The sequence below is a fragment of the Moschus berezovskii genome, chromosome X (genome assembly GCF_049115385.1).
Source record: "Moschus berezovskii isolate FMDL1 chromosome X, NW_MosBer_1.0, whole genome shotgun sequence".
Lineage (NCBI taxonomy): Eukaryota > Metazoa > Chordata > Mammalia > Artiodactyla > Moschidae > Moschus > Moschus berezovskii.
The window spans coordinates 95,539,871-95,600,818 of record NC_142488.1 but is presented as its reverse complement, the minus strand read 5'-3'; the positions used below and the strand labels follow the sequence as shown (position 1 = coordinate 95,600,818).

The following is a 60,948-nucleotide window of genomic DNA, read 5'->3' as shown; positions in this document are numbered from 1 at the left end:
TCTGGGCAAAGACAGAGAGGAATGCTCAGCTGGGAAGAAGAGAAATCTAGAGAATCTAGGATAGAAAGAGAAAGGCAGTGGCAAGCTTATTTTCCATATTTATATATTGTATGCAAATTAAGCCTTGTGTAGATGCAACATCTTACTGGATGAAATGAAGGAGATCCAACCAGTCCATTCTAAAGGAGATCAGTCCTGGGTGTTCACTGGAAGGACTGATGCTAAAGCTGAAACTCCAATACTTTGGCCACCTCATGCAACGAGTTGACTCACTGGAAAAGCCTCTGATGCTGGGAGGGATTGGGGGCAGGAGGAGAAGGGGACGACAGAGAATGAGGAAGCCAAGTCACAAAGCCCTAGGGAGTTATCTGTGCTTGCGATATCTACTATACTATCTCTATGTGTTCATCATAGTCTGTTTTCAAAGTGACTTGTCATGCTCTCCTCCAGGGGATCTTCCCAACCCAGGAATCGAACCCAGGTCTCACCCACTGCAGGTGGATTCTTTACCATCCGAGCCACCAGGGAAGGCGAAGGCCACCTCAGACAACAATTTTGCCTTGCTTTTCTTTTTCTTTGGGATGTTTTGGTCACTGTCTCCCGTACATGTTAATAACCTCCATCCACAGTTCTTCAGACACTCTCTATCAGATAACCCCTTCAATCTATTTGTCACTTCCATTGTATAAACATAAGGGATTAGATTTAGGTCATAACTGAATGGCCTAGTGTTTTCCCTACTTTCTTCAATTTAAGTCTGAATTTTGCAATAAGGAGCTAGCTCAGATGGTAAAGAATCCACCTGCAATGTGGGAAACCCAGGTTTGATCCCTGGGTCACAAAGATCCCCTAGGAAAGGGAAACTACCCTCTCCAGTATTCTTGCCTGGAGAATTCCATAGACAGAGGAACAAGGGGGGCTACAGTCCATGGGGTCACAAAGAGTCGGAGACAACTGAGCAACTAACATCTGACTGAATGAAATATAATGCAGGAAACCCTGTCAATAACCTAATGTAGTTATATGTGATTGGGTAGTTCTACCTGGCAAGAGTCAAATGAAAGGTATGGAATAATCAGACTATCTAAAGGCTTCTGTAGCCTTCACCTAGCCCTCAGTTCAGTTCAGTTCAGTCCGACTCTGTGAACCCATGAATCACAGCACGCCAGACCTCCCTGTCCATCACCAACTCCTGGAGTTCACTCAAACTCACGTCCATCGAGTCGGTGATGCCATCCAGCTATCTCATTCTCTGTCGACCCCTTCTCCTCCTGTCCTCAATCCCCCCCAGCATCAGAGTCTTTTCCAATGAGTCAACTCTTTGCATGAGGTGGCCAAAATACTGGAGTTTCAGCGTTAGCATCAGTCCTTCCAAAGAACACCCAGGACTGATCTCCTTTAGAATGGATTGGTTGGATCTCCTTGCAGTCCAAGGGACTCTCAAGAGTCTTCTCCAACACCACAGTTCAAAAACATTAATTCTTCAGTGATCAGCTTTCTTCACAGTCCAACTCTCACATCCATACATGACCACGGGAAAAACCATAGCCTTGACTAGACAGACCTTGGTTGGCAAAGTAATGCCTCTGATTTTTAATATGCTATCTAGGTTGGTCATAACTTTCCTTCCAAGGAGTAAGCGTCTTTTAATTTCATGGCTGCAATCAGCATCCACAGTGATTTTGAAGCCGAAAAAAATAAAGTCTGATACTGTTTCCAGTGTTTCCCCATTGATTTGCCATGAAGTGAGTTCCAAAAAATTACAAATTTGCCATGATCTTAGTTTTCTGAATGCTGACCTTCAAGCCAACTTTTTCTCCTTTTCACTTTAATCAAGAGGCTTTTTAGTTCCTCTTCACTTTCTGCCATAAGGGTGGTATCATCTGCATATCTGAGGTTATTGATATTTCTCCTTGCAATCTTGATTCCAGCTTGTGCTTCTTCCAGCCCAGTGTTCCTCATGATGTACTCTGCATATAAGTTAAATAAGCAGGGTGACAATATACAGCCTTGATGTACTCCTTTTCCTATTTGGAACCAGTCTGTTGTTCCATGCCCAGTTCTAATTGTTGCTTCCTGACCTGCATACAGGTTTCTCAAGAGGCAGGTCAGGTGGTCTGGTATTCCCATCTCTTTCAGAATGTTCCACAGTTTATTGTGATCCACACAGTCAAAGGCTTTGGCATAGTCAATGAAGCAGAAATAGATGTTTTTCTGGAACTCTCTTGCCTTTTCCATGATCCAGCGGATGTTGGAAATTTGATCTCTGGTTCCTCTGCCTTTTCTAAAACCTGCTTGAACACTGGAAGTTCACAGTTCACGTATTGCTGAAGCCTGGCTTGGAGAATTTTGATCATGACTTTACTAGCGTGTGCTGCTGCTGCTGCAGCTAAGTCACTTCAGTCGTGTCCGACTCTGTGTGACCCCATAGACGGAAGCCCACCAGGCTCCCCTGTCCCTGGGATTCTCCAGGCAAGAACACTGGAGTGGGTTGCCATTTCCTTCTCCAATGTGTGAAAGTGGAAAGTGAAAAGTGAAAGTGAAGTCACTCAGTTGTGTCCAACCCTTAGCGACCCCACGGACTGCAGCCTACAAGGCTGCTCCATCCATGGGATTTTCTAGGCAAGAGTACTGGAGTGGCTTGCCATTGCCTTCTCCGTACTAGCGTGTGAGATGAGTGCAATTGTGCGGTAGTTTGAGCATTCTTTGGCATTGCTTTTCTTTGGGATTGGAATGAAGACTGACCTTTTCCAGTCCAGTGGCCACTGCTGAGTTTTCCAAATTTGCTGGCATATTGAGTACAGCACTTTCACAGCATCATCTTTCAGGATTTGAAATTGCTCAACTGGAATTCCATCACCTCCACTAGCTTTGTTCATAGTGATGCTTTCTAAGGCCCACTTGACTTCACATTCCAAGATGTCTGGCTCAAGGTCAGTGATCACACCATGGTGATTATCTGGGTTAGGAAGATCTTTTTTGTACAGTTCTTCTGTGTATTCTTGCCACCTCTTCTTAATATCTTCTGCTTCTGTTAGGTCCATACCATTTCTGTCCTTTATCGAGCCCATCTTTGCATGATATGTTCCCTTAGTATCTCTCATTTTCTTGAAGAGATCTCTTGTCTTTCCTATTCTGTTGCTTTCCTCTATTTCTTTGCATTGATCGCTGAGGAAGGCTTTCTTATCTCTCCTTGCTCTTCTTTGGAACTCTGCATTCAGACGCTTATATCTTTCCTTTTCTCCTTTGCTTTTCACTTCTCTTCTTTTCACAGCTATTTGTAAGGCCTCCTCAGACAGCCATTTAGCCTTTTTGCATTTCTTTTCTATGGGGATGGTCTTGGTCCCTGTCTCCTGTACAATGTCTCGAACCTCCGTCCAGAGTTCATCAGGCACTCTATCTATCAGATCTAGTCCCTTAAATCTATTTCTCACTTCCACTGTATAATCATAAGGGATTTGATTTAGGTCATATCTGAATGGTCTAGTGGTTTCCCCTACTTTATTCAATTTAAGTCTGAATTTCGCAATAAGGAGTTCATGATCTGAGCCACAGTCAGCTCCTGGTCTTGTTGTTGCTAACTGTATAGAGCTTCTCCATCTTTGGCTGCAAAGAATATAATCAATCTGATTTTTGTGTTGACCATCTGGTGATGTCCATGTGTAGAATCTTCTCTTGTGTTGTTGAAAGAGGGTGTTTTTTTATGACCAGTGCGTTCTCTTGGCAAAACTCTATTAGCCTTTGCCCTGCTTCATTCCGTGCTCCAAGGCAAAATTTGCCTGTTACTCCAGGTGTTTCTTGACTTCCTACTTTTGCATTCCAGTCCCCTATAATGAAAAGGACATCTTTTTTGGGTGTTAATTCTAAAAGGTCTTGTGGGTCTTCATAGAACCATTCAACTTCAGCTTCTTCAGCATTACTGGTTGGGGCATAGGCTTGGATTACTGTAATATTGAATGGTTTGCCTTGGAAACGAACAGAGATCATTCTGTCGTTTTTAAGATTGCATCCAAGTACTGCATTTCGGACTCTTTTGTTGACCATGATGGCTACTCCATTTCTTCTAAGGGATTCCTGCCCACAGTAGTAGATATAATGTCACCTGAGTTAATTTCACCCATTCCAGTCCATTTTAGTTCACTGATTCCTAGAATGTCTATGTTCACTCTTGCCATCTCCTGTTTGACCACTTCCAATTTGCCTTGATTCATGGACCTAACATTCCAGGTTCCTATGCAATATTGCTCTTTACAGCATCAAACCTTGCTTATATCGCCAGTCACATCCACAACTGGACATTGTTTTTGCTTTCGCTCCATCCCTTCATTCTTTCTGGAGTTATTTCTCCACTGATCTCCATTAGCATACTGTGCACCTACTGACCTTGGGAATTCCTCATTCATTATCCTATCATTTTGCCTTTTCCTACTGTTCATGGATTTCTCAAGGCAAGAATACTGAAGTGGTTTGCCATTCCCTTCTCCAGTGGACCACATTCTGTCAGACCTCTCCACCAAGACCCGCCCGTCTTGGGTGGCCCCATAGGGCATGGCTTAGTTTCATTGAGTTAGACAAGGCTGTAGTCCGTGTGATCAGATCGACTAGTTTTCTGTGATTGTGATTTCAGTGTGTCTGCCCTCTGATGCCCTCTCGCCATACCTTATCTTATTTGGGTTTCTCTTACCTTGGTCGTGGGGTATCTCTTCACGGCTGCTCCAGCAAAGCACAGCTGCTGCACCTTACCTTGGACGAGGTTTATCTCCTCACGGCCACCCCTCCTGACCTTTAACGTGGAGTAGCTCCTCTCCGCTCTCCTGCGCAGTGCGCAGCCACTGCCACTTGGACGTGGGTAGGTCCTCTTGGCTGCCGCCCCTGTCCTCGGGCGCAGGGTAGCTCCACTCGGCCGCCGCCCCTGACCTCGGGCGAGGGGTAGGTCCTCTCGGCCACCGCCCACCCGGCGGCGCATCTGCGCGCTCGGAGGCGAGCCGCCGTCCTAGAGGGCACTTTGTAGGTTCCATCTACAGCACCTAAGTTGAAGAAAATTCAACTTCAGGTCTTTGAAAGTCTGACTTCTGTAAACAAGGTCCATAATGCCAGAGAAAGGATGCAAGATGGCTAACAAACACATGAAAAAATGCTCAACATCCCTCATAATCAGAGAGATGCAAATCAAAACCACAATGAGATACCATTTCACACCAGTCAGAATGGCTGCTATCCAAAAGTCTACATGCAATAAATGCTGGAGAGGATGAGGAGAGAAAGGAACCCTCTTACACTGTTGGTGGGAATGCAAACTAGTACAGCCACTACGGAGAACAGTGTGGAGATTCCTCAAAAAACTGGAAATAGAACTGCCATATGATCCAGCAATCGCACTCCTGGGCAAACACATCGAGGAAACCAGAATTGAAAGAGACACATGTACTCCAATGTTCATTGCAGCACTGTTTATAATAGCCAGGACATGGAAGCAACCTAGATGTCCATCTGGAGACGAATAGATAAGAAAGCTTTGGTACATATACACAATGGAGTATTATTCAGCCACTAAAAAGAATACATTTGAATCAGTTCTAATGAGGTGGATGAAACTGGAGCCTATTATACAGAGTGAAGTAAGCCAGAAAGAAAAACACCAATACAGTATACTAATGCATATATATGGAATTTAGAAAGATGCAAATGATAACCCTGTATGCGAGACAGCAAAAGAGACACAGATGTATAGAACAGTCTTTGGGACTCTGTGGGAGAGGGTGAGGGTGGGATGATTTGGGAGAATGGCATTGAAACACGTATGTTGTCATATGTGAAACGAATCACTAGTTCAGGGTCGATGCATGTTATAGGATGCTCGGGGCTGGCATGCAGGGATGACCCAGAGGGGGGATAAAGGGAGGAGGGAGGTGGGAGGGGGGTTCAGGAGGGGGAACTTATGTAAACCCTGGGCGAATTCATGTCAATGTATGGCAAAACCAACCAATATAATATTGTAAAATAATTTGCCTCCAATAAAAAATAAATTAATTACCAAAAAATAAAAAAAATAAAAAGCAGAGACATTACTTTGCCAACCAAGGTCCGTCTAGTCAAGGCTATGGTTTTTCCAGTGGTCATGTATCGATGTGAGAGTTGGACTGTGAAGAAAGCTGATCGCCGAAGAATTGATGCTTTTGAACTGTGGTGCTGGAGAAGACTCTTGAGAGTCCCTTGGACTGCAAGGAGATCCAACCAGTCCATTCTAGAGGAGATCAATCCTGGGTGTTCATTGGAAGGACTGATGCTAAAGCTGAAACTCTAATACTTTGGCCACCTCATGCGACGAGTTGACTCACTGGAAAAGACTCTGATGCTGGGAGCGATTGGGGGTAGGAGGAGACGGGGACGACAGAGAATGAGGTGGCTGGATGGCATCACCGACTCGATGGACATGAGTTTGAGTGAACCCCGGGAGTTGGTGATGGACAGGGACGCCTGGCGTGCTGTGGTTCATGGGGTCGCTAAGAGTCGGACATGACTGAGCGACTGAACTGAACTGAACTGAAGCAACCCTGGCTTGAACAGTAACTCTCCAACCTAGGGAAGGAGCTCCTGGAAAATGGGACCAGTCTGGCAAGTCATTACCTTCAATTCTGAACAAAAATCTCAGTGAATCGGAATAAAAGGAAAAATGGCAAAACCAATCTCCAAATACAAAACACAAACAGAAATAAACATATTTATAAAAAAGTAAAATATCCTTAAAAGTCAACCAAGATAAATGTTTTTTTTTTTTTCTTGACAATGCTTTAATCCCAGAAAAACAGCCTTAAATGTAAACTTGGTGAATAAATATGAGAGCTGTTGCCTGGGGGCAGGGGGAAAGATTACACATTTGAGTGAGGAAAAAAATGAATAATATAGAAAGTATTATACTGTACAAAGGATATTTCTTTCAAACATTTGTGATGATACATAGAAAAATTTTTTAAATTAATTTATTTTAATTGGAGAAATATGATAAAATGTGTGGATGTGTAGAAAGTATAAATCACAGAAATTAAACCCTTTCCTCTTCCCAAGAAAAGACTTAAGGATTAAGGAAATGGAAGAAATTGAGGTCACCAAGGAACTGCCATCCCAAATGGCCAAGTTTCCAAATGTACTTAATGTCAGACCATTTCTTAATGGTCCAATACTTAACAAGTATTTTTTTTGTTAGGCTTCCCTGGTGGCTCACATGGTAAAGAACTGCACCCCCCACCCCCACCAATGCAGGAGACATAAGAGATGCGGATTCGATCCCTGGGTTGGGAAGATCCCCTGGAACCCCGTATTCTTGCCTGGAGAATCCCCATGGACAGAGGAGCCTGGTGGGCTACATTCCATAGGGTCACAAAGAGTTGGACACAACTGAAGGGACTTGTCACAGACACAAACATTTTTGTTGTTGTTAATGAAGTAGTGTCAGATAATGAAGAAAATTACATTTTTATTTAAAGGAAATAGAATATGAAAGGGGCTTCCCGGGTGGCACTAGTAAAGAACCTGCCTGCTGATGCAGGAAACATAAGAGACATGGGTTCAATCCCTGGGTCAGGAAGATCCCCTGGAGGAGGGCATGGCAATCCACTCCAGTATTCTTGCCTGGAAAACCCTATGGACAGAGGAGCTTGGTGGACTATGGTCCATTAGGGCTGCAAAGAGTTGGACATTACTGAAACAACTTAGCATAGCATAATATGAAAAGAGCACACTAAAAAGAGTTTTGAGTGGTCACACTTATAAATAAGGATACAAAAATTCTGTATAAATGATTAGCAATTATATTTGGTATGGGAAAAGATGAACTAAACAGACAAAATATTTCAAATTGAGTAAAATACAAATGATTCACTTTACAATGTTAAAGGGAAAAAACCTTAATTAATCTCCTTTACTAACATGATGTTTGTTTCATGGTCAGATACTAAAATTACCATCTTTAGAGACGAGATGCACAAAAGTCGACTTTCTCATCAGAAATAATTTATCATTATCCGATATAATAATAGAAAAACATTAGAAATATTAGAAAAATCTTATAAAAGGACTTGAAAAAAGGATTTTACTGCAAAAAGGATTTTAGACAAACTATCGCAAAATCAGGAGAAGGCAATGGCAACCCCCACTCCAGTACTCTTGCCTGGAAAATCCCATGGATAAAGGAGCCTGGTGGGCTACAGTCCATGGGGTCACTAAGAGTCAGAGTCAACTGAGCGACTTCACTTTCACTTTCATGCATTGGAGAAGGAAATGGCAACCCACTCCAGTGTTCTTGCCTGGAGAATCCCAGGGATGGGGGAGCCTGGTGGGTTGCCGTCTATGGGGTCACACAGAGTCGGACACAACTGAAGTGACCTAGCAGCAGCAGTAGCATCACAAAATCAGCAACAAGTAAATCCACCTGGCAGGGTGGGATGCCACGTGATTGACCTACACATCAAAATAAATTTGGGGAAAGTGAAGGTTCTTTTCAGAGCTGTGTGTCAGGGAAAGAGCTATGGATATTTTCCGAACAAAAATTCACTAAGTCACTTAGTATCATGCTAATTGTTGTTGCTTCAAAATGCCAATATTTGTCATTGTGCCATACAAATGTTTTTACTAAAGTTATTGTAGCACATGGGTCTCATACATATTGTGTTAGAAGGCATTTTGATATATTGAGTCCATTAGGATAGTTGTATGTTTTGGCTGTTTTGCACTTGTAAATTTAGGAAATAAACAGAAGCATAAATAAAATAACATTTAAATGCCCGATAATTCAGCTGAGAGTGCAGGGGTGATTGAGACAGGTGAATCTGGTGAATAGAGAGACAAACGTGGCTTGATGTTAAAGACTGAAGGGGATAATAAGTACATCTGACTTTTAACCTGATGGGCAAATGAGGAACAATCATACTCTGATGCTGTTTTTGGAAAAGGCTAAATAAGGGAAGTGAAGTTGCTCAGTCATGTAACACTCTTTGTGATCCCATTGACTGTAGCCTACCAGGCTCCTTCATCCATGGAATTTTCCAGGCAAGAGTACTGGAGAAGGTTGCCATTTCCTTCTCCAGGGGATCTTCCCCACCCAGGGATCAAACCCAGGTTTCCCGCATGGCAGGCAGACGCTTTACCCTCAGCCACCAGCTGTAACTACAGTAAATAACATATTGCAAGTGTGAATCAGGGAGAAACAATTAACAGAATAAAAATAAACAGCAGCAAGATGCCCAGGAAGAGACAAACCAAAATTTTCAAAAAATAGTATCTTTGTCAAGTCTCCAAGATTCTGAAATTACTATTATATTCCATTCAGATTTATTAGTGTTTGTTCTTTTCTGGCCTACAATCTTTCATTTTTAAAAACATAAGCCTTAATGATCTGCAAGTATGTGTCATTCTGAGAATGAGAGCATACAGTGAGAGTAGTTCATGTCCCATTCTCCACTAGCTCAGCCAGGGAAGGACCTGCCTTTTGATTATATTAATATAATGGTATTAATATATTAATAAATGGTAATAGATCAAGAGAAATATGACTCTCCCCCACCATCTTTTTCGTCAAGCTATCTGAATATTAAAGTTATTTTATTTTTTTCATCACCCAGCATGTATGCATGACAAAATAAAACCCCAAATACTAACTTGACAGGATGAAAACCTCATCCCAAGACAGAGATCAATAAGATGGGGTTGGCCCTGATTCCTAACCCATCATTGGCCTCCCCCTTTTTAATCATGACCAGTCACTCCTGAATAAGAGGATGAAATGAGTGTTGGGTGGAGGGGAAGAAAGCTTGAAAAAGTGGACATTTATGATTTCTTCTTAATAAGAAGGACTTTCAAAGCAAATCTAGGATTATTGGTGAGCACGAGCAGAGGATGAAGCACTATACGCCCCTCTAGCAGGTTGTCAATCCAGCCCTTGCCATGCTGCCTAGCGTCCATCTAGGGGTTGTGACTCGGCCAGTTCTGCTGCTCACCACCTCTGCTGGTGCCCTAGAATTCTTCTGAAATCTGGAAACCTGTCTGTGATGTAACTAAGTCTTCCTTAAAAATGTTCCTTACACAGAGGTAAGTGTGAAAAATGTCAGCTCTTGGGAACTGGAGTTAGGTGGGGACCATATAACTTTGGGAAGACATGATGTTTGACCAGATATTTTGTCGTACACCACTGGGAATTTTGTTGTAAGAAATCATAAGACTCATAGTTATTGCTCTTACTAAAATAATTCGACTGGCATGGTGAATTCTATCCCATTTAGGAACACAGTGTCTTTTCCCAGATGGGATCTTCACAGAGAGGTAAAGAGCATTACCCAAGGTCACGTAGCTACTGTGTAAGAAACGACAGCAGGACCCAGGTGATCTCCCAAATCTCACTCCAGTGTCTGGTCTATCAGATATGGTATTAGCCTTTGAGTGTTTGGACCTATCAGAAGCTTATAGAAACTGTTTCTCTGCATTAATCTGCTTGACAGGAAATAATTTAAAAGAAAAGCTATCCATATCACAAACCATGAACTCCCCATCAAAAGACGGGAACCGCCCCCGTTAATCCATATATATATATATATATATATATATATGACAGCACCACTTTGCTACACACCTGAAACAAACACAACACTACAAACAAAATTATAGTGCAATATAAAATAAAAACAAGTAACAGATCTTTGGGGCTTTACACTGAGTTACAGTTCCTATAAGAGGGATAACAGCACCACAGCCGCACTGAATCCTCATAAAGGATTGTGTTTGTTTCAGGTGTGTAGTGATGTGGTGCAGTCATATATATATATATATATATATATATATGGATTAACAGGGGCGGTTCCCATCTTTTGATGGGGAGTTCGTGGTTTGTGATATGGATGGCATTATTTTGAGAGAGGGATAGCTTAGGTGGGGCATTGGGTTTTTTTTTTCTTTTTTCAGCTTGAGGCAGTTGTGGGATGACTTGGTGTGGCTTTTTGCAACTGTGTATCCTATAGTATTTTTTTCATTTGGTGATATTTTGACTGTTAATGTTTATGGTGTTGTGCTTTGTACCATTTATTAAATTAAAGAAAAAAAATAATAACATTGGGGGAATGAATAAACAATGGAGAAAGACAAAGTGATGGGATGCTCATCCCAGCCTCCATCCTCATCCTTCACTTGCCCTGGTCAACTCAGAAAGACAAAGAAGAGCCTGGTGAAAAGGAAGAATGATTGGCTAAATGTTGAGGAGACCCAGTGCCTGGGCTTTCAAAGTCTGACAGATAACTACTTTAGCAGTATGGTTTGTGGGCTAAGAACATTGGTTTTGGATTGAAATGTGGCTCAGATGGTAAAGCGTCTGCCTACAATGTGGGAGACCTGGGTTCAATCCCTGGGTCGGGAAGATCTCCTGGAAAAGGAAATGACAATCCATTCCAGTATTCTTGCCTGGAAAATCCCGTGGACAGAGGAGCCTGGTAGGCTACAGTCCATGGGGTCACAAAGAGTCAGACACGACTAAGCAACTTCACTCACTCACTTTCTAACTGGATTACTTTTTATAATGTAACTCCATCTTTCATAGCTTCCATTTCCTTATCTGTGAAATAATGAAGAGAATACTTAAGTCCCAGCACATCACATGAGATGATATAAATAAAGCTAACAATAGAAAGAAAAAAAAAAAAAGAAAAGCCATTTGTTCAGTTGCTAAGTCATTTCCCACTCTTTGTGACCCCATGGACTGCAGCATGCCAGGTTCCTCTGTCCTCCACTATTTCCTGGAGTTTGCTCAAACTCATGTCCATTGCATTGGTGATGCCATCCAACCATCTTATCCTCTGTCACCCTCTTCACCTTTTGCTTTCAATCTTTCCCAGCATAGAGTCTTTACTAATGAGTCGACTCTCCATATCCGGTGGCCAAAGTATTGGAGCTTCAGCTTCAGCAACAGTCCTTCCAATGAATATTCAGGGTTGGTTTCCTTTAGGGTTTACTGGTTTGATCTCCTTGCAGTCCAAGGGACTCTCAAGAGTCTTCTCCAGCACCACAATTTGAAAGCATCAATTCTTCGGTGTTCAGCCTTCTTTATGGTCCAACTTTCACATCTGTACATGACTACTGATGTAGTCTACTATAGATCTGACTATATGGACCATTGTCGGCAAAGTGATGTCTGTGCTTTTTAATATGCTGTCTAGATTTGCCATAACTTTCCTTCTAAGGAGCAAGCATCTTTTAATTTCATGGCTGCAGTCACCATCTGCAGTGATTTTGGAGCCCAAGAATATAAAATCTGCCACTGTTTCCACTTTTCCCCCATCTATTTGCCATGAAGTGACGGGACTGGATGCCATGATCTTAGCTTTTTGAATGTTGAGTTTTGAGCAAGCTGTTCACTCTTTCACCTTCATAAAGAGGCTCTTCAGTTCTTCTTCACTTTCTGCCATTAGAGTGGTATTGCATATCTGAGGTTATTGGTATTTCTCCCGGCAATCTTGATTCCAGCTTGTGCTTCTTCCAGCCTGGCATTTTGTGTGATGTTCTCTGCATAGAATTTAAATAAGCAGGGTGACTCCAACAGCTGGGAATGTCACACATCAGGTTGAGTTCCAGGGTCTGCTTCTGCTTTTCCCTCTCCCTATATTCTTTCTTGTGGCCACAAATCTGCCCCCACTTGTGACTCCACTGATAAGTGTTTTTGTAGGCAGGAGAGAGAGAAGGATTTATAATGGAAGTATCAGTGTTTGTGTTTGTAGTTTGCTTATTTTCATGTCTGTATTGTAACACATTATAGGATTATAACACTCTTTTTCGCTTGATGGACATTTGCATTGCTGTAAGTTTTAAGCTTACTAATCAGTCTTCTTCATATATTTTGGTGGACACAAGGACATATTTTGGTGGAAATATACCAAGACTGCAACTGCTGAGTCAAAATGTACATGAATGTTTAGCCTTAGTAGACGTTGTTTTCCAAAGTGGCTATATCAATTTATACTTCCACCTAGAGTACATATGTGGGTTCCAGTTACTCTCTATCCTTGCCAACACTTGACTGTCAGTCTTTTTTTTTTTTTTAGAAATGGATTCTTTTTTTAAAATAATTTATTTTTGGCTGTGCCAGGTCTCTTTTGCTATGAGCGGGCTTTCTCCAGTTGTGACGAGCAGAGACCACTCTCTAGTTGCAGTGTGAGGGCTTCTCATTGCAGTGCCCCCTCCTTTCTGTGGAAAGGGCATGCAGGCTCAGTAGTTGTGGCCCACAGGCTTAGTTGCTCCAAGGTATATGGAATCTTCCCAGACCAGGGATCAAACCTGCATCCTCTGCATTGGCAGGTGGATTCTTAACAACTAGACCACCAGGGAAGTCCACTGTCAGTCTTTTGACTGCTATCCATTCACCCATTTGACAGATGGATGGGCAAACCAACTGGGCCTAAAAGAGGTTAAATTTTTTTAAGTTCCAAGTCTGAATTCTAGGCTCTTCCCACTAGGCCATAATCGACTTTTACTGCATGGGTTTTCAGTACTCAAGAATTAGTCATTTCAAAAATACATGGAATGATTTTTTGTAAGATTAAAATTGTATTACCCTCTTAAATGAATGAAATGTTACTTGAAATTTACCCTGAAATGCATGAATATTAGTACTTACTCAACATCATATCTTAATAGTAATTGTTGTGGTGGTGGTGGAAGTTTAGTTGTTTCCTTTGGTCTAGGACCTGGGTTGACAAAATTTCTTTGTAAAGGACCAGAGAGTAAATATTTTAGGCTTTGTACACTATCTATTATCAAACCTGGTATTTTCATATCCTTTATATAGGTTATTCTGGTTACTATTGGTGCACAGCAAATTACTCCAAAAATTAGCGATTAAAATAATCATTTATATTCAGAAAGTATTCAGCTGCTAGGTTCTTTATTATTGTTATTCCACTATTATTTTCTTCCAGTTTTGCTGAGATATAATTGACATATAATACTGTATAAATTTCAGATGGTAAAGAATCTGCCTGTAACGTAAAAGACCTGGGTTCGATCCCTGGGTTGGAAAGGAAGATCCTCTGGAGATGGAAATGGCAATCAACTCCAATATTCTTGCCTGGAGAATCCTGTGGACAGAGGAGCCTGGTGGGCTGATGTCCATGGGGTCGCACGGAGTCGGACACGACTGAAGCGACTTAGCATAGCATGCATCATCTTAAGTAGATACAAAATCAAAGAAATAGAAACAAATTTTTGTGATAAGAATTCAAGATTTACTCTCTTATTATTCATGTATAACATATGGCAGTGTTAAATATATTATCTTGTACATTACATCCCTACTACTTATTTATCTTGGGCTTCCCTGGTGGCTCAATGATAAAGAATTTACCTGCTAATGCAGGAGACAAGAAACACAGGTTGGATCCCTGGGTCGGGAAGATCCTCTGGAGAAGGAAATGGCAACCCACTCCAGTATTCTTGCCTGGGAAATTCCATGGACAGAGGAACCTGGTGGGTTACAGTCTGTGGGGTCAAAAAAAAGTCAGATATGACTTAGCAACTAAACAACAACAACAGCTTACATATCTTATAATTGGAAACTGTACCTTTTGTCTGCCTTCATCCAATTCTCTTTCACCCTTCCCCACTCTGATAACCACAAATCTGATCTCTTTTTCTTTATTTGTTTTTGAAGTTTAATTGACCTACAACACTAAGTTAGTTCCTGTTACACAACATAGTCCTTTGGAATTTCTGAACATTTCAAAATGACCACTGCAATAAGTCAAGTCACAATATGTCACCATACCAATATATTACATAGTTGTTGATTATATTCCACACTGCGTATTTCATACTGGTGACATTTATTTTGCAACACGAAGTTTGTACTTCTTTATCTCTCTCACTTGTATCTTTCCTCCCCCAACTCCCCTCTCCTTTGGCAACCATCTGTTTGTCCTCTGCATATGTAACTGTTTCTGTTTTGTTATGTTTATTCATTTGTTTTGGTTTTTAGAGTCCACATATAAGTGAAATCATACAGCATTTGTCTTTGATTTATTTAATTCAGCATAATACCACCTAGATCAAATCATGTTGCTATAAATGGTAAGAATTCATTCTTTTATGGCTGAGTAATATTCCATTATATATCACATCTTCTTTATCGTTTCATCTATTGATGGGCACATTGGTTGCTTCCCGATCTTGCCTATTGTAAAGAATGCTGCAATGAACATATGGGTGCATATATTTTTTCTAATTGATGTCTGTTTTCTTCAGATAAATACCCAGAAGTGGAATTGCTGGATCACATGGTACTTCTATTTTTAATTTTTTGAGGAATCTCTATAATGTTTTCCATAGTGGATGCATGCTCAGTCGTGTCTGATTCTTTGGGACCTCAGGGACTGTAGCCCACCAGGCTCCTCTGTCCATGGGATTTCCCAGGCAAGAATACTGGAGTGAGTTGCCATTTCCTCCTTCACGGGATCTTCCTGACCCAGAGATTGAATCCTCATCTCCTGCATCTCTTGCATTGGAAGGCAAATTATTTACCACTGAGCCACCTGGGAAGCCCTTTTCATAGTGGCTGCACCAATTTATATCCCCACTAACAGTGCATGAGGGCTCCCTTTTCTTCACATCCTCGCCAACACTTGTTATTTGTTGTCTTTTTAATAATAGCCATTCTGACAGGTGAGATGATACCTCATTGTTGTTTTGATTTGTAATTCTCTGATGATTAGTGAAACTTAAGTATTTTTTCATGTGCCTGTTAGCATGTATCAGCTCTTTATTCCATTTTTACTGAAAAATAGTATTCCATTATTAAACCACATTTTTTTATCCATTCATCAGATCATGAACATTAGGGATATTTCCACTTTTTAATTATTATGAGTAATGCTGCCCAGGACATTTGCATATAAGTTTTTGTGTGATATTTTCCCATTTATCTTGGATCTAGAAGTGGAATTGTTAAATCATATGATAACTTAATGTTTAACTTTTGAGAAACTGCCAGACAGCCTGTTTTCTACAGTGGTACATCATTTCCCATTTCCACCATCACTGTGTGATGGTTCTAATTTCTCCACTTATTTGCAAATGCTTGTTATTATCTGCCTCTTAATTATATCACTACTAGTGGATATGAAGTGGTATCTCATTGTGGTTTTGATTTGCATTACCCTGGCAGCTAATAATGTTGAACATCATGCTTATTGGTTTTCTATACATTTTCTTTGCTGAAATATCTATTCAGATCTTTGACCATTTTTATTTATTTATTTATTCATTGCACCATGAAGCTTGCGGGATCTAAGTTCCAACCAGGGACTGAACCCATGGCCTTGGCAGTGAAAGTGCACACAGTACTAACTACTGGACAACCAGGGAATTCCCTGCCTATTTTTAATTGAATTGTAAGTGCTCTTTGTATATTCTAGGTATAAGTCCCTTATCAGGCATATTACTTTCAAAAATTTTCCCTTCTGTGGGTTGTGTTTTCACTTTATTAATTGTGTTGTTTAAATGTAAAAGTTTTCCATTTTGGTGAGCCCCCATTTTTCTATATTTCTTTTATTGCTTGAACTTTTAGTGTCATATCGAAGAGATCACTGCTTAATCCAAGATCATGAAGAATTACACCTTTATTTTCTCCTAAGAGTTTAATAGTTTTAGCTTTTATATTTAGGACTTCATTTAAGTTCTGTATATGGTATGGTGTGGGAGTCCAAATTCATTTTTTGCATGTGGATATCTATTTGTCTCACCATCATTTATTAAAAAGACTCTTCTTTAAGCACTAAATTTTCTTGGTATTCTGGTTGAAAACCAATTGACTGTAAATCTGAGGCATTATTTCTGTATTCTCAATTCTGTTGGTCTGTATGTCCTTCTGCCAGTGCCACATTGTTTTGATTCCTGTAGATCTATGGTAAGTTTTGAAATCTGAAAGTGTGAGACCTCAAACTTTATCCTTCTCTTTCAAGATTATTTTTGTCTATTCTGAGTTCATTGCATTTCTGTATGAATTTTGGGATCAGCTTGTCAAAAGCTGCAGAGAAACCATCTGAGATTTTGATAGAGGTTGTGTTGAGTCTGCAGATCAATTTAGGAAATATTGCCCATCTTAATGATACTAAGTCTACCAATCTATGACACATAGGATATCTTTCCATTTATTTATGTATTCTTTAATTTTGTTCAACAATGTTTTATAGTTTTCAGTATACAATTCTTGGACTTTCAAAATTTATTTCTAAGTATTTTATTCTTTTTAATGATATTTTAAATAATGGAAATGCTACTTTTTTTTTCCTCTTTGAATTATTCATTGCTAGCATATAGAAACACACTCAGTTTTTGTTTATTGATCTTGTATTTCTGCCACATTGCTGAACTCTTTCATTCTCACGGCTTTTTAGTGAGTTCCTTGGGATTTTCCATATGTGTTATCATATCATTTGTAAATAGTTTTTACTTCTTCCCTTCCAATCTAGAACTTTTCATTTTATTTTTCTTGCCTACTCTGAAAAGAATTTGAGTGTCTGTCAGAAAATAAGGCCTTTCATTTTCTTTAACTATTTAAATAATTATACAAATTTACTTTCCATAATAACCTACACCTTACTACGGAACAGAAATGCTTCTTTATCATATACTAAAAACTTTTATACTTGGAGATGTTTTATTCCTCTTACTATCTTTATTTCAGTACTACAGTGAGTTAAGCTTGTAGCTTTATAAATCATTCTGCTTCACTGAAGTATGAGTTTTTCCATCAAATATAAATGAAATCCACACCAGATAAAATAAGGTAACAAGCACAGTGCCTGGCACATAGGTGGTATTCTTGAGAGCAAGGATCCCCAACCCCCTGGGCCATGGACCAGTACCAGTCCGTGGCCTGGTAGGAATGGGCCGAACAGCAGGGTGTGAATAGCAGGCGAGTGAGGGAATCTTCATTTGTACCTACAGCTGCTCCCTATAGCTCACATTACCGCCTGAGCTCCACCTCCGGTTAGGTCAGTGGCGTTAGCAGATTCTCCCAGGAGCACAAACCCTACTGTGAACTATGCATGACAGGGATCCAGGTTATGCCCTCCTTATGAGATTCATCCCCAAACCATCCCCAGTCAAGGTCCATGGAAAAATTATCTTCCACAAAACCAGTCCTTGTTGCCAAAAAGGTTGGGGACGGCTGCTCCACAGGTCAATACCACATCCTGTGGTTATCGTTTGGGTCACACCATCCACAGTAATTTCGGGTTATGGATAGTTAATAATTATTTTTACTGCTTTTCGAGCACCCAATATAAAAGGATTATTTTTCTAACCAAATGTCCAAAGATAACCCGGGTAAACAAATATACTAAGAAGATTATGTAACCCTGGTTTGATTCCTGGGTGGGGAAGATCCCCTGGCAAAGGGATAGGCAACTTTATCCGTACTGATGGACAATTGTGATGTTCCCTTTTTTCCCACTGTAAACAAAGCCTACAGAATCACTACTGTAGCCCCAATTCCAGCAAAGGATAAATGCATAATAAATAATTGGTATGGGAATTTAAAAACATATTAAAGCACAAGATTCTATTTTAGCATTTTATTAATTATCTCCATGGGTAAATATTTGAGTTGGAATTGCTGAACGAAAATATCAAATATTTTTATTTTTAAACAATTTACAAAACTGCCCTGCAGAAAATTTTTACCAGTACACTCTAGGAGAGCAGGGAGGGGTCGGGGGTGGGAGGGAGGTGGGAGAGGATAGCAGCAGGAGTTTGGGGTTAGTAGATGCAAACTGATATGTATAGAATGGATAAACAAGGTGCTACTGTATAGCACAGGGACTATATTCAATACCCTGTGATAAACTATCATGGAAAAGAATATGAAGAAGAATGCATATGTATACATATCTGAGTCACTTTGGTGTACAGCAACAATTAACACAACGTTTTAATGCAACTATACTTCAATAAAAAAATAAATTTTAGAAAAAAGAGCAGGGAGAAATGCATGTGTCCCCAATCTCTTACGTTTTCATGTAATCAAGTCCATCAATCCTGTTCTTAATTGTTCAGCTTTCAGTTATTATGTTTTTAAAGACCTTCTACACGAAAAGCTTATGTAGAAGCAGAAGCTAGTTATTCAGAGCTTGCTATAACAAGGGAGTTAGCCACCCTAACTTGTGTTTGGCAGAGACTTAAAGACAGGCAGGGCAATAGGAAAACTTTAGAGTGAAAAAAAGGAAGACCATATTTTCTCTGATTGCAAGTTGTTGGCAGTGAAACGCTGGTGAGCCAGAGGTATTTTATGTGATTGGTTTGGTGAGCGTATTTAGATTTCTCTAGTTAGTGGCAGGGCGAAAATATGAAGGCTGGTAGTCATTGATCAAGCCCAGAAGATTGCGGTAGAGGCTGTGGTTTGGCTTGTGGGGCTGCTTGCTACAGAGGTTGTGAGTTACAACTCTATTGTCATCTGGTCATAGTCCGTTGTGTATTCAGTCTCTCACTTAAAAATAAAAATCACTCTTTCATTTTGTTTCAAATATAAAATCATTTTCAGATCTAAATATTTAATTCATTAGAAAACTTATGTTTTGCATACCAGGAAAAAGGGACAATTTCACTTTGACGGTAACATTTTTTCCTAAAAGTGCAATATTCTACTCTTTGTACAATATTAAAGTTCACAGCCATCAGTTCAGTTCAGTTCAGTCCCTCAGTCGTGTCCGACTCTCCGCGACCCCACAGCCATAGGATTTCATTTATACGTCTACGTTCTTTCAGTGGATTTAAGAGCAAAGTTAGACTCCTCCCCCAGACTGCCCAACCCATTAAAAAAAAAAAAAAACCTCTGAGGTTTTGTTTTGTTTTGGTGGCGCCAGGCAGCATGTGGGATCTTAGTCCTTCCACCGCGGACAGAACCAGTGCCCGCTGCAGTGGAAGCGCGGAGTGCTAACCACTGCCAGGTAAGTCCCCACCTCGGTGGTTTTTACTAAAATTATTTCTTTGACCAACTTCTCAAGAAGAGGAAAATGACAAAAGGGCCCAGAAAGGTTAAGAGGCACCTACCGGAGGGAGGCGGTGGACGGCTAGCAGACGCCGGCTGGTGGGCGGGGTGAGGGGGCGGAGCTCGGGTGACGCGATGCTCACGTGACCGCTGGGCCCAGAAGTGGGCACAGGTCCCGGTACTGGCCCTCCCTCGGTGTTGTCGGACTCGGAGCCGTCTGCGAGCCTCTAGTTGTTGCACTTGGTTCTTTCAGGTCAGTGTGAGGGTTCTCGTCGCTCCCTGAGGGACACCGGAATGGGGGATGAGGAGCGGGCGCGGAAAGGAGAAAGGTTGGGGATGGGGTTCTGGTCGAGGGGAGCTGGCCAAACTGCAGCTAGAGATGGCGGTGGGAAGACGGCTAAGGGGGAGCAAGCGGCCATTGGGCGGAGGCAGGGGAAGGCGGACACCCCTAAATACCCATTCCCCTTTCTCTGCACATCCTCTTCTCTGCCCTCCGTCCATTTTGGAGCCGGAGGTTGTGAACTAGGGGGCGCCCCAGCAGTGAGGCAGTGCAAAAAATCCCCTCTGCCACTCTGTGTGTAGAGTAGAAAGTTGACCCCAAGGGTGGGGAGGCGAGTTGCCTTTGGGAGAGAAGGACGCAGAGATCCAAAATTAGTTTGGAAAACATCCTGGTCTGGCGCCCGAGGCGTGAAAAGAAATGGCGGCTGGGGTGCAGGGGGCGGAGGAGGTGGGGGGAGGGAAACGGTGGGTGAGGAGGGCAGGGATCCGGGAAAGAGACCCGAGTCCCTGCGCATCCACCGATGCCCATCCCCTGTCTCCTGTCTGTCTGCAGGTCTACGTGTCTGTTGTTCCCAGCGCTCTACTGGGCTATAGAAAGAGGAGGAACCTGTCCAGAATCCCCGCAGGTCAGTGAAGGAGGAGGGCACTGGACAGGGACCCAGAGGGGTGGAGAGTGTGGAGGGACCGCCCGCGAAGAACTGGGGCCCCACTGCCCACTTCCCAACACTATTTACACACTGCCGCGCTGAGCAAGCGTAGGGAAAAATGGCAGGGCCTGCCAGGGAAGTGTCTCACGGAGGGCCAGGCCAGGTCAGGAGATCCCTGACAAATGGCCAGAAATGACTACTACTATCCGGACCGCATTTCACCCCCAAAACCTCAGTCTCTCTTGTCTCCTCTTCCCCCGCCCCACTCCCAGTACAGGAAAAGGAGGACACTCAACATGGAAAAACTCTGCAGTGAAAATGAAGCAAAGCCTGAGAACCAAGGCAAGATGGAAAACAAAGAACAGCCAGTGGATGCAGGAAAACCTGGAGCAGCTTGTACTAAGGAAGACATGGAAAAGTTAGAAAACAAGGGAAGGACAGATCACAAGGGAAAGACAGATGAGGAAGTATTAACGGTTAAGGAAAGGCCAGAGAATGAGCCAAAGCCAAAAGAAGGAAACTCAGAGAGGCAAGGAAAGCCAGTGAGTGAGGAAAAAGCAAAAGAAAGAAAAGCAGAGAGTGAGGGGAAGTCAGAGAGCGAGGGAAAGCCAGTGAGTGAGGGAAAACCAAAAGAAGACAAGCCAGCCAGCGAACCAAGGGAACCAAGGGCTGGTGGAAAGCGCCCAGCTGGGGAGGATGTACCCAGGAAGGCCAAAAGAAAAACCAACAAGGGGCTGGCTCAGTGTCTCAAGGAATACAAGGAGGCCATACATGATATGCATTTGAGCAATGAAGAGATGATAAAAGAATTTGATGAGATGGCCAGGGTAGAGGATGAGGTGAAGAAAACCAGACAGAAATTGGGGGGGTTTATGTGGATGCAAAAAAGTTTACAGGACCCCTTCCACCCAAGGGGCCCAAGGGAACTCAGGGGTGGCTGCAGGGCCCCGCAAAGGGGCTTTGAAGACATTCCTTTTGTGTAGTGCCTCTGGCAGGCATTTACCAGGCCTTGTGCTTTATTTCAGTTCAGTTCAGTTCAGTCGCTCAGTCGTGTCCGAATCTTTGGGACCCCATGAATCACAGCACGCCAGGCCTCCCTGTCCATCACCAACTCCCGGAGTTCACTCAAACTCATGTCCATCGAGTCAGTGATGGCATCCAGCCATCTCATTCTCTGTCGTCCCCTTCTCCTCCTGCCCCCAATCCTTCCCAGCATCAGAATCTTTTCCAGTGAGTCAACTCGTCGTGTGAGGTGGCCAAAGTATTGGAGTTTCAGCTTTAGCATCAGTCCTTCCAATGAACACCCAGGATTGATCTCCTTTAGAATGGACTGGTTGGATCTCCTTGCAGTCCAAGGGACTCTCAAGAGTCTTCTCCAGCACCACAGTTCAAAAGCATCAATTCTTCAGTGATCAGCTTTCTTCACAGTCCAACTCTCACATCCATACATGACCACTGGAAAAACCATAGCCTTGACTAGACGGACCTTTGTTGGCAAAGTAATGTCTCTGCTTTTTAATATGCTATCTAGGTTTGTGCTTTATTTAACCTTATGCTAATCCTATACTTTAGGTGTCGCTCTCATTATTCAACTGCAGCCCTCTATGTTTCAGTAGCAGATTTTCATCCATTGCATGGAAAAATGTTTATGGTGCATTGTAAAATTAAAAACAAAAATAGTTTTCAGAACCATATATATGGCATCAGTCCATTTTTGTAAAACTACAAAGATACTTTACTAGTGATCCATGTACAGGAAAAACTGAAAACTCTACTAAAAAATCAATAGCGGTTATCTGTGGGTGATTTTTTTTCTGTTTTCTGTTCATCTGTTTATATTCTCTTAAAAAAACACAGATTACTTTTTATCATAGCAATAATGAAAGGTAAAAAATAGGAAAGCAGTACTAAGCAATCAAGTACTATTCAGTGAAGTGCCTTCTGAAGGCAGTGGAGACACATAAAATTTGTGTTGCCAGGTTGTGAACTGAGTAAAAGTCACATTACCTCTGGGACTCAAAGGTGCAGACATCAACTTGGCAGTTATTACAGATCCAATGTTGTAAGGGAGACTCTTGGCATCAGTGAATTGGGGATAAAACTTGCCTTCCAGGGCTGTGGAGAATATTCAATAAGATGCTGAGTGAGCTGGTTCCTACCATCTCCCCTGCACTAGCAGGGCCAGAGCCCCATCAGATATTTTGGAGAGAGCTGAGGAGGTTTCAAGCGTGTGCAGGAATAAGTCCAGACAGCTGTGAGGTGGGTGGCCCTCTCCAGCTGGGGTAATGTCATGACTCTTGGGCGGTATGCCTCTGCTTGTGGGTACTGTACCCTCCTAAGGCTCCCACCGCTACTGATGGGCTGGAGACCATGATGGTCTAAAGCAACACCATGTCACAACCAAAAGGTGGAGAATACAGTAGAGTTACCCTAACTCACCTGGGTAGCACCCAGTTGTCACTTGGGTCTTGATATTTATAAAGTTCTTATAAAACATATCTTTCCAAGTATTTTGATGGTTTGTGTGCGTTTCTGTATACAGCCATCTGCACTGGATTTAGATACTGGAGACTGAACCAGGAGAAAAGTCTGTGACCAGATGCTGTGCTATTCTCACCTGTTAATCTCGTGTCTGCTGATGCTTTTTTCTTAGAAGTCGTCTCCTAGGAAATTCCTGTTAAGCCCTGGCTTATCATTTCAGCAGACCCATCTACCTATGTGATTTTTTTCCCCTCTGTCTCTTCATTAGCCTTTTATTTGCTTATAGTGTTTCTTTAAATAAACTTTTAGGCCAGTTGTAGATTTACAGAATTATTACAAAGATGCAGTTTCCATATACCCCATACCTGTTATTAACATCTTACTTTTTAGCTTGAAGCATTCATCACAATGAACCAATGTTGACACATTATCATTAACCAAGATACATACTTTATTCAGAGTACCTCAATTTTTCCCTAATGTCATTTTTCCGTCCCAGGATCCCATCCAGGTTATCATTACAATTAGTCATGTCTCCTTAGGCTCCTCTTGGCTGTGACAATTTCTCACACTTTCCCTGTTTCTGATGCCTTGACACTCTTGAGAAGCACTGGTCAGGTACTTTCATTAGTGTATCGCAATTTCAGTTTGCTTGATTTTTCTCTTGTGGTTAGACAGGTGTTAAGTGCTGTTTTGGGAAGAGGATCACACAGGCAGAATGGCATCATATAAAGGGTACATACTGTCAATATTATCACTGTTGATGTTAATGTTGGTCACCTGGCTGAAGTAGTGTTCTCAGGATTCTACATGGTAAAGTTACTCTTTTATTTCTCCCTTTCTAGACTATACTCTTTGGAAGAAAATCACTCTGCACAGTCTACACTTAAAAGACTGCAGTGTTATGTTCAATCTTGTTGAAGATGCAGTATCTCCAACATTTATTTGGAATTCTGCATATTTGATTTCTCCCCAGTTAATATCTTTTTGACTATAATACTATTTTCATTGCTCAAATTTTTCCCCTTTTGGCCATTGGAAGTTCTTTCAGTTGGCTCTTGCATCTATTTAATATACCCCTATCATTGTATACATGTGTGTGTGTGTGTGAGTTTATAAAACTTTCTGGCACTACAAAATGGTCTAGTCATATCTTACATATTTCCTGCCCAAATCCTAAAATCAACCATTTCTCCAAGGGACCCTGGTACCTTTGGTTGGAGAATGGTACTAAAAACCAAAATTTAGGTGTTAAGTGTATACACTACCATTTGGATATCATTGCTTCTAGGCCCTTTCAGTTGATAAAGAAGATATATATGCATCTCTTTCTGTCTCTCCATATATATATATATATGTATGTACATATATATACATTTTATATGTTTTAAAATATGTATAGAGAAAATTTTGTCTTTAGTCTTAACAGACTCCACTCATTTCCAAAGTTACCTATATCAGTGCCTTATTCTTCCATCCCTTTCAGTGAAGTTGTTTCGTGCATTTGTGATATATTTAGTCTTTTGTCACATTCTGTGTTGTGGGAATGTTGTTATAAATGAACTTTTAAATATCAAATTCCAGTTGTTCATTGCTGGTATATAGGAAAGCAATTAAATTTATATATGAACTTACATCCTGTGATCTTGTGACCAGGAGTTTGTCAATGCTTTGGCATTTTCTACATAGACCATCATGTCATCTGCAAGTAGAAATAGATTTATATCCTCAGTTCTAATCTGTACACTTTTTATTTCCTTTTTTGTCTTAATGAACTAGCTAGGACTTCCAGTATGATGTTCAATAGGAGCAGTGAGAAGGGACATCCTTGCCCTGTTCCTGACACTCCAGGTGAAGTGTCTCCTTTTTCATCACTATAATGTTAGTTTCTTGTAGTTTTTGTTGTTCAGTCACCATGTAGATATTCTTTATCAAACTGAGGAAGTTCCCCTCTACTCCCAGGTTGAAAGCGTTTATCATGAATGGTTGTTGGAGTCTGTCAAATACTTTTTCTGTATCAAATAATATATTTTTCTTTTTTAGTCTTAACATGTAGTGGATTATATTGATTGATTTTCAAATGTTGAATCAACCTTGAATACCTGGAATAAATTTCAGTTGTTTGGCACATAACTTTTTATACATTATTGGATTCAGTTTTATAATACTTTGTTGAGGATTTGTGTCTGTATCCATTAGAGATATTGGTCTGTAGTTTTCCTTTCCTGTAGTATCTTTTATCTGGTTTTGGAATTAGGGTAATATTGGTCTCACAGAATGAGTCAGGTGTTCTCTACTTCAGTTTTATGGAAGAGATTGTGGAGAATTGGTATTATTTCTAACTTAAATGTTTCGTAGAGTTCACTGGTGATTTCTAAATGTTTACTGGTGATCCTTAAATGTTTGGTAGAATTTGGTCCTAGTGATTTCTATCTTTGGAAGGTTATTATTTATTGATTCAATTTCTTTAATAGATACAGAAATATTCAGGTTATCTTTTTCCTCTTGTGTGGGTTTTAGGAGTTTGTATCTTTTAAGTAATTAGTCCATTTCATCTTAAGTTATCTAATTTGTAGGCATAGAGTTTCTCATAGTATTACTTCATTACCTTCTTAATGTCCATGGGATCAGGAGTGATAACCCCACTTTCATTTCTGATAGTTAATTTGAGTCTTTATTTTCTTGGTTACCCTCATAAGAGATTTAACAATTTTATCTTTTCAAAGAACCAACTTACGGTTTTGTTGATTTCCTCTGTTGTTTTCCTGTTTTCACTTTCCTTTGATTTTGTCTCTAGTTATTTCTTTTTTCCTGTTTGCTCTAGGGTTCGATCCCTGGGTTGGGAAGATCCCCTGGAGAAGGGAAAGGCTACCCACTCCAGTATTCTGGCATGGAGAATTCCATGGACTATACATTCCATGGGGTCTCAAAGAGTCGGACACGACTGAGCAACTTTCACTTTCACTAGGCTTAAATTACTCTTCTTTCTTTAGTTTCCTAAGAAGAAAGCATAGGTTATTGATGGGAGAACCTTCTTTTCCATATATGCATTTAAGCTAGAAATTTCCCTTTAAGCATTGCTGTTGCTTTACCCCAGAGATTTTGATATGTTGTATTTTCATTTAGTTCAAAGCATTTTAAAATTTCTGTTGAGAATTCTTCTTTGACTGGTGTTATTTAGAAATGTGTTGCTTAATTTCCAAATATTTGGATTTGCCATCTATCCTGTTATTGATTTCTAGTTTAATTCTACTGAGAGCATACTTTTATGATTTCTGTTCTTTTAACTTTGTTAAGGTGGGTTTTATGGACTCTCTTGAGCTCATATTCTGTATGAGCTTGAATGTTGAATGGAATGTTATATAAATGTGAATTAAATCAAGTTGATTAATAATGCTGTTCAGGTCGACTATGTGTTAGTCGCTCAGTCGTGTCTGACTTTTTGTGATCCCATGGACTGTGGCCCGCCAGGCTCCTCTGTTTGTGAAATTCTCCAGGCAAGAATTCTGGAGTAGGTTGCCATCTCCTTCTCTGACTATATCCTTATTGATATTCTGCCTGCTTAATCTGTCAATTACTGATTGGGGGCATTAAAATTTATAACTATAATAATATATTTGTCTGTTTCTCCTTTCAGTTCTATCAGTTTTTGCTTCATATATTTTGACACTTTTGTCATGTACATATACATGTTTAGGATTATTTTATGTTTTGTTCAGAGTTGATTTCTTTATCATTATGTAGTGCCTCTTTTGATCTCTGATAATTTTCCTTCTTCTGCTTTGTCTGAAATTATGTAACTACTCCAGCTTTCTTTTTTTGTCCAGGTTTTTTTTTTTTTTTTGATTAGTGCAGATCTTTCTCTGTTGCTTTACTTTTTACCTCTCACTCTTTATCAGGGCTTCCCTAATAGCTCAGTCGGTAAAGAATTCACCTGCAATGCAGGAGACCACAGTTCGATTCCTGGGTTGGGAAGATCCCCTGTAGAAGGGATAGGCTACCCATTCCAGTATTCTTGGGCTTTCCTTGTGGCTCAGTTGGTAAAAGAATCCACCTGTAATGTGGGTACACCTAGGTTCGATCCCTGGGTTGGGAAGATCCCCTGGAGAAGGAAAAGGCTACACACTCCAGTATTCTGGCCTGGAAAATTCCATGGGCTACAGTCCATGGGGTCTCAAAAGAGTTGGACATGACTGAGCAACTTTGACTTTTACTCTTCATATTTAAAGTAGGCTTCTTGTACACAGCATATAGTTGGTTTTTAAAATTCACTCTGATAGTTTCAATCTTTAATTGATGTATTTAGACCATTCATATTTAAAATGACTCAATATATTTGGATTAAGTATCAACCATGTTTATAACTGTTTTCTATTTGTTGCCAGAGGCTTCTTTTTCTGCTTTCTGTAGTTTATTTTTGCCTGCACCAGGTCTTAGTTATGACATGTGGGATCTTTCAGTTTAGTTGCAACATGTAGGATCTAGATCCCTGATCAAGGATCGAACCCATGCCCCCTGCATTGGGAGTGTGGAGTCTTAGCCACTGGACCACCAGGGAAGTCTGCTTTCTCTAGTTTTTTTTTTTTTTTTAAAGTTCTGCAAAGTCCATCATGCCCCATTTGAAGAAAAGTCACAGATCCCTTCCCCCCAAGCTTCTGTCTGTCCAAGGTAACCACATGCAACCATTTCAGCAGATCCTCTGGGATTTTGCCCCCACATCTCTGAATACCATGATTTTAAGGCTACTTTTACTTGTGTTTTTAACATATTCTGTTGAGTTCTTACTGCAGAAGATGGGAATTCGTTTTCCTGCCCTCCCCACCAGACCCTGCTTGTCTTTCCAACATAGTTACCTCATCATTGTCAATGGATCAATACCCTGTGTTTACATTATTTGGGCTATATAAACATATTTGCAGCTAAGCCATACAGTATCAAAGATTACTTCTTTTCCTGACTAACTTTTAATTTTCCTAACTAACTTTTAATTTTTCTAGATAATTTTCTTTTTTTCCCACTGGTTTGACTTTCTTATCATTACGTCAACCCTCAGCTTCCCCTCAGGTGTGTGAAAATCTTCTCCATACTTGCAAACAATGAAATGTATTTCTATTTGATATCTGTGAACCTGCTGTAAAGCACAGGAAGTTCAGCTCAGTGCTCTGTGATGACCTATATGGGTGGGATGGAGGTCGGGGCGGGGAGGGAGGCACAAGAGGAGAAATATATGTATATCTGCTTTCTCTAGTTTTGATTATTTTACATGATTCCACTTGTCTTCTCTTAGTGTATCGATTATATTTCTTTAAAGTTTTTTCAATGATTTTCCTCGAGTTTACAGTTTTAACTAAGAACATTTTCAAATAACACTGTTCTGCTTCATTTATATGTAGTACAGGTACCTTCAGTTCAGTTCAGTCACTCAGTCGTGTCCGACTCTCTGCGACCCCATGAATCACAGCACGCAAGGCCTCCCTGTCCATCACCAACTCCCGGAGTTCACTCAAACTCATGTCCACAGAGTCGGTGATGCCATCCAGCCATCTCATTCTCGGTCGTCCCCTTCTCCTCCCGCCCCCAGTCCTTCCCAGCATCAGAGTCTTTTCCAGTGAGTCAACTCATCGCATGACGTGGCCAAAGTATTGGAGTTTCAGCTTCAGCATCAGTCCTTCCAATGAACACCCAGGATTGATCTCCTTTAGAATGGACTGGTTGGATCTCCTTAAGTGTTCATTATTCATTTCACTCATCCATTTCCTGCAATCAATACACTGTTATTTTATTACTTTAGATAAACAGTTGTCTTTTATATCAATTAAGAATAAGACAAAAGATTTCATTATACTTTCATTTATTGCATTTCCAATGCTCTTCCTTTATGTAGATCTGAGTTGCAGGCCTGTACCATTTTTCTGCTGCCTGAAGAAAATCTTTTAACATTTCCTGAAGGAAAGGTTTGCTGATGCTGAATTCCATCAGTTTTTGTTTGTCTGAGAAAGTCTTTATTTCTCCTCCACATTTGAAGGACTATTTCACTGGATATAGAATTTTAGGTTAGTGTTTTTTTTTTCTTTCAACATTTTAAATATTTACAGTTATAGAGATAGGAGTGTTAACACAGAAATGGAAGGTTTTTTTTTTCCTTCTTGTAGTTCTGTCAGATTTATTTATTTTGAGGTCTACTTAATAAATGCATACAAATTTTAAATATCATTAAGTGATACTTATGTCTTGTAATGCATTTTGCTTTAGTCTATTTTGTTATTAACTATAATGGCTTTCTTTTGGTTAGTGTTTTCATGTTATTTTTCCCCTATGCTTTTACTTTCAGTCTTTATGTATCTTTATATTTCAGATATGTCTTTTGTAAATAGTATATAGTTGGGTTTTTCCAGTCCAAAAATCTTTTTTAATTGTTTCATGTAAACCATTTACATTAATGTACTTACTGCTATTAATACTGGATATAACCATTGTACCACATTCCTTCTCTTATACCCCATCTGGTTTATGTTAGTTTTCTTCTTCCTTAGGATTGATTATTTTCTTATTTTTGCCCCTCTGTTAGCTTAGAAGTTTTGCTCTCTTACTCTTCCTTAATAGTTATCTGGTAATTATAGCATACAGTCTTGACTTACTAAAGGCTAACATTAATTTATACTTATATATACTCTTTAGATAATGCCAGAACTTTAAATGCTTTTACTCTAGTCCTCTTGACTCCTGTGTTGTCAGTATGAATTAACAAGATAATATTATTTTATACAGTATTGATTTAAATTTAAATCTATAGATAGATATTTAGCCTTTTAATTGCTTTCTTTTTCTTCCTTCATCCCCAGTCTTCTATCTGAGATCATTTTCCTGTTTTCTGAAAAATGCCCCATAGAATTGAGTATTTCCTTTGGTTTCTGACTGCTGCTAGAAACTCTTTGTTTTGGTTTATTTATAAAGCTTTTATTTTGCCTTCATTTTTGAAAGGTATTTTCTCTGGTTATTTTCTTGGTTAGCATTTGCTTTCTTTCAAGATACTAAAGATGTCACTTCACCATCTTCATGCTTTCATCATTGCTGCTGCAAAGCCAGTAATTAGCCTAAGTGTTGTTCCTTTTGAGGCATACTCTTTTTGGCTATTTTTATGATTTTCTCTTTGTCTTAAATTCTCTATAAATTCACTATTATGTATTCTATGCATGGGCTTCTTTTTATTTATCCTGTTTGGGATTTGTTAGACTTCATGGTCAATGTCTTTCATCAGTTTTGAAAAATCCTCAGCCATTAAATCTTCAAAGATTGCCTCTGAACAGTTCCATTTCTCTTTTCCTTTTGGAATTCCAACTGAACATGTATTAGACCTTATCCTATTATCCTGTCTGTATTTTCCATCTTTTTGACCACCTGTGCAGCCTTACAGATAATTTCATCTGAACATAATTTCTAGTTATTTAATTCTCTTGAGTTGCATCTAATCTGCTGTTAAAGCCATCCACTAAGTTTCTAATTTCTGTTTGTTACTTTTCAGTTTTGGAGTTTTCTTTTTTCCCTACATTTTTTTAGTTTTCTGGTTCCCTGTTGAAATTTTCAAGATTGGATTTTATTTATCTGAATACACTGAGCATTGTGGTTTTGTTGTTCAGTCACTCAGTCGTGTCTGACTCTTTGAAACCCTATGGACTGCAGCATGCCAGGCTTTCCTGCCCTTTACTATCTCCCAGAGTTTGCTCAAACTCATGTCCATTGAGTTGATGATGCCAAGCACTGTGGTTTAGTAGTCTGTATCTGATAGTTTGAATAATTCAAAGCTAATGGATCTGCTTGTGTTGTCTATTGCCTATGGTGCTTCTTATCTGTGATGTCTCTTTTCTTTGTTTTTCTGGTTTTCTTTGTGTATGGGCATTGTACTTAAATAGCTGTTTGTTGGAATAATTTGAGGCTGAGGATGATAGAACGTTTCTCCAAAGAAGATTTTGTTTACACTGGTTAGGTCCATAAGGATACTTCCTATCTAAAACCACCATAATCTATATTCAAAAATTAAACTTTACTAGTCCAGCTAAATGTTGCAAAGCCAAGCTAAAAGACTTTGCCAGGGCTAGTTTATTTCCAGGTTATATTACCCTTACAGTGAAACATTTGAAGTTCCGAGGAAACTCTTTCCCTTTTAATAAGACTTGGGCTTTGAGTTTTGTTATTGTAGTGCTTTGAGTCTTCTAAAGCTTCAACTCACTTAACACTGGTTTATTCCTTAACCTTTACTCCTTAACCATAGATGCCCTTAAGACAAATACAGTTAACCTTATGAGTACTAAAAGAAAATGGGGAATTCCTCTTTGACCTCATGTAGGAAGAGTTTTTAACTATGAGTCAAAAATCTAGATGCAATAAAAGACAAATCTGATAAATGTGACTACTATTTTTAATGCATGGCAGAAATACATCATAAAAATGTCAAAAAGCAACTAACAAGTTGGAAGTAAATATTTGCAACTTTTAAAACAGATAGAGGCCTAATATAATGTATAAAGAACACTTGAAAAGTGTGAAGGAGCAATAACCCAATGGAAGAATGTGGAAAAGGGAGTTCCCTGGAGGTTCAGTGGCTAAGACTCCATGCTCCGAATGCAGGGGGCCCAAGTTTGATCCCTGGTCAGGGAACTAGATCCCACACGCCACAACTAAAGATCGCACATGCTTCAGCTAAGACATGGTGCAGCCAAATGAATAAAAATAAATATTTTTTTTAAAAGAAAAAGTTGTAGAAAAGACATGAACAGACAATTCACAATGATATTTAATTTGCTGTTAAACAGAAATGCAAAATAAAATGCCATGAATATACTACTACTGACTTATCAGTGAAGATTAAAAAGTATGTCACATTATGTTGAAAACTGGGGAAATAAGCACTCACCTTTATTTTTGGTGGGAGAGCAAAAATGAGTCTGAGATTCAGAGAAGGGAATAACCTGGATATGTAGATTTGGGAATCTGTGTTTACAGGAAAAGGGACAGAGTCAGGGAGAGAGAACAAATGGACTGAGAAGAGCTGAGGCTCAGGACACAGCTACACAAGGTGGCAGTGCAGCTCCCTGGTGGGACCACCACCAGGGCTCTAGAGTCAGGAAGAGCTAGTCTTGAAAGCGGGCTGTGGGTCTATGTGGCACTCTAGGCAAAATCTGGTACCTTCCCTGTGATCAGATGCCACAACTGGCGATAATGGGCATCTCAGAGGGATGCTGAATGAGGACCCAAGATACTCCAGGTAAAGCACCTTGCAGTCAGGAAGCCTCTCCACTCCTGCTTTATCGATAATACCTCCTTCTCCAACCACCACCCGCCGCCGGCCCCCACCTTCTGGAGCTATTGGGTCCCTCTGGGCTGGGGGTGAGGGAGTGGGGCGGGGGACCTGGCTCAGGTGACACGATGCTCACATGACCGGCTGGGCGCCAACGTGGGCAGCAGCCCCTATGCCCACCCTGCCCGTGCAGAACCAGTTCTCAGAGCTTCCCCGGGCAAGGGGCGAGAGGGCTTAGGCGAGCCCGAGGAGGTGCAGACCTGGCCCGGGCCCTGCAGGTCAGTGTGAAGGTGGCCACTTCTGGCCTCCTGGGCAGGGGTGGAAGCTGATGAGACTAGGATCCAGGAGCAGCGGGGAAGAGATGGGGAGAGAGAAGAGGGTCCCAAGATGAATGAGGAGAACGGTGAGGTGCAACGTGGGCAGGTGGCCCCGTCTCCTCCTCGATGGCCCTCCTCTGTGCCCTCCACCCATTTTTGAGCCTGAAATTGCCGGGGAGGGGGGGTGTGCCCCCGCAGTGCGACGGTGAAACGTAGACAAATTCTGAAAATAATTCCCTTTCACACTCTGAGCCCAGGAGGAAGTAACTGACCTCACATAAAGGGGTGGGGATGCCGCAGGTTGCTTGTGTGGGAGGAAGACACAGATCCAAAACGGTTTGGAAAGCATCCTGGTCTGGTGCCTGAGGCCTGAAAAGTAATGGTGGCTGGGATGCAGGAGAGGTTAGGGAAAAATTGTAGGATGAGGAGGGCCCGGATTAGGAAAGGGACCCTAGCCCATGGACCGTGCAGTCCCTCTCTGTCTCCTGTCTATCTGCAGGTCTGCATGTCTGTTCCCAACACTCTGCAAGGCTAGAAAAGGAGAAGGAACCTGGCCAGAATCCCTGCAGGTCAGTGAAAAAGGGGAGGGCACTGGACAGGCAAGGGGCTGGAGGGCACAGTTTGGGCAGCATTTGAGGGACCCACTTCCCATCCCCCCACCAGATATAACATACACCCTCCCTGCCACGCTAAAGGATGGTACAAGGTGGCAGGGCCTTCCAGGGAATGGTTGGCTCTCAGTGCAGGAGGAATGGTGGGGTAAAGGGTAGGCAGAAAGCACACTAGGCTGGACCAGGTCAGGGGACCCCTGATGCAGGTGAGATGCCAGTGCTGTCCAGACCTGCCTTCCACCCAAATCCTCAGTCTCCCTTGCCTCCTCTTTGTCTCTTCTTCCCGCCCCCCACCCTCATCCCCCAGGACAGGAAAAGGAGGGAACATCTCAACATGGAAAAACTGCAATGAAAATGAAGGAAAGTTGGAAAGTGAGGGAAAGCCAGAAGATGAAGTAGAGCCTGAAAATGAAGGAAAGTCAGATGAGAAAGAAAAGCCGGAAGTGGAGGGGAAGTCAGAACAGGAGCTCCAGAATGAGGGACAGCCAGACAATGAGAGACAACCCGCAGATGAGGGGAAGCAAGAAAAGCAGGGCAAGTTCGAAGCTGAGGGAAACCCACTCAAGAAGGGCAAGTCAGAGTCCTAGGCAAAGTCAGAGAGCCAGTTGCATGCTGCCGAAAAGCGCCCTGCTGAAGACTATGTGCCCCAGAAGGCAAAAAGGAAAATGGACAGGACGACGGAGGATTCCCCCAAGGACTATCAAGACAACTTACTGGAAAGGCATCTGGGAGGTGAGGAGATGCTGAGAGAATGTGGAGATCTGTCAAAGGCTCAGCTTGAAGGGCAAAGGAAAAAGAAAATGGGTGGATTTCATTGGATACAAAGAGATGTACAGGATCCACTCACCCCAAGGGGGCAACAGGGTGTCAAGGGAATGAGGGGAGGAGGGAGGAGCCAAAGGGGCTTACATGATATCCCATATCTTTAATGCCTTGGAATTTGATTCTGGTTTCTTTGATGAGAATATCACTGACCCTGCTTTCCCTGGCAGTCACTTGCCAGGGTATGTGCTTTATCCTCAAGCTGATACTTTGCTTTAGGTGTCACTGTCCTTACCAGCAGCCATTTGATCCAACTACAGTGCTCTGTGTTTCAGTAGGGGGTTTTCACCCACGTTCATGGAACAGATGTTCATGGTACACTGTAAAAAGAGCTATAAAAAACACTTTTCAGAACCAGATGTATAGTATCAAACCAGTTTTGTAAATTTCCCTGGTGGCTCAGACCATGAAGAATTCACCTGCAATGCAAGAGACCTGGGTTTGAGCCCTAGGTCTGGAAGATGCCCTGAAGGAGGAAATGGCTACCCACTCCAGTATTCTTGCCTGGGAAATCCCATGGACAGAGAAGCCTGGTGGGCTACAGTCCATGGGATTGCAAAGAGTCTGACATGACTGAGTAACTAACACTTTTCACTTTGTAAAAGTAGTAAATGTTTGCGTAATGCATTTGTGCACAGAGAAAGCCATGAAAACTAAAAACTAGGTGATAGTTTTTATCCTGTATTGTAGCCAGAAAATAGGTTTTGCCTGTACTCAAAGATGAGTCCAATCATCAGATGGTACCTCCATGCCATTCCTCCACAGGTATGTCCATCCCCATGTCTTCCCCTAGTTGTAACCATGTCAGTGGGCACTGTCAGCCCTTCTCCTGGGTCCTCTACCATCCTATGGCTCCCAATATGTGTGATTCTTTTTCTTGTCTTTGCTCACTCATCTCTACTTTTTCTTAAATGATGTTTGTCATAATAAAAAAAATTACTAGAAATCAATACATGATAAAAAAAAATTGAAATGTTCAGTGAGCTTATGAGGGCAATGAAGATTCCTGTTGTCAGACTATAAAATGATAAGTAAAACATTACATCTAGGACTCATAACTAGAGGAATCAACCTGACAGTTACAACAGATCCAGTGCTCTAAAGGTCAGTCTTGTCATCTGTAAAATGGGAATAAAACTTGCCTCACAATCTGCTGAGTGGATCAGATAAGGCACTGAATATGTTAGCTGTGTTGGGAGAGCTCCTTTGTAGCAGTAGGACTCTGAACCTTGTCAGACACTGAGGAGTGAGCTGATGGTAGGTCTCACCGATGCTTAGGAACAAGTCTAAGCAGCTGAGAAGAGACTGCCACTCTTCTCCGGATACTACCATATCTGCTGGGCATGCCTGCTCTGCTGGGCCCTGTACCCTCTGCTGACAGCTATTGATATGATGGAGTCCTTATGGTGACAAAGCCCCTCCAGTTCCCTTTAGTCCCCAAAGGGTCAAAGCCCCTATTTGACTTCTATAGGAATGTGGGTAAACTCCCTCTCCCAACTTCAGAGTTGTATCTACCCTGGTGGCATTGCCCCAGGGTAGTTTGGACTCCATTATATTACATAGTTCTTAGCAAAGTAGTTATTAACATTTTAGTTCATTTTATATTTGCTTATAGTAGTTTCTTATCTCTTACAGGACTCATATATTTTGGGTCCCCTGGGGATTGTATCCTGAGACACATCTATGAATCAAACAGTGGATAATTATTTGAAGTACACACCACAGTACCTCAGGGAAGCCATATCTAAATTTATATATCATTCTTAGTGTGAGTTTTCTCTTTAAAAAGTCTCCTGGTTGGTTTCCTACACAAATTCAAAGGACTTGTCCACACATAATCAGGGGGTTACACAACTGAGTTTCAAACTGAAAATATCCCTTCCCATTCCAGACCAATTTCAACTAAAAACTGTAACAGTGCTCTTAAAAATATTAAAAACTCTCAATGTTAGGGATTTTAATTTAACCCACTAATATGTCGCTTTTTCCAAATGAGGACTTTCTTATTCACATGTTTAATAAATTATGTGACACATATACTTAATTAATTATAATTGAATCAGAAGCCCTGAGTTAAAAAAAAGATACCCTATTCATGGATTAGAAGACTTGCTAGTGTTAATATGGTAATTCTCTCCAAAAGTTATCTATAAATTTAATGTTATATGGAAAAGCAAAGGACACAGGATAGCCAAAATATTTTGAAAATTAAGAACACAGTTGAAGGACTTGTTGCCTGATTTCAGGGCTAACTAAAACTACAGTAATCAAGACTATGTAGTATGGCATAAGGATAGACATATAGATTGATGGAATAAGACACAGTTCAAAAGTAGACCCACATGTATATTGTCAATTCATGTTTTACAAAGGACCCACAGGAATTCAGTGGAGAAAGGCTTTTCAACAAATGATACTGGAACAACTGTATGTTGTCTTGGTCAGTTTGGACTGCTATAACAAAAATACCACAGACAGGAATTTTTCATAGTTCTGGAGTGTGGGAAAGCCATGATCAAGATGCTGGCAGATTTGGTATCTAGGAGGGGTCAGATTGGACTGTGAAGAAAGCTCATCGCCGAAGAATTGATGCTTTTGAACTGTGGTGCTGGAGAAGACTCTTGAGAGTCCCTTGGACTGCAAGGAGATCCAACCAGTCCATTCTAAAGGAGATCAATCCTGGGTGTTCATTGGAAGGACTGATGCTAAAGCTGAAACTGCAATACTTTGGCCACCTCATGCGACGAGTTGACTCACTGGAAAAGACTCTGATGCTGGGAAAGGTTGGGGGCGGGAGGAGAAGGGGATGACCGAGAATGAGATGGCTGGATGGCATCACCGACTCGATGGACATGAGTTTGAGTGAACTCCGGGAGTTGGTGATGGACAGGGAGGCCTGGCGTGCTGTGATTCATGGAGTTGCGGAGAGTCAGACACGACTGAGCGACTGAACGGAACTGAGGGTTCAGATTCCTGGTTCATAACCAGATGTCTTCACATGACAGAAGGGGCAAGGGAGCTTTCTGGGGTCATTTTTATAATGAAATTAATTCTTCATGAGGGCTCCACTTGCATGGCTTAATTGCCAACGGCCCTGCTCCCAAATACCATCCAACTGGATGAATTTTGCAGTTACACAAACATTCAGTCTATAGCAGACATCAGTATACAAAAAAGTACCCTTACCTCACACCATATACAAAACATAAATTAAAAATGGCTCACAGAACAAAATGTAAAACCCCAAATTATAAAAACTTTATTTAGAGAATTCCTGTGTGATCCCAGTGGTTAGGATTCTGAGCTCTCACTGCCAAAGGCCTGGCTTCAATCCCTGGTCAGGGAACTAAAATCCCATAAAGCCACATGATGCGGCCAAAAAAAAAACAAAAATAAAATAAAAATAAAAATTTCATTTAAAGATAAGAACAATATGGAATAGTTTGTTGTTTCAGAGTAAACTATTATTATTTATTAATTCTGAAGTAGTTTAAAGATTTTTTATTGTAATTTTTTATTTTAGGCTGCACTGGGTCTTCATTGCTGCTTGGGCTTTTCTCTAGTTGCGGTGAGTGAAAGCTACTCTTTGTTGCAGTGCACAGGCTTCTCATTGTGGTGGCTTCTCTTGTCGCTGAGCACAGGGTCTAGGGCACTCGGGCTTCAGTAGTTGCGGCATGTGGGCTCTAGAGCACAGGCTTAATAGTTGAGGTGCACAGGTTTAGTTGCTCCACAGCATGTGGGATCTTCCTGAACCAGGGATTGAACTTGTGTCTCCTGCATTGGCAGGCAGATTCTTTACCACTGAGCCACCAGGGAAGCCCAGTTCAAAGATTTTTGAAATGAATTTTCTGCTACTATCTACTTCATAAGTTCCAGAGGTTTCTTTTACTAAGAAATGGGAAAAGGTAAATGCTAATTATAAAATATTACATGTGGACAATAAAATTTAAGATATCATTAGAAAAATAGGGAAAAGGGTAATCCTGGATTAGCATATGACATGAATTTGTGCCATATGACAATTTAAGATAATAACTGGACAATGAGGGTATTGACAAATTTCTGTGAAGTTCAAACAAGTCTAGACCATCTATATTAGTAACATATATCCATACATATATAACCTAAGAAAGCATAATATTTCTTATTTGACAATATTTCCCACATAATTTAACATACCAAAAAAATCTCTTGTTTTAACATCTCTTTTATAAAGTGAGAGATAATTTTTTTGAGATTTTCTAAGGACCTTCTGGGAAATCTCAAAACTAGTTTGAGGTCAAAAAGACTCCATTTAGATTTTTATTTTGGGAAGCTGCCAAAAATGTCAAAAAGTTTGAACATTTGATTAAACAGGATCACAAATAAATATGAAACAATACTTATCTAACAAAAGAGACAATCAAAAAATTTTTAAGGTAAATACAGAAGGTTACAAAACTGTGAATGAAAATATAGCTCTTTTCACATTGAGAAGACTCAATTCTCCCACATAATCAAAGACCTGATAAAGACAACACGAAACACAAAAAAATTCTTTTGGTAAGACAAAATCTTTGCTTTCCAAGCAGATTACCCAAAAGGTAAAGAAAAACATTTCACAATCTCTTATCAAGAGAAGACCACTAGTCCAAAAGACTTTTTCTTTTTAACAGAGAGAAAGCCAAACTAATTTTGCACCATGTATTCCTCCCTCCCTTCCTCCCTTTCTCCCTGCCTCCCTCCCTCCCTTCCTTCCTTCCGTTTCTTTCTTTTTTTCTTGCCATATCTCTAAGCAAGATAGATCTCACTTCCCCGACCTGGGATTGAATTCTTTCCCCCTGCAGCGGAAGCACAGAGTCTTAACCACTGGACTGCCAGGAAAGTCCTTGTACCACTGTACTTTTGATGTTAAAGCTCATTCTTTAAAAAACTTATAAATAAATCCATTCTAATCTTAGCCAGCTTGACCACACATAAAATTCCTTTCCCAAGATTCTGTTTACTGAAACTTTCTACCCACTCAGACACTCAGGTTTTTTTCCTGTATTTTCCTCTTACTCATTCTAGAATACCCAGTCATTTGACTTTAGAATAAAATTACTCTTTTTCCCTTAACAAAAACATGTCTTTCATACTTCTTATCCAAAACACACATCCTACTTTTTTTTAACCTACTTTTCATACACAGTTGTTTCCTTTTACCCTTGTTTCTAGTATTTTTAATTACATATATAGATTAGCATTCTTAACCCTTAGAAACCTTAATTTCTAGTGAAACTAAAATGTAAACAATTGAGGACTGCCTGTTACTTAAGCATTGTATGATTGGAAAATTTATAAATCTATTTCATAATTTCTAAAAGTATATTCTTCCTGACAGTGAATTTTCCAATATGGCCCAACACATGTTTGCTGATACATCCAAATATCTTCAGTTCCTTTATAAGAAGATGCCAAAGTAGATAAACCTATGTTCAGTAGTTTGTTTCAATATTTCATTTTATCTGAAAATGATCTAGATATTCAATGCCTATCCATCATTAGTTAATATAACTTTTAAGTTTTCAAGTTATCAAAAAGATTTTTGAAACTATTTTTAAGTAGACACACCATGAAACATAATTACTGTTGAAAAGTTCATATATAAAGTTTTATCTTCAGTTCAGTTCAGTTCAGTTCAGTCACTCAGTCGTGTCTGACTCTCCACGACCCCATGAATCACAGCACGCCAGGCCTCCCTGTCCATCACCAACTCCCGGAGTTCACTCAAACTCATGTCCACAGAGTCGGTGATGCCATCCAGCCATCTCACTCTTGGTCGTCCCCTTCTCCTCCCGCCCTCAACCTTTCCCAGCATCAGAGTCTTTTCCAGTGAGTCAACTTGTCGCATGAGGTGGCCAAAGTATTGGAGTTTCAGCTTTAGCATAAGTCCTTCCAATGAACACCCAGGATTGATCTCCTTTAGAATGGACTGGTTGGATCTCCTTGCAGTCCAAGGGACGCTCAAGAGTCTTCTCCAGCACCACAGTTCAAAAGCATCAATTCTTCGGCGATCAGCTTTCTTCACAGTCCAACTCTCACATCCATACATGACCACAGGAAAAACCATAGCCTTGACTAGACGGACCTTTGTTGGCAAAGTAATGTCTCTGCTTTTCAATATATTATCAAGGTTGGTCATAACTTTCCTTCCATGGAGTAAGCTTCTTTTAATTTCATGGCTGCAATCAGCATCTGCAGTGATTTTGGAGCCCAAAAAAAATAAAGTCTGACACTGTTTCCACTGTTTTTCCATCTAATTACATCTATATAATTAACCTTTTAGACTATTCATGAAAACTTCTTGAATTAAATAGCTAACCATCATCTTAAATTATTTTTCTTTCTAACAAATCTTAGAGATAATGCGACTTTTAGTAAACCTGGATAGAAAAAAGGCTGTATGTTTGCATAACTCTGAAGACATGCCTGTTTTAATTAAACTAATAAAGTTAGACTAACTTTTATTTATGAAAGATTATCCTAGAGCACATGAACTTGAAAAATATTTGGGCTAATTTCTGTATTTCTGAGAGAATACTTTAAAAAAAATTTTACTGGATCAACAGCCCAACTTTCAATTATCCAAATTCCTATATTAAAATTCAGGGGATTCTGAATTATATGATATTAGCATAAACAAGTGTAAATTTTCTCTGCAGGAAGTTTACATTATCCTAATCCTACAGTCATTTTGGTGAATAGTCTGTCTAAATAGTAAAATGTAGCCAGGTACAAAATGAGTGCAGACATGAAAAAAAAAATTCAGCAGAAACAACACACAGCAAATACAGATGTATAGGAGTTACAGATATTGGAATTATAAGACTCAATTTAAAAATAATTTTTCTGGGAATTCCCTGGCAGTCCAGTGGTTAAGACTCCACTTCCACTGCCACTACAGGGGCTGTGTTTGATCCTTGGTTGGGAAACTAAAATCCCATCTGCTGTCCAATGCAGCTAATAATAATAATAATTTTTCATACTAAATAGGAGATAAAAAACTGACTTATGGAAATTTCAGCCAGTAACTGGAAAGTATAAAAAACATGAAATAGGCCATTCTATAACTAAATTTTTTTTATTTTTCATTATATTTGAATTACAATTTTGTCTTAATTACTGCTGTACAGTGAAGTAACTTAGTTTTATATATATATATATATATTCTTTTCATATTCTTTTCCATTATGGTTTTTCACAGGATATTGAGTATAATTCCCAGTAGGACCTTGCTGTTACATGCCAGTCTGCATCTGCTAATCCCAAACACCCAATTCAATCCTCTCCCACCACCATCCCCCTTGGCAACCACCAGTCTATTCTCTAGGTCCCCAGTTCTGTTTCTGTTTCACAGATAGGGTCATTTGTGTCATATTTTAGATTCCACATATAAGTGATATAAAATGGTATTTGTCTTTATCTTTCTGACTTACTTCACTTGGTATGATAATCTCTAGTTGCATCATGTTGCTGCAAATGGCATTATTTTGTTCTTTTTTATGGCTGAGTATTATTCCACTGTATATATGTATGACATCTTCTTTATCCATTCATCTGTCAATGAACATTTAGGTTGTTTCCATGTCTTGGCTATTGTAAATAATGCTGCAGTGAACATGGGGTGCATGTGTCTTTTTGAATTACAGTTTTGTTTCTACTATCTTGATCATTTACAATATCTATAAGCATTTTTGAGACAAATAGAGCAAATTTAGGATTTGGTAAAAATGATAGATAGGCTTTAATTGCTTTTAGAGCCACAAATTGAGTTCTCTAAAAGACTCAATTTGTAAGACAAGTACAATTATTTTTAATTCTTAAAATAATTGGGTTGAAACCTGAATGATATCAAGAGGCTAACCCACCCATCCAACTATCTTCAATTTGCTTCTTTATATCAGGGAAAAGATATCCAACTAAGACAGAAATCAAAAGAATCATATGTTCTAGATTTAGAGCTGTATCGTTGGACTTTATTTTCTTGGGCTCCAAAATCACTGCAGATGGTGGCTGCAGTCATGAAATTAAAAGATGCTTGCTCCTTGGAAGAAAAGCTCTGATTAACCTAGACAGTATATTAAAAAGCAGAGACGTTACTTTGCTGACAAAGGTCCATCTAGTCAAAGCTATGTTTATTCCAGTAGTCATGTATGAATGTGAGAGTTAGACTATAAAGAAAGCTGAGAGCCAAAGAATTGATGCTGTTGAACTGTGGTGTTAGATAAGACTCTTGAGAGTCCCTTGGACAGCAAGGAAATCCAACCAGTCGATCCTAAAGGAAATCAGTCCTGAATATTCATTGGAAGGACTGATGCTGAAGCTGAAACTCCAATCCTTTGGCCACCTGATGCGAAGAACTGACTCACTGGAAAAGACCCTGATGCTGGGAAAGATTGAAGGTAGGAGGAGAAGGGGATGACAGTGGATGAGATGGTTGGATGGCATCACTGACCCGATGGACATGAGTTTGAGCAAGCTCTGGGAGTCGGTGATAGACAGGGAAGCCTGGTGTGCTGCAGTCCATGGGGTTGCAAAGAGTCGGACATGACTGAGCAACTGAATTGATCTTTGGAATGTTTTGGTAAATCTTTCCACAAAGACTTCAGAAGGTCTTTTTGTGTGTGTGTGTGTGCTCTGGGTATATAGTTTCATTTTAGCTTAGGGGTGGTGGTGGTGGTTTAGTCGCTAAGTCGCATCCAACTCTTGTGATCCCATGGACTGTAGCCTGCTAGGCTCCTCTGTCCATGGGATTTTTCAGGCAACAATACTGGAGTGTTTGCCATTTCCTTCTCCAGGGGATCTTCCCAACCCAGGGACCGGGTCTCCTGCATTGCAGGCAGATTCTTTACTGACTGAGCTATCAGGGAAGTCCTTGCTTAGGGGAAAGGCCTAAAAACGTTCTTATCAGGCTGTGAATATCAGCTTCCAATTTCTGACCAGAGCTTCCTTTAAAGAAAAATTTTTCTCAAATATAAGGTTTTCAGAAACAGTAAATATTCTTGGTAGTATTGAACTCTTTAATTTTTTTCCCTTTACCTTTAAGTCAAGTATATACCTATCAAGTTATTTCCAACCAAAATCAATAAGTCTTTTATGGATTAACCGTGGACACTTCAAGCATCCCCAAAGATGGTAAAAGATGTAGTTTTCCCATGATACAGGACCACTTGCAAAGACAATGAAAGGAAAGAAAGACTTGGACAATTCCCCTGAGAGCTAGCCACAATCAGTAAGACACTAGCTGCAAATGGAGTGCAAGTCACATTTCTGTCCAGTCATATTCTTGGCGGTCCAAACCTGATGGTTGAGCTGCCTATACATGTAAGCAGTGACAACTTGTGCTCCCCAGCAGGAAGAAACCCAAGCTAGTTCCTCAGTACACAAAATGAGAGACAGGCAGGAAAGTAATAGTTGCCTTTGGTGGAAAGGATTAATAACAAATGGGTATCCCCAAACCAAACTCACAGAAATCTGAATTTAGAAAAGAAGGAACACCATAAAATTTTACTTTCCTTTCTTAACTGGACACTACAGATTGAGATCCAGGACAGCTGAGTTGGTAAGAATTCTTTTCACTGGCTTCTTTTTCCTGGGGTTCCATCTATAGGCTCCGGAGCAAATGACATGTCCCAGAAGGTTTCATCTGGGTCATCAGAAATTGTAGGGGAAGAAAAATAATATTCTCTCTACCATTCTGAGTATTTGGCTGATAACTGTTTTTCTCTAGGGCATCTCATGAATAGATGAGCTCATCTAGGCTAAAAGTTTCTTACTGTGGCCACTGTAATTAAAAGATTATCTTTGGTAAAATTAAACCATTTGTTCAGAAAAACATAGGTTTGGGGATCTTAATTTTTATACACATTTATACTTAACATGCATAATATACATATTTATATTTAATTTTTATATATACATATAATTCCAGTTAACTGGAATCCCAGATGGAGGAGTCTCTGACTCTTCGGACTTGAACAAACCCATTTTTTCTTTTTCTCTCTTAAAATTTATTTACTTGAAGCCTCACACTGGCCCAGTCCAGTTTAAGTCAGACCAGTACAACTGCAGACCCAGTCTAGAAAAAGAAATGCTCAAGTGAAGTCAGCTCACTCATTAAGGAAAAACAGTAGAGCTTGGATATCCAAGAGGGACTTATTCATGACCCCCAGACAGAGCAAGAAGGCAATGAGCACAGTGGGATCAGTAGGTATCTGCTCTTGCTCATTGCTCCTTAGGACCATTGGTGACCTCCTTTGGATACCACCAGGACAATTAAAGGGCTTCCCATGCGACATTAGTGGTAAAGAACCCACCTGCCAATGCAGGAGACATTAGAGACGTGGGTACAATCCCTGAGTCAGGAAGATCCACTGGAGAAGGAAATAGCAACCCACTCCAGTATTCTTGCCTGGAGAATCCCATGAACAGAGGAACCTGGAGGGGCTACAGTCCATTGGGTAGCAAAGAGTCAGACATGACTGAGTGACTAAGCACACAGTACAATTAAAAAATATACTGAAGCATATTAAACATTTTAGTTTATCTGGGGCTTCACTAGTGGCTCAGTGGTAAAGAATTCACCTGCCAATGCAGGAGACATGGGTCTGATGCCTGATTCAGTAAGATCCCGCATGTCGCAAGGCAGCTGAGCCTGTGCACTACAGCTACTGAGCCTGTACTCTAGAACCCAAAAGCCACAACAGTTGAGCCTATATGCTGCAACTGCAGAAGCCTGCACACCTTAGAGCCTGTGCTCTGCAACAAGAGAAGGTACCACAGTATGAGAAACCCTCACACTACAACTAGAGAAGTAGCCTCCACTCACTGCAATTAGAGAAAAGTCCATGCACAGCAACAAAGACCCAGCACAGCCCAAAATAAATTAATTAAACTTTAAAAAAAAAAGTTTATCTGAGCAAACATTGATGCAAACTATGCTGTACAAAACCAGAAGTGGTTAGAAGCACTCCACCAACAGGACCTAGGGGGAAGGATTTTATAGAGGAGACACAGAAGCAAAGCAAAAAGAAAATTATTTGATCGGCTACAGCTTAAGTGGTTTGTATTATTTGGGAAAGTCTAGCTGGCTGCTTGTGATTAGTTGTTCTTAACCTTGAGAAACTTATAGGAATTGACCTGGCTTAGGTTTTGGTTTGCTTACATGGACTACCAAGTCATTAGAGCCACCTCAGTTCAGTAGTCTCCTTGTTTGATTACTGTAAGAGTATAGAAGAGGAACACTTCCCAATTGACTCTATGAAAGCAGTATCACTCTGATATCATAACAAGACTAGGTACAACAAGAAAAGTACAGACCAATATTTTTTATGAATATAGAGGCAAAATCCTTAACAAATTACCAGCAAGTTGAATCTAACAATATATAAAAGATTATACACAATGGCCAAGTGGAATTTATTCCAGGAATGCAAATTTGGTATAACACAGAAAAATCAGAGAATATAAACTATTGAATTAACATAATGAAGGCCCCAAACCACATGATCATCTCAAAAGATACAGGAAAAAAACCCCATAAATCCAGCACTTTCTCATGATAAAAATATTCAACAAACTAGGAATAAAAGGTAACTTCCTCAACTTGATAGAGGAAATCTACAAAAAGATGCAACTGACATCACACATAAGGATGAAACACTAAAAAATTTCCTTCTAGGAACTGAAACAAGACAAGGATGACTTCTATTGCCACTTCTAGAGGTTGTACTAGAGGTTCTGGCCAAGGTAATTAGGCAACAATAAGTAAATAGGCATCCAGTTAGGAAAGGAAGAAGTAAAAAGTCTCTATTTGAAGATAACAGTCTTGTACATAGCATAACCTAAGGAATCCATGAAAAAAAAACTATGAGAACTACTACATGAGTGGAACATGGTGGCAGGATACAATATCAACATACAAAAATCAATTGTATTTCTTTATAATAGAAATTAGCAATCTGAAAATGAACTGAAGAAAATGATTCTACTTATGATGACATCAAAAAGAAAAATATTTTAGGGATACATTTAACAAAAGAAGTTTCAGGGTTATAAATTGAAAATACAGAATGTTGTTGAAAAAATTAAACAAGACCTAAATAAATGGAAATAAATTCCATGTTTGTGGATTAAAAGACAATATTATTCTATTGGTCATATTACCTAATTGATCTACAGATTCAATTCAATCCCTATCAAAATCCTATGTGGCTTTTATGTAGAAAATGACAAGGTGATTTCAAAAATCAAAGGATGTAGAATAGATAAAACTTAGTTTAGAAAGAATAACATAGGATATCTTATATTTCTTAATTTCAAAACTTACTAACAAATGACAGTAATCAAGACAGTGTGGTACAGCAACTAGAGATTACATACTAAGTGAAGTTAGTCAGAAAGAGAAAGACAAATACCATATGATATCACTTATATGTGGAATCTAAAGTATGACACAAATGAACCTACCCATGAAACAGAAACAAAATCAGGGACATAGAGACAGACTGGTGGTTGCCAAGGGGGAAGCGGGTGGGAGAGGGTAGGAGCGGGAGTTTGTGGCTAGCAGATGCAACTGATATATATATATATATATATAAATGGATAAGCAGCAAGGTCCTACTGTATAGCACAGGGAACCATATTCAATATACTGTGATAAACCATAATGGAAAAGAATATGAAAAAGAATAAATACATATGTATAACTGAGACATTTATAAGACAAAAGATAAGATTAGAAGTCATCAAAATAAAAAAAAAATTGTGCATCAAATGATACCACTAAGAAAGTGAAAAGACAACCCACAGAGTGGGAAAAAATACTTGTGAATCATTTATTCAATAAGGAATAATTTCCAGAAAATATAAAGAACTCTAGAAATTCAACTATAAAAAGACAAGTAACCCAATTAAAAATGAGTATCAAATGATACCACTAAGAAAGTGAAAAGACAACCCACAGAGTGGGGAAAAAATACTTGTGAATCATTTATTCAATAAGGAATAATTTTCAGAAAATATAAAGAACTCTAGAAATTCAACTATAAAAAGACAAGTAACCCAATTAAAAATGGGCAAATGATTTGAATAGATATTTATGAAAGTCATATAGATAACCAATAAGCACATGAAAAGAAGCTCAATACCATTAGTTGTTGGGGAATGTAAATCAGAATCAAAAGGAGAGAACACTTCATATAAATTATGATGGTTAAAATGAAAATGATGGAAAATGACATTTTATTGAGGATGATGATAAACTGGAGCTCTCAGATTACATCTGAGTTTATACTAATGAGGTAACTCATGGTGAGTCCCCAGATAGCTTCAGGTTAGGGGCTGGCCACCACAAGGACCAAATAAATTATTAGAGGGATATGTGGACAAAAAAATGTTACCTGCCATTCAGGTAGACAAGATATTGACTACTATCAAGCCATCAGCCACTGCAACCACCTACAACGGTGTACCCAGAGGGGAATTCAGGATGAAGAAAAACAGGACACTGGCCCTAGGTGGTTAAGATTCATATCAAAGGAAAAATTTCAGTGAGCCCAGACTCTTGTATTTTACCACACATAGAAAAGCACTAAAATCATTAACTTGAGATGTCTGTTTTTGTGATTAACAATAACTTTTGATGTTCAAGTACACATGTTTGTTTTTGGTTTTGTTTTTCAATAAAAACTCCTATATATTGTGGCTCCTGCCTTATCTTGTTGGAACAGCTCCTCAGAGCTATCTGACAGGCTGTATCCTGGGCTATAGTCTTCAGCAAGGCCACTGAATAAAACACAATTGTCAACTTTTAGGCTGTGCATTGTTTTTCAGTCCACAGCTGAAACTTTCAGTCTTAACATCCTAAACCTCTTCCCTGACCTCTGGAGATGGAAGGACTGGAGATTTCCTGCCAAAAATTTTGGCTCCCTGTCCACTAATGCCACATAGAAATACGGAGACAGTATGGAGGTAATAGAAAAGAGTAGTTTTATTTTTGCCTGACAAAAGGGAAACACAGCAGGCTAGTGCTAAGAACTGTGTACTCCTTCCTGGGGTACTGGGGATCTTAAAGGTGGAACTCTTAGTCCAGGGTGAGTGAAGGTTTTGTATTCTTCTTGCATTATTATAAAATAGTCACTGCTGGCATCAGGCAGCCTGGCATACGGGTCCATTCGTTTCTGGGTTATTGGCCTGTGACCTTCTTTCTGAAACTTAAACAGCTATAAGGGGTAATCTGCTACAAAAGAGTGTAGGGAGGGTAAATACCAGGACATAATTTACACAGTGTTAGGGAGTGATAGGTTAGCTTTCTGAAGAACAGATCTAGTACAGACACTACAGATTAATAATAGTGAGTTAAGTCACTCAGTCATGTCTGACTCTTTGCGACCCCATGGACTGTAGCCTACCAGGCTCTTCTGTCCATGGTATTTTCCAGGCAAGCATACTGGAGTGGGTTGCCATTTCCTTCTACAGAGGATCTTCCTGACCCAGGGATTGAACCTGGGTCTCCCGCATTGTAGGTAGACGCTTTATCGTCTGAGCTACCAGGGAAATCCAGATTAGTAATAGTTAAAACTAAAATTAGCTAGCTCTTTCAGGCCAGTTTATGTTTCTTCTCTAGCCTGTTCACTGTTCTCTTTATTTTCCTTGTTTCTCAGGAGAGAGGAAAAGAAAACTCATTTCTAATTTTTTTTTGCAGCAGATTGAGTTCAATCACCATTGGTTGATGGTTTAATCAATCATTCCTATGTAATAAAAGATCCATAAACCACTCTAAATGACAGGGTTTGGGAAGTTTCTGGGTTGGAGAACACATAAATGTGCTGGGAAAGTGGTGTGTCTAAAGACAGCAAGGAAACCCTGCCTTTCTACTTCCCCTCAATACCTTGCCCTATGCCTCTCTTCCATTTAGCTATGCCTGAGTTGTATCACTTAAAATCAATACTAGAAACTAAAGCATTTTTCTGAGTATTGTGAGTTGTTCTAGTAAATTATTGAAATTGAGGAGAGGGTCATGGGCATCCCTAAACTTGTAGTTGGCTGGGCAAAAGTGTAGGCAACCAGGGCACCCCATTTGTGGCTGCTGTCTGAAGTGGAGATATTCTTGTAGGACACAATCTTTAATCGGTGATGTTAGTCTCAGAATTGAATTGACTTGCAGGACACCCAGTTGGGGTTGAAGAATCAGAGAACTGGTTGGTGTTGAAAAACATGCTGCCTCTGTTGTCAAAAGTGGTGTCAGATAATACCATACATTGTGAAAAGCAACTGAGAGGACACTGATATTGGAAATAGAAACTAAACAGCATGTCAGCTCATTTACCAGAGAAAACCTGGGAAAGAGAGAGCTGGGAGGAGACCTGGGAGTAGAACTAATTTCAGTCTGCAGAACAATTTATGCCTCAGAACATTGTTGAAAACAATAGAGCAATCAGCAGGCCAGTTGGCGCTGGAGAATCAGAAAATTGGCTGCTGCTGAAAAATGCACTGCCTTTGATATCAGAAATGGTGTCATATAACACCACACATGGTAAAAAGCAATTGAGAGGACATTGATAGATTCATTGGCAATATAAACTAAACTGTAGGTCAGCTCATTTACCAGAGAAAACCTGGAAAGAGAGAGCTAGGAGGCCTGAGAGCAGAACTAATCTCAGTCTGCAGAATAATTTATGCTTCAGGGTATTGTTGAAAACAGTAATGCAATCAGCAGGCAATTAGTGGTGTTTTAGTGGCAATTAGCGGTTGCATTTGGTCAGGGACAAAAAGAGTCCTGCCAAAAAGCACTGTCATTCCAGGGTGACTGTGGGCATACCTAAAGCTGTGCACACTGAGGATCAACAAAAGAGGTTTCACACATCTTATGTGTGTGGGCATAGGCATTACTTATTCAGAGACTAGCTGGATTACCAAAAATAATCTAAATTATCTAAAATTACCTAGCTAGTCACTAAACAAATAACCTTTACGAAAACAATAACAAGCCCCACATGGGGAGGAGGAGTTGCTATATTATCTAATATGTTGTTTTCAACAAAAATTTATGAGACATGCAAAGCAAGAGGAAAGTATGACCTATATATCAGGGGAAAAATAAAATAGGCAACAGAAACTGCCTGTGGGAAAAAAAGTGCGTGTGAGAATGAACATATTTCAGATTTAACAAAGACTTCAAAGTAGCTGCTATACATGCAATCACAGAACTAAAAAAAAAAACATGATTAAAGAATTAAAGGAAGATGTGATGACAATGTGGAATCAATAAAGAGAATTAAAAAGAAAATAAATACAAATTCAGGTACGAATTGAAAGTGTAAGAATGGGTTAGCACAAGAACGGCCATGTTAGAGGCCGGAAAAACCATTTTTACTGAGTATGTGACTTGAGGGAAGAAGAACTAGATAAAACCTGGGAGACAAGTTAATCTTAAGTACCAAAAATGTGGGGGGCTGCGACACTGAAAATTAGGTAAACAGGTCTGATAAGTTTATCTCGTTAAGACACCAGGATAGAGATATGCACAGCTGTATGTGTGTGTGTGTGTGTGTGTGTGTGTGGAAAATTCCTGTGAGTTAGGTAATTTAGAAATATCATGATTTGAAAATGCTATATAACCCCTTGGCTCTGAGTGCTCGGGGTCCTTGTTGAAACCCGCTGCGTCGGGCAGACACTTGGACCCCAGCTAGCTGGAAATAAACCTCGCTGTGTGTCTTGCATTATCGTGAGTGTCCTCTGTTCCTTTGAGGGAAGGGCGACTCCGGACCCTAACATTTGGGGGCTCGTCCGGGATCCCAAGACCCCTCCTCAAAGAGACAGACAACCTCCGATACCGAGGTTTGCACAAAAGCCGCGGCAGGAGGTTTGGCCACCTCCTAGAGGGGAGGACTGAAACAGGTCCTCGACCGGAGGGACTGAAACAGGTCTCTGCCCGGTCCCAATCGAGAATTCTCGTGGAAGGGAAGGAGCGGGTTACGACCCTGGAGGCTCTGGAAGTCGTGGGAGACGTCCCCGACGAAGGGGTGCCTGAACGACGTCCACAGTGGACGCCGTTTGGAACCCTAGGTAAGGGTCCTGAGTGTTGTGTGAATGAGACGGCGCCTGTGAATGTGGTGTGGCGGACCGGCCAGTGGGTGTTGAAAAGCTCGGGTCGAATTTGTGTGTTCGCTGGAATTGTATCCCTTGTCTTTTTCTGGCTCTGCAAGGTCTGTTCAGGGGCAAATTGATCACCATAGCCGGCATAAGGCCGAGGCCCAGAATTTGGGCTGGAAGGCAGCTGGCTCTGCGGGAGAGGAGGTCTCTCCAGATCCGGAATTTGGTGGGCAGTGGACACCCTTCGGTAAGGTTACTTTAAACTGCAGGAAGCCTCAGAGGTCTCAGAGACCTAGTAGTGTGTTTTCGGCCGACGTTTGTCTGTCCTCCGTTTGTCGTGTTATCGTGTGTGCCGGCATTGTCTCTGTCTCTCTCCTGTGTCTTTTCTCTCCCGTAATCTATTCTGTGGTCTACCCCGCTCTCCCTCATGATGGATCATTTCTCTGACTTTAAATCTAGGGTGTGAGACTTGTCTCTGCTAGTGAAGAGAAATAAGCTGGTGACGCTCTGTTCCTCGGAGTGGCCCACTTTTAATGTCGGGTGGCTGAGGGAGGGAACCTTCAGCCTGCCCACCATCCGGGCTGTTGGGGGAAGGTTCTCACGCCTGGCCCTTCCGGCCACCCGGACCAGATGCCCTATATCCTGGTCTGGCAAGATCTGGTGGAAAACCCACCAGCATGGATAAAGCCTTTTGTTTCTATCCTTTTCACCCATAATCCCACCTGGGATGACTGTCAGTAGCTGTTACAGGTGCTCTTCACCACGGAAGAATGGGAGCGGATTCTATCAGAAGCTCGGAAACATGTCCCTGGTGTGGACGGGAGGCCCACCATGCAGCCGAACCTAATTGATGAGGGATTTCCATTGACCCGGCCCCAGTGGGACTTTGAGCGCGCAGAAGGTAGGGAGCATCTCCGAGTGTACCGCCAGACTCTTATGGCAGGCCTCCGAGCAGCTGCCCGGAGACCAAGGAATTTGGCTAAGATAAAGTTGTTCAGGGATTGGTTTTGGCTATGGAGATTAAATAAAAATTACGCTGCAAATACAATCCCCAGAGCTCGGGTCAAGTAAAAAGGATGAATCGGACCCTAAAAGAAACATTGGCAAAATTGGCAATAGAGACTGGTGGGGACTGGGTGCTTCTCCTTCCTTATGCCCTTTTATTGTTTATGGGGTCCCTCCGCCGACCCCCTATAGAATCGGTCCAACTGTTTTTATAAACTAGTAAATTTTATATTGTAATATCTAATTCATGACTAAAGACTTGCACTGTTTCTGTCTTAATATGTCTTGGTATGTCTTTGTCTCTGAGTAATATTTTTTGAAGTTAATTTGTAAGTGAGCTCTATTTAATTGGCTTTAAAAAGGGTAAGTGCTTACAAATTAAATAATTCTAAATTAATAAATTCCAGGTTCAAGTAAACTGGAAAATATTCAGTATTAAATACCTGATATTAATGTTTGTTGATCTATCTAATATAGACATGTCTTAGAGTAATTAACATTAAGTAGAATATTTTCATTGCACCTAGGTTCAATATAAATTAAATATCATATCTGTTACAAGTTTGTCGACAAAGAAATTACCTTGAGTGAAAAAAAAAAAAAAACTTCTAAGAAATGTAAATGAGACATGAGCTTTTAGATAAACTCTATTAAGATTAAAAATGTCTGTCTAAAACAGTTTCTCTAGATTTTGGTAACCTGAATTTCTAAGGTTGTGCTAAATTAAGTAACAAAAGTTTATTGAATAGCTAGGTCATTTCCAAATAAAATAAGATCCTGAAACATTCACTACTGAATACTAACTTACAGAAAAACTAAAGATTTTAGACTATTAATAAATAATGTTTGATGCCATCCTGAGATGTTTGCTAAAATTTAAGTTATCACTGGTATTTATGTTCACCAATCTATAGAATGCTAATATAAAGGTCAATTCTTGGTTGCTTAAGGAAAGTAAGATGTGTGTTCAGTAAAAAGGTATGAAAAATGAAGTTACATTTTATAGAGGAAAAAGGTAGTAGGTCTAACTTACAGTTGGCTGTTCCAGGATGAGAAAACAAATGGGTACAGAAAGTGATAAAATGGTTTTGTGGAAAGTGGACACCAAGGAAAGAGTTTTGTGTATAAATAAACGTTTTCTTGAGATGTTAAATTGCATTTGACAATAGATTTAAGTTTATTTGCCTCTTAAATGGTCTGTTCCATATTTGCCTCTGAAATCCTATATTGTTACTATGGCTGAGTGAATAGCTATTGTTTCACAGTGACCTATAATCCCATCTGACTGAGTGCTCTAAACCTTTCTGATATTTGTTGACAAAACTTCCTAAATCAATCTGATGAAGCACTTTTGGCTTCTAGCTGACTTTGGGATGCTTCAGAGGGCCCCTGAAACATCCCAAAGGGAAATATTACACTAATTGGGTTGCCATAATTCTGATTACTATCTTAAAGTGTTGTCACAGCACTAACCAAGTTTGTTATGAAAATGCTTCCTCTTCCAGAAGATTTATAAAAAGGACTTTTGGATAAATACAAGTTTCTGAACTGGGTAAGAAATTAAAAGATTCTAGTGAGAAAACTGCATTTAACATTTTTCTCTATCTGACCCCTTCAGAGACTGGAAACTCTTAGGCTTCCAGTAACTTTGTCAGATAAACTAAGAAGGTTATCTCACTAACAGGTACAGATATCTCAGTTTTGGAGACCTTAAGAAAGGGAGGAATTCACTCACATCTGTTAGGCAACATCTGTGATAAGCCTTTGAGATGACTTTCTCTAACCCTGAAAGGTTTTAAAGTTAAGTTTGAGACTCCATAAAAGTTTCAGCAAAGCAAAGCAAAAAAAAGAAAAGTCTATGGTTATATAAATAATCAGGTCAAGTTTATTGAGAACAGATCTATTTTGTAAACAAGTCTTAATTTGGTTATATTTGATAAAAATGAGAGTAATTTTAGGGAAAAAATGACTGTTAAATCCCAGTTTGTTAATGGAAGTCTGTATCTACTAAGACTCATTTCCTGAATGGATCTTTGCTGTTATGTGATATTAATATAGGATTTGGTTGAGTTCTTGAAGAGCACCCTAGGTTTGTTTCTGAAGCTTGTCTCAGTGATCTATCTTTGGATGAAGATCAGATGCCTCATGACCTGCAACCAGGACTAGAAAAAGACATAATTTAAGGGACTGTCTCCAACCTGGATGGAAGAACTTTTTTCAGAAGAAACCACACTATACCAGGATGAGAAGACGACGACATCAGAGGTAGACAGCTTGCCCAAGATGCTGGACCTGATTCGTATGATCATTTATAATGTTTTCTTGACTTCTTAGACCTCTGCATATAAATCAAATGCTTTTCTACCACAGGCCTGATCCTATGCTAGTTTTAGAAATTAATCCAATTGTCGGGTTTGTAGACATGTAAAAGCTCATTCTGCTTATACAAAAACTCTGTTAGACTTGTGCCACCCTAATGTCCTTAAACCATGGCAACAGTCTGCTTCTAAATTGGAAAATTAAAAACAATAGCTGGAAATCAGAATCAGGGCTATGGGTTATTCAAGACGGCTGCTTGGCTTTTCCCAGCTCCCTGACAAACCTCATTTTTTATTTGATGGGTTAAAGCCTTCCTGGCTACAGGGTTAATGCCTCCATAATGAAAAATGATGGAATATTAAGTTTTGTAAATTGTTAAATTAAGTTTCTAGTTTTGTTAATTAAGGTCTAGTGTTTACTAAGACTCACTGCTGAGACAGTTCCTTGTTACGTGATACTGCTGAAAGATTTAATTAAGTTATTAAAAAGGACACTCTAGGTTAGTTTCTAAGGCTTATTTTCAATTTTCAGATAAAGGTCGGATGCTCCATAATGTACAACCAAGAGATTAACACCAGACTATAATCATTTAACGAATGAAGTCAGGTGACTTGGGGTATACCAGGCTTTATCTAATAAAAGTTCTTGACTTATAATTCTTATTTTACTAATAACTGCTAGCTATGGCTATATTATTTTCTATGTCACTTGTTTCACTGAGCCTGTGATATAATGCTGATATGCAGTTCCATATGAGATCAATAATTGTAATAATGTGACTCTGGGTATGAGAAAAAACAACAAGAGGGAATATTTTCCTGGACCAGGAGGCTAGTAAGACAGTGGTCCAGAGACTTTTGCTACTTGCAAGGCCTGGTCCAATTTTAGCACACTGAGTGGCCCATCGCTTCCCTAGACCTGGGAATGAGCCTTCCCAGCAACGCGGGACACAATGGCCATGAAATGGTGTCACATGGTCAGATATGTGGCTATGAAGGGACCCTGCTGACTGGAAGTTGGTACTTGCCAGCTGCCTCTACAAAGATTACGTCACGACCATTGCAAGCTGCTGACCTTCAACACCCCCGGAAAGAAGTTCAGGGTGAAAATCAGGAATGAGGCACTCTGTGCTCTGAAAAAACTGGCAGAACAGGCCTTCAGATAGTCAGATCTTTTCAGAAAAAGGTTTTATGAGTTCCAATTCTTGCATCTTCTCATACCTAGAAAAACACTAACGTCATTAATGGTGACATCTGCTTTGGCTATTAAAAAATTTTTTTTTACAATTAAAACTCAAAATAAAGTAGCTATGGTTCAGACATCCTGGGAAATAACTATTTCCCAGATACCCTGAAAAATGAGATTATGGGTGTGATTTCAGATTAGACGCTGTGACCTAATGTAGAACTTAATGCTCCTGTAATGCATTTTTGCTTCTGTACTTTGCTTGCTGCTTGTAAAACCAAAGTTACTCCATTTTAAGATAAGGTTGTTTTAAAGTAAAGATTCCTAAAGTTGTTTTTGAGTAAGGATGTATAATGATCCCTGGATCAAACTCTACCCATGGAGGAAGATTCCTCCGTTTGAACAACAGAAAAGGGGGGAATGTAAGAATGGGTTAGCATAAGAACGGCCATGTTAGAGGACGGAAAAACGATTTTTACTGAGTATGTGACTTGAGGGAAGAAGAACTAGATAAAACCTGGGAGACAAGTTAATCTTAAGTATCAAAAATGTGGGGGGCTGCGACACTGAAAATTAGGTAAACAGGTCTGATAAGTTTATCTCGTTAAGACACCAGGATAGAGATATGCACAGCTGTGTGTGTGTGTGTGTGTGTGTGTGTGTGTGTAAAATTCCTGTGAGTTAGGTAATTTAGAAATATCATGATTTGAAAATGCTATATAACCCCTTGGCTCTGAGTGCTCGGGGTCCTTGTTGAAACCCGCTGCGTCAGGCAGACACTTGGACCCCAGCTAGCTGGAAATAAACCTCGCTGTGTGTCTTGCATTATCGTGAGTGTCCTCTGTTCCTTTGAGGGAAGGGCGACTCCGGACTCTAACAAAAGTTACAATAACTGTAAAGAAAAATTCAACAGTGGATTTAAACAGGAAGACATATTAGTTAATTTGAAGGTAAACTGATAGATATTAATCAATCTGAACAATGGAAAGAAAGAAAGCTGACAAAAAATGTTCAGAGCCTCAGAGAAATGTGAGACATTATTAAGCTCTATATTGGTTAAAGAAATGACTCCCAATTGATAGATTATGGTGATAGATTATGGATTCTTGATCTCTGAAGAACAAGATTTAGCTTTGGGACCAGAGACCAGGCTTGATCACTCAAGAGCTTTTGTGTAGCAGAGTTTATATGCAGAGTACATCATGAGGAACGCTGGGCTGGAAGAAGCACAAGCTGGAATCAAGATTGCTGGGAGAAATATCAATAACCTCAGATATGCAGATGACACTACCCTTATGGCAGAAAGTGAAGAGGAACTCAAAAGCCTCTTGATGAAAGTGAAAGAGGAGAGTGAAAAGGTTGGTTTGAAGCTCAACATTCAGAAAACAAAGATCATGGCATCTGGTCCCATCACTTCATGGGAAATAGATGGAGAAACAGTGGAAACAGTGTCAGACTTTGTATTTTTGGGCTCCAAAATCACTGCAGATGCTGATTGCAGCCATGAAATTAAAAGACGCTTGCTCCTTGGAAGGAAAGTTATGACCAACCTTGATAGTATATTAAAAAGCAGAGACATTACTTTGCCAACCAAGGTCCGTCTAGTCAAGGCAATGGTTTTTCCCGTGGTCATGTATGGATGTGAGAGTTGGACTGTGAAGAAGGCTGATCGCCGAAGAATCGATGCTTTTGAACTGTGGTGTTGGAGAAGACTCTTGAGAGTCCCTTATACTGCAAGGAGATCCAACCAGTCCATTCTAAAGGAGATCAATCCTGGATGTTCATTGGAGGGACTGATGCTAAAGCTGAAACTGCAATACTTTGGCCACCTCATGCGACGAGTTGACTCACTGGAAAAGACTCTGATGCTGGGAAAGGTTGGGGGCGGGAGGAGAAGGGGACGACGGAGAATGAGATGGCTGGATGGCATCACCGACTCTGTGGACATGAGTTTGAGTGAACTCCGGGAGTTGGTGATGGACAGGGAGGCCTGGCGTGCTGTGATTCATGGGGTCGCGGAGAGTCGGACACGACTGAGCGACTGAACTGAACTGAACTGAACTGAAGAAAAGGGACAGAGAAAGCTTCTGACAGAGACATCAGAAGCGGGGCAGAGAGTGTCCCCCTTCGCTAGTGTTAGCAAGGGAGTTATATATGTTTTTAATTAGTTATTACAATAAATCAAAAGAATGTCTTGAGGTTGTAAGGATCTCACTAGATCCACTCCCATAATTTACATTTTAAGATAATAGGATTAGCCAGAAGGTTTTCAGGAAGGAGAAACTGTCCTCAAGCAGGATACCTTGTAATCCTTAGTACAGAGTTTAAACTCAGTTGTTTGTTGTGTAATCATCAGTTCATCAGGACTTAAAGAAAAAAAAAGTTTTATGTGACTAAGACTAAAGAATGTAGAGGAAAAAAAAGATGTTTGTCCTTTCCTCCTCATTGAGAATTCCAGACCCCTATCTCTGCTGACAGAATGTGGTCCACTGGAGAAGGGAATGGCAAACCACTTCAGTATTCTTGCCTTGAGAACCCCATGAACAGTATGAAAAGGCAAAAAGAAAGGACACTGAAAGAGGAACTCCCAAGGTCGGTAACTGTCCAATATGCACTGGAGATCAGTGGAGAAATAACTCCAGAAAGAATGAAGGTGTGGAGCCAAAGCAAAAACAATGTCCAGTTGTGGATGTGACTGGTGATAGAAGCAAGGTCTGATGCTGTCAAAGAGCAATATTGCATAGGAACCTGGAATGTTAGGTCCATGAATCAATGCAAGTTGGAAATGGTCAAACAGAAGATGGCAAGTGTGAACATTGACATTCTAGGAATCAGCGAATTAAAATGGACTGGAATGGTGAATTTAACTCAGATGACCATGATATCTACTACTGTGGGCAGGAATCCCTTAGAAGAAATGGAGTCAGGGAAGCCATCATAGTCAACAAGAGTTCGAAATGCAGTACTTGGATGCAATCTCAAAAACGACAGAATGATCTCTGTTCGTTTCCAAGGCAAACCATTTAATATCACAGTAATCCAAGTCTATGCCCTGACCAGTAATACTGAAGAAGCTGAAGTTGAATGATTCTATGAAGACTTACACCCAGAAAAGATGTCCTTTTCATTATAGGGGACTGGAATGCAAAAGTAGGAAGTCAAGAAACACCTGGAGTAACAGGCAAATTTGGCCTTGGAGCACGGAATGAAGCAGGGCAAAGTAATAGAGTTTTGCCAAGAGAATGCACTGGTCATAGGAAACACCCTCTTCCAGCAACACAAGAGAAGACTCTACACATGGACATCACCAGATGGTCAACACCAAGATCAGATTGATTATATTTTTTGCAGCCAAAGATGGAGAAGATCTATACAGTCAGCAAAAACAAGACCGGGAGTTGACTGTGGCTCAGATCATTAACTCCTTATTGCCAAATTCAGACTTAAATTGAAGAAAGTAGGGAAAACCACTAGACCATTCAGATATGACCTAAATCAAATCCCTTATGATTATACAGTGGAAGTGAGAAATAGATTTAAGGGACTAGATCTGATAGACAGAGTACCTGATGAACTATGGACAGAGGTGTGTGACACTGTACAGGAGACAGGGATTAAGACCATCCCCAAGAAAAAGAAATGCAAAAAAGCAAAATGGCTGTCTGAGGAGGCCTTACAAATAGCTGTGAAAAGAAGAGAAGAGAAAAGCAAAGGAGAAAGACAAAGATATAAGCATCGGAATGCAGAGTTCCAAAGAATAGCATGGAGACATAAGAAAGCCTTCCTCAGAGATCAATGCAAAGAAATAGAGGAAAACAATAGAACGAGGAAGACTAGAGATCTCTTCAAGAAAATTAGAGATAATAAGGGAATATTTCATGCAAAGATGGGCTCGATAAAGGACAGAAATGGTATGGACCTAACAGAAGCAGAAGATATTAAGAAGAGGTGGCAAGAATACACAGAAGAACTGTACAAAAAAGATCTTCACGACCAAGATAATCACAATGGTGTGATCACTCACACACACCTAGAGCCAGACATCCTGGCGTGTGAAGTCTAGTGGGCCTTAGGAAGCATCACTACGAACAAAGCTAGTGGAGGTGATGGAATTCCAGTTGAGCTATTTCAAATCCTGAAAGATGATGCTGTGAAAGTGCTGCACTCAATATGTCAGCAAATTTGGAAAACTCAGCAGTGGCCACAGGACTGAAAAAGGTCAGTCTTCATTCCAATCCCTAAGAAAGGCAATGCCAAAGAATGCTGAAACTATCGCACAATTGCACTCTTCTCACGCGCTAGCAAAGTAATGCTCAAAATTCTACAAGCCACGTTTCAGCAATACGTAAACCATGAACGTCCAGATGTTCAAGCTGGTTTTAGAAAAGGCAGAGGAACCAGAGATCAAATTGCAAACATCTGCTGTATCATCGAAAAAGCAAGAGAGTTCCAGAGAAACATCTATTTTTGCCTTATTGACAATGCCAAAGCCTTTGACTGTGTGAATCACAATAAACTGTGGAAAATTCTGAAAGAGATAGGAATACCAGACCACCTGACCTGCCTCTTGAGAAACCTGTATGCAGGTGAGGAAGCAACAGTTAGAACTGGACATGGAACAACAGACTGGTTCCAAATAGGAAGAGGAGTACGTCAAGGTTGTATCTTGTCACCCTGCTTATTTAACTTATATGCAGGGTATATCATGCAAAGTGCTGGGCTGGATTAAGCACAAGCTGGAATCAAGACTGCCAGGAGAAATAGCAATAATCTCAGATATGCAGATGATACCATCCTTATGGCAGAAAGTGAAGAAGAACTAAAGAGCCTCTTGATGAAAGTGAAAGAGGAGAGTGAA

The 60,948-nt window shown here is 40.2% G+C and overlaps 2 protein-coding genes and 1 long non-coding RNA gene across 7 annotated transcripts; 2 read left to right on the top strand and 1 right to left on the bottom strand.

The window, feature by feature from the left end:
- Positions 1-298: 298 nt before the first annotated feature.
- Positions 299-20,091, bottom strand: LOC129564262 (uncharacterized). Its single transcript, XR_008687459.2, has 3 exons — positions 20,077-20,091; positions 14,375-14,508; positions 299-5,027 (listed from the first exon to the last, which is right to left on the bottom strand). It is a non-coding gene; the product is annotated as an uncharacterized LOC129564262 (long non-coding RNA).
- TCEAL4 (transcription elongation factor A like 4) lies at positions 19,891-22,634 on the top strand. Of its 5 annotated transcripts, none has more exons than XM_088834190.1 (3): positions 19,891-19,973; positions 20,847-20,919; positions 21,213-22,634. In XM_088834190.1, the coding sequence occupies exon 3, from the start codon at positions 21,237-21,239 to the stop codon at positions 21,921-21,923; it is 687 nt and encodes a 228-aa protein (XP_088690316.1). In that variant the 5' UTR covers positions 19,891-19,973; positions 20,847-20,919; positions 21,213-21,236; the 3' UTR covers positions 21,924-22,634. The 5 variants fall into 5 exon arrangements, with proteins under 5 accessions (XP_088690316.1, XP_088690315.1, XP_055294033.2 ...); XM_088834189.1 differs by having other exon boundaries at positions 19,897-19,973; positions 21,218-22,634; XM_055438058.2 differs by lacking the exon at positions 19,891-19,973 and adding an exon at positions 20,129-20,267 and having other exon boundaries at positions 21,218-22,634.
- Positions 22,635-32,546: 9,912 nt separating this feature from the next.
- Positions 32,547-35,307, top strand: TCEAL3 (transcription elongation factor A like 3). Its single transcript, XM_055438057.2, is given in 4 exon segments — positions 32,547-32,683; positions 33,533-33,602; positions 33,952-33,986; positions 33,988-35,307. Coding segments are annotated over 4 exon segments (720 nt in total). The 5' UTR covers positions 32,547-32,654; the 3' UTR covers positions 34,574-35,307.
- Positions 35,308-60,948: the final 25,641 nt, after the last annotated feature.

Coding starts and splice junctions, on each gene's coding strand:
- TCEAL4 (XM_088834190.1), top strand. CDS start 21,237: ATGGAAAAACTCTGCAGTGAAAATGAAGCAAAGCCTGAGAACCAAGGC.